Source organism: Callospermophilus lateralis, chromosome 1 (assembly GCF_048772815.1).
Source record: "Callospermophilus lateralis isolate mCalLat2 chromosome 1, mCalLat2.hap1, whole genome shotgun sequence".
Classification (NCBI taxonomy): Eukaryota; Metazoa; Chordata; class Mammalia; order Rodentia; family Sciuridae; genus Callospermophilus; species Callospermophilus lateralis.
This window is the reverse complement of record NC_135305.1, coordinates 157327259-157388206: the sequence shown is the minus strand read 5'-3', so window position 1 is coordinate 157388206 and position 60948 is coordinate 157327259. Positions and strand designations below refer to the sequence as shown.

The following is a 60948-nucleotide window of genomic DNA, read 5'->3' as shown; positions in this document are numbered from 1 at the left end:
GCTAGAATGTTATGCCACACTTACAAATTTATTAAAAGGTTATAATCTAGAGATAGCAATAGATAAAGTACAATTAAATCTTCCAATTAATTATCTAGGAGTTCTGTTATCCTCAACCATGGTCCGTCCGCCAAAAATTCAAATACGAGCAGATCAACTCAAATCACTTAATGACTTTCAAAAGTTATTGGGAGACATAAATTGGATAAGGCCTTATTTAGGCATACCAACAGGAGAGCTAGGACCTTTATTTGATATCCTAAAAGGTCCATCAGATCCAAATTCACCCCACATGTTAACGCCTGAAGCAAGAAAGGCATTAAAAATCATTGATACATATATGGAAAATATGCACTTGGATAGAATTGATATAAGTTTGCCTTTATTATTTATTGTACTACCAACAAAAAATATTCCTACAGGAGTATTTTGGCAAGAAGGTCCAATATTGTGGATACATTTATCCTATTCTCCTAATACTATTCTTACTAGATATCCTGAGGCTGTAGGACAATTAATACTCAAAGGAATAAAAGCAGCAAAGGGAGTGTTTGGGATTTCTCCCAATAAAATTATTACTCCATATACTATGGATCAAATTGATGAGTTAGCTAATGAGTTAAATACTTGGGCAATAATCATGTGTAAATCTAATGTTTCATTTGATAATCACTTACCATCTAATCCTTTGTTGTCTTTTTGGTCTAAGCATCCTGTAGTTTTTCCAAAAATGACAAGAAAGACCCCTATCATGAATGCTCCAAATATATTCACTGATGGGTCAAATAATGGTACAGCAGCAGTATTTACCCCTGATCAAGCTTTTACATTTTTAGTACCCAAACAATCAGCTCAAAAGGTAGAGCTTAATGCAGTATTACAAGCTTTTATGATGTTTAAAGATTCTGTATTTAATTTATTTTCTGATAGTCAGTATGTAGATAATGCTATAGTATCCCTTGAAGATGTTGGTAGGATTTCCCCTTCTTCTACTGTTTTCTCTTTGTTTTCCACTATACAAAGTCTAATCTGGGACAGAAAAGATCCATTCTTTATAGGACATATCAGGGCACATACAGGATTGCCTGGAGCCCTTAGTTTGGGCAATGAATTAGCAGATAAATCTACACATGACATACATATTTTCTCCACAATAGAAGAAGCTATAAATTTTCATAAAAGGTTCCATGTCAATGCTAATACTTTACAAAAGCGTTTTAAAATAACTAAAGAACAAGCCAGACATATAATAAAACAATGTCAAAATTGTGTGACATTTTTACCACAAGTTAATCTTGGAGTCAATCCTAGAGGACTGATACCTAACCATATTTGATAGATGGACGTCACACACTTGCCAGAATTTGGAAAATTAAAATATTTACATGTTACAGTTGATACTTCTTCCAGATTTTTGATGGGCTCCCTTCATGCCGGAGAAAAAACTAAAGATGTGGGGCTGGGGATGTGGCTCAAGTGGTAGCTCGCTCGCCTGCCATGTGTGCGGCCCGGGTTCGATCCTCAGCACCACATACAAACAAAGATGTTGTGTCTGCCTAAAACTAAAAAATAAATATTTAAAAAAAAAAAAAAAACTAAAGATGTTATAGCTCATTGCTTACAAAATTTTGCCACTGTGGGCGTTCCAAAACAGTTAAAAACAGATAATGGTCCTGGTTATGCTTCTACCTCTTTTAAACAATTCTGCTCATCATTTGGCATTACTCACATAACAGGAATTCCATACAATCCACAGGGACAAGGCATAGTTGAAAGAGCTCACCAAACTATTAAAATGTACTTATTAAAACAAAAGGAGGGAATTGGAAAGGGGTATATATCCCCCAAAGATAAACTTAAAATAACCCTTTTTACTCTAAACTTTTAAAATTTGGATTCATCAGGGTTTAGTGCTGCGGAAAGACATTTGAATCCAAAAAGTGTACATAAGCCTAAGGTTCTTTGGAAAGATATTCTAACAGGACAATGGAAAGGTCCTGACCTAGTGATTGTCTGGAGTCGGGGCTCTGTGTTTTTCCACAGGGAGAACAGCAGCCGATTTGGATTCCAGAGAGGTTAACTAAAACAGTTTCTACAAACCAAAAAGAAGATGATTTGACTGAAATCCATAACAGCTGATATCCAGAACTCCAGCTTGGCTATTCTTACATCTGCGATAGTGATTAACCAGGATGCTTTTTTCAATATCTATTTTATTATTGCTTTTTCCCACATCATAAAGTTCTATTTTATTTTTGAGCTCATACAGACCTAGGTTAATGTTTTTCTGATCTGTTTTATTTTTTGACTGTGGAGTTTTTAACATTGCAATGGAGATTTCACCTAGGTGAAGCTACAAGGCCTTTACTATTGTCTTATGTGTTGTATGTTATATGTGCACACTTCTGTTCTGTGTTGTATGTCTATATGTGCGTATGTCCATAGATCATATATGAGGAGTGCTCATGAAAAAATGGATCCAAGTATTTTTTATTATTCACGTAATTTTAATGGTTTAATTTAAATTAGGTAAACAGCTGTTGAAGATTATTTTAATATGTGTACAAATAAACAGGTTAACAGATCTGTTTGTTTACTTTCATCTTTCCTTTTCATTATATTTAATAATTCTGTTCAAGATAATGTAAATTGTTCTAAAAAAATGTTTTCTTAGTACCTGTTGAAATGTTACATTTTTTTTCTTTCTTTCTTTAACATCATTGTCAGAATTCCTATTTTCATCCCAGTGCCGGTGAAGACAAAGATAAAACCAAACTACAACTTCTTCGATAATTATCATAACAAACTGTATAAACTGATACATCAATGAATAATAACTCAACAAGTAATGCTCAATCAATGAGTCGATTTATCTTGGGAGGAAATGGACATATTGATAGATTCCTCCACTTTGAACTGCTTACAGAATTTGCCTGGACTATGTATCACTTGTATGCACTGTGATCTATCTATTGATGCAGCGAATTATGGTAATGCTGACGTATCTTTGCTGATGTATCATCAGTGATGCATTTTTCCCTAGGAGTCGTCAATTGATTTGGTGTCGTGGCATTTCTGTAGTCTCCTCCCTTCTACTAGTGATGGTCTAATTTTGGGGGCCAACAGAGGTGAGGCAAAGAACCTCACCGCCCCCACTGGCACCAAGGCCAAATCTGGGGGCCAATAGAGGTGAGGCAAAGAACCTCACCCCCCCACTGGTGCATAGGCCTATCCACAAGTATGGCTATATGCTGGACCGGTAGTCAGTGACGGGTATGATCCAATTGCAGTGGTATCAACCTAAGACAGGAGTCTGACGCCTAAAGGTCAGTTTTCCGATGACGGGTAAGAACCATATGTTGAATTGGACAAACCTAACAGGCATGGTCCCTAGCCACATTTTGTTGCTTAATTAAACAGAAGGGGGGAGATGCTAAGAGCCACAGCCAATTAATATGATGCATGGCATTTTTGATTGAAAGGTGATGCCAGCCAGCCATTGAGATGATATGATTATGTTAAAAATTACATTCATATGGATACCAGACTCCTGCTGTTTACCTCAGCCTGCTGCGGGACTCCTGGAGAGTTCCCATTGGTTGGGAAAGTGCAGTAGGAGGGAATTCCGGGGGAGGAATTTGCGCTGGGGTTCCGGGAGGAGACTGGCGGAACGCCGCGTGGGTGGATCGGGAATCTTCCCGGGCACATACGTGGTATTGGCAGTTATTTCAAAAATAAAGTTTGTTCCTGTTTGAGTGGCTCGTGATCTTGTGCCCAGCCAGACTGCGGCAGTTGATAGATGGGATCCTGAGACAGGACCTCAAAGATTGGCATGCCCTGTATTTGAGGAGGCAGGAGGGCAGTGAATTCACCATGCTTTAGATTTCAAAACTGTGAAGCAGCTGAAAGAGGCTGTAACAACCTATGGTCCTCAAGCCCCTTTCACTGTAAGTATGGTTGAGTCCATTACCAATTTGAATATGACACCAGCAGATTGGGCTAGCATGTGCAAAGCTGTGCTAAATGGAGGACAATATTTGCTATGGAAGGTTGCCAATCAGGAATTTTGTATGGAGATGGCTAGGTGAAATGCAGCAGCTGGTTATCCTCAGTGAAATCTAGATATATTGCTAGGAGAGGGACCTTATGAGGGTCAGCAGCAACAAATTGGATATGATCCTGCCATATACTCACAAATCGCTTCAGCTGCAGTTAAGGCATGGAAAACTTTACAAGGACATGGAGATTTACAAGGTCAATTATCTAAGGTAATACAAGGAACTAATGAACCTTACGCTGAATTTGTAGATAGGCTTATACAAACAGCTACCAGAGTCTTTGGGGATGCAGAACAAGCGATGCCATTAGTGAAATAGCTAGCTTATGAAAAAGCCAATAGATGGTGTAGGGAAGCCATTAGACCATGAAAACATAGAGATTTAAACACATATATTAAATTATGTAGAGACATTAATGAACAGGGGCAAGTATTGGCAGCTGCAATACAACAGGCTTTAGGTACCAGGCCAAAAACATGCTATAACTGTGGACAAACAGGACATTTTAGAAGGAGTTGCCCCATAGGAGGAGGGTTTAACAAAACGGGGTATGATCAAAGGGGTAGAATACCAGGTATTTGCCCACGATGTCATAGAGGGAGACATTGGGCTTATGAATGCCATTCTCAGACTACTGTAGAGGGTACTCCGTTGTCAAAAAATGGACAAGGACCAGGTGTTTACCCACGATATCGTGGAGAAAAACATTGGACTCCATTACCAAAAAACAGACAGGGGGGCCCAATGCTCTGGGGCCCATGACCACAAATATATGGGGCATTGGAGGAACCAAGCAATACCATCAGGGTAGTGCCCAGGACACATTATCCATTAGATTCCTTATCAGACAAACCAGAGGGATTGCAGGGTTGGACATCTGCACCTCCACCAGATCAGTACTAACTCCAGAGATGGGAGTTCAAATCATTCCCACAGGGGTAAAAGGACCTCTTCCCCAAGGAATAGTAGGCTTATTATTAGGGCGCAGTTCTTCTACTCTAAAAGAACTTATGATAACTTCTGGGGTAATTGATCCCAATTATGAAGGTGAAATAAAAATTATAGCCAGTTCTCCAAGGGGTATATCAGTAATTTCACCAGAAGATAAAATTGCACAGTTATTAATAATACCCAGCCTACATGATACATTTTCCAGTCGTACTGTAGAAAGAGGTTCCAGGGTATTAGGCACCACAGGTATAGATTGGGCCATGCTGTCTTTAAATTTAGATTCTTGCCCCAGGCTAAAACTAAATATTCAAGGACATGAATTTAATGGGCCACTGGATACAGGTGCAGACCTTAGCATCATCTCTCGTCAAGAATGGCCAAAACATTGGCTGTTACAACAAGCCACTCAAACGCTTCAAGGCCTAGGAATGGCAACTAATCCCCACAGAAGTGCGAAGGTATTAGATTGGAAGGATCCTAAAGGATGTGAAGGAACTATACAGCCATATGTATTGGATCATCTTCCTATAAATTTATGGGGACGAGATGTTCTAGATCAATTAGGATCAACATTAACAGGGCTGGGGATGTGGCTCAAGTGGTACTGCGCTCGCCTGGTATGCATGCGACCTGGGTTCAATCCTCAGCACCACATAAAAAGATGTTGTGTCTGCCAAAAAATAAATATTAAAAAATTCTCACTCTCTCTCTCACTCTCTTTCTCTCACTCTCTCTTTAAAAAAACAAAACAAAACAGATAGACATGGATTGAGTTTTCAGGAGGGGTCACTGAGACAATAAAAATTACTTGGAAATCAGAAAGGCCAGTATGGGTTCCTCAGTGGTCCCTGACTAAAGAAAAGATACAAGCAGCCCATGACCTGGTCAAACAACAATTATCGGAGGGACATATACAACCTTTTGTATCTCCTCAAATACTACATTTTTGTCATCAAAAAGAAATCTGGTAAATGGAGATTAATGCAAGATTTAAGAGCTATTAATAACGAGATGGTTATCATGGGACCTGCTCAATTGGGATTCCCCAATTGTCTGCTTTGCCAAAAACCTGGTATGTTTTAGTTATAGATATTAAAGATTGTTTTTTTTTTCAATTCCAATTCATCCTGAGGATAGTCCACATTTTGCATTTACTGTCCCTGCACTGAATCATGAAGGTCCTGATCAGAGGTATGAATGGAAAGTACTCCCTCAAGGGATGGCTAACAGCCCAAGTATGTGTCAAATTTATGTTAACAAAGCAATCCAGCCGCTTAGAAATCAAAATCCTGAACTACAAATATTTCACTATATGGATGATGTATCATTAGCACACAAAGATAAAAACACATTGTTATAATGTTATGCCACACTTACAAACTTATTAAAAAATTATAATCTAGAGATAGCAATAGATAAAGTACAATTAAATTTTCCAATTAATTATTTAGGAGTTTTATTATCCTCAACCATGGTCCATCCACCAAAAATTCAAATATGAGTAGATCAACTTAAATCACTTAATGACTTTCAAAAGTTGTTAGGAGACATAAATTGGATAAGGCCTTATCTAGGCATACCAACAGGAGAGTTGGGACCTTTATTTGATCCAATGTACCTAAAAGGTACATTGGATCCAAATTCACCCCGCATGTTAATGCCTGGAGCAAGAAAGACATTAAAATTCATTGAGACATATATGGAAAATATGCATTTGAATAGAATTGATATAAGTTTGCCTTTATTATTTATTGTACTACCAACAAAAAATATTCCTACAGGAGTGTTTTGGCAAGAAGGTCCATTATATGGATACATTTATCTTATTCTCCTAATACTATTCTTACTAGGTATCCTGAGGCTATAGGACAATTAATACTCAAAGGAATAAAAGCAGCAAAGGGAGTGTTTGGAATTTCTCCTAATAAAATTATCACTCCATATACTATGGATCAAATTAATGAGTTAGCTAATGAGTTAAATACTTGGGCAATAATCATGTGTAAATCTAATGTTTCATTTGATAACCACTTACCCTCCAATCCTTTGTTGTCTTTTTGGTCCTCGCATCCTGTAGTTTTTCCAAAAATGACAAGAAAAACACCTATCATGAATGCTCCAAATATATTCACTGATGGGTCAAATAATGGTACAGCAGCAGTATTTACCCCTGATCAAGCTTTTACATTTTTAGTACCCAATCAGCTCAAAAGGTAGAGCTTAATGCAGTATTACAAGCTTTTGTGATGTTTAAAGATTCCGTATTTAATTTATTTTCTGATAGTTTATATATAGTTAATGTTATAAATTCCCTTGAAGATGCTGGTAGGATTTCCCCTTCCTCTAATGTTTTCTCTTTGCTTTCTGCTATACAAAGTTTAATCTGGGACAGAAAAGATCCATTCTTTATAGGACATATCAGGGCACATACAGGATTGCCTGGAGCCCTTAGTTTGGGCAATAATTTAGCAGATAAAATCACATATGACATACATATTTTTCTATACTAGAAGAAGCTACAAATTTTTCCAAATCCTTCCATGTCAATGATAATACCTTGCAAAAGCATTTTAGAATAACTAAGGAACAAGCTAGACATATAATAAAACAATGGCAAAATTGTGTGACCTTTTTACCACAATTAATCTTAGAATTAATCCTAGAGGACTAATATCTAATCATATCTGGCAAATGGATGTCACATATTTGCCAGAATTTGGAAAATTAAAATATTTGCATGTTACAGTTGATACTTCTTCTGGATATTTAATGGGCTCCCTTCATACCGGAGAAAAAACTAAAGATATTATATTTCATTGTTTACAAAAATTTGCCACTGTGGGCATTCCAAAACAGTTAAAAACAGATAATGGCCCTGGCTATACTTCTGCTTCTTTCAAGCAATTTTGCTCATCATTTGGCATTACTCACATAACAGGAATCCCATATAATCCACAGGGACAAGTCATAGTTGAAAGAGCTCATCAAACTTTTAAAATATACTTACTAAAACAAAAAGAGGGAATTGGAAAGGGATATAAATCCCCCAAAGATAAACTTAACATAACCCTTGTGTGTCCAAAAAATGTACATATGCCAAAGGTACTTTGGAAGGATATTCTAACTGGACAATGGAAAGGTTCTGACCCAGTGATTGTCTGAAGTCGGGGTCTGTTTGTGTGTTTTCATAGGGAGAACAGGAGCCGATTTGGATTCCAGAGAGACTAACTAAAGCGATTTCTTCAGGATAATGTAAAAAGAAGATGATTTGGCTCAAATCCATAACAGCTGATATCCAGAACCCCAGTTTAGCTATCCTTACATCTGCGATAATGGTTCTCCTATACCCAGAGGCTAATGAGCACCATTAAGGCCTATTTCAAATGTAAAAAACCTTGAGGCTTACTTGTGGGAATACCTTCAAACCCATATGCAAGTTACAAAAAGAATTTTTCTATTTTATTTTTTGAGCTTATACAGACCTAGGTTAATGTTTTTCTGATCAGTTTTATTTTTTAATCAACTATGGAGTTTTTAAACATTGCAATGGAGATTTCACCTGTGAAAAGCTACAAGGCCTTTACTATTGTGTTATGTGTGCACACTTGTGTTATGTGTTGTATGTCTGTATGTGCATATGTCCATATATCAGAAGCACTCATGAAAAAAATGGATCCAAATATCTTTTATTCACATGATTTAAACAGTTTAATTTAAATTGGGTATTGTTTTAATATTTTGACAAAAAGTAGGTTAACAGATCTGTTTGTTTACTTTCACCTTTCCTGTTCATTATATCTAATAATTCTGTTCAGGATAATGTAAATTGTTCAGAAAATTGTTTTCTTAGTGCCTGCTGGAATGCTACACAATTTTCTTTAGCCATCATTGCCAGAATTCCTACCTTAAGACAAAAATAGAAAATTTCCAGTATTAATGAAAACTAAATGAGACTTCGGAATTACAGCTACCATCATCACAGCTGTTGCTGTTTCTGCTGCTGCCGCTACAGCTTCTGCAATAGCTATCACACAAACTGTATAAACTGATGCATCATGAATAATGTAACTCAACAAGTAATTCTCAATCAAAGAGTTGATTTGCTTTGAGAAGAAATAGACATATTAATGGATTTCTCTGCTTTGAGCTGCTTGCAGAACTTACCTGGACTGTGTATCACTTATATGCATTATGAACTGATACAACAAATTGTAATAGTACCAGGGTATCTTTGCTGATGGTGTCATCAGTGGTACAGTTTTTCCAGGGGTTTCTCACTTGGAGCCGCCAATGGCTTGATATTGTGGCATTTTGTATCCTCTTCCTTTCTGCTTGTGGCAGGTTGTTTATGGTGTTTGTGGAGAAACCACTGTGGTCGTTATCCACAATTATGGCTAAGTGTGTTGGGCTGGTAGTCAAAGATGGGTAAGATCCAATTACAATGGTACCAACCTAAGACAGGAGGCTGACGATTTGAGGTCAGACCATCCAATGACGTGTAAGGCCCATATGTAGTATTGGACAACCTAAAACAGGCAGGGTCCCTAAGACATATACTTGTTGTTTAATAAAACAAAAGGGAGGAGATGTTGGGGATGCAAATCAAGTCAAGATGGCGCCTGGCACTTTGCCAGGAGGACTGGTTTTTGAAGCAACGCCAGCAAGCCATTAAGATGATGAGGATTCCTTATTGGCTGACTGCTGTATCTAGATGATGTTAATTGAGTCAATCTGTGTGTAGTTACTTAAGTATATTATATATATCTCTGCTGTCTGGCAGAGAAGCGGTTCCACTACCTTGGGAGCCTGCTACTTTGAGTTCTTGCTCAGTTCCCGTTGAGTTCACTTGCAATAAAGTAATTCCCGCTTCAACCTTCAAGTTGCTTGTCACCTCCCGGTCATTTGCCCAGCCGGACTGCGGCACACATGTTGTAGGATTCCATTCATACTAAATATCTCAAAGACAAATACTAAATATCCATAGATTAAAAAGTGCTCAAAAAAGGAGCTCAGTGGCAGAGTGCTTGCCTAGCATGAGTGAGGCACTGAGCTTGATCCTTAGCACCACATAAAAAAATAAATAAAGGCATTCTGTTTCTACAACTACCAAAAAATAAAAAATAAGTGGCTCAAGGTGTCCAGGGACTGGAGAGTGGAGGGTATGGGGAGTTATTCCTAATGTATATGATTTTCCTTTTTTATTACCTTTGGTGTAATCAAAAATGTTCTGGTACTCAGTAGTAGTAAAGGTTTTACATTATGTGAAGGCTGAACTGTACACTTCAAGTTATTAAGATGGTAATTTTTATGCTACATGTATTTTTTTCATGATAAAAACTTAAAAAAATAGAGTAACAAGTCACAGAATTTTAGCACTGCAGAGGACTTCACTTATCATTTATAAATGATAAGCCCAAAACTTTCATTGTTAATGTGTCTAACCCACATTCAAGAGAAGACTAAGTGGTTCCCTGAATCATAGAGCTAGTTTCAAGGCCAAGACTAGAACTTAAGTGTTCTGATTTCTAGGTGTGCTATTTCATCTATCAAAAATCTTGGTAGGCAAAAAAAAAAAAAAAAAAAAAAACAAGAATCTATACAGACCTGTAGTCCCAGTGATTTTGGAGACTGAGGCAGGAGGATCGCTAGTTCAAATCCAGTCTCAGCAAAAGTGAGGCATTAAGCAACTCAATGAGACCTTGTCTCAAAATGAAATGAAAAAATAGGGGTGGGGATGTAGTTCAGTGGTTGCGTATCCCTGAGTTCAATCCTTATTACCTCCTCCCCAAAATTAAAACATTAAAAAAGGGCTGGGTATGTAATCTCAGTGGTAAAGGGTTAAATCTGGATTAAATCTCAGTACCAAAAAACAAACAAACAAACAACAACAAAACTACTTGAATTACATTTTCTCTGAGTATCCTTGCTTTTTTCTCTTTGTGGATTGTCCTTGGTCTCTCCACAGTAGGTCTTTTCCAGGCACCAAAGAATATGGCATCTACATCCCTGTTTTGCAATCTCAGAAGATAGCTCTTCTTTCTCTAGAGACCGTAGAGCAATCCCAGAGAAATATTGGATTGGCTCTGGCAGGACCACCCACCCCTCCTTATATCCACAGGAGAATGTTCTATAACTGTGCAAAGAGGATAGTAGAGCATGGTAGGTAGACAAAACAAAGTCCACTACAAGACCACTACAAGTTCTAAAGTCCACTACAAGTTATAAAGCTTTGTTTTCTTTATTGCCTTGGAGTGCTGCTTTGAAAGGTTAGTGTGAGGGAGGCCAGTCTCCATCTCTAGTAGCAGTTCCTCCTTAGGCTCGTGGAGACAGAGACTAGCTCATCAAGGCACTTTTAAAAATATATACATTTAGTTTTTAGTCTTAGGTGGACACAATATCTTTATTTTATTTTTATGTGGTGCTGGGGATTGAACCCAGTGCCTCATATATGCTAGGTGAGCGCTCTATGTTGAGAGCCACAGCCGAAGGGGCCCCAGCAAACTTCCAGCTGCCAGCAAACTTCCAGACTGCTGGCTGATGATTGGCTCACAGCGGCCCCAGCAACATCTAGCTGATTGGCTCCTCTGTGGTGATGCTCATTGGGCTGTTTCCCTGCCCTTTCAGACCACGGAGCTGCTCATTGGGGGACTTTTTTGGCTCCACCCATGCGACCCAGCCAATTGGCCTCAAGAGCAGGAGGATTGTGGGAGGAAGAGGCTGGGTTGGGGTGTGTGGCTTGTGGGAAGCCGGTGGTGGCAGTTGGGCTCTGAGGGTTTTTTCCTGAGGAGCTGTTTTGTTTGGCGTGTGTAGTTCTAAAAATAAAGTTAGTTTCTTTTGACAAGTGGCTCCTGAATTGTGCCCAGCCGGACTGCGGCACTCTACTTCTGAGCCACAACCCCAGCCCTCATCAAAGCACTTTAGTGTCCTATGACACTGTTTTTCCTCTGTAAGGTCAAGTACATAGTTTGTATATGCACTGCTGTATTCCTAGAACTGAACACAATGTTTAGCACATCGTATTTCCTCCAAAATATTTGTTAAGTGAATTTTGAGGATTTGTAGCCCTTCTGATTCAAATGAATCTTGGCAATAATTGAGCATATCATAGATGCAAACAATGAAAAACAAAAGCAAAACCAAGCCCTTGTCCTTGAGGCACTCACAGTCCATCAGAGGAGGTAATTACTTATACCAATAATTTTATAAAATTTTGCACATAATAAATGAAGTGTGAAAAAATAGTAGAAGGATGCTCAATAATTCTAAGGAAATAGAGTAAATTTCTAGGAGTTAAAATGTTTTCAGACTTTTGATAATATTGAACCATATTCTTTTTTAGTAAAATACTTTTTTAGTTGTCAATGGACCTTTTACTTATTTATATGTGGTGCTGAGGATTGAACCCAATGCCTCACACATGCTAGGTGAACACTCTACCACTGAGCCACAACCTAGGCCCTTAACCATGTTCTTAAAAAATCAACTACAGTAGTCTCTCCTTATCTGTGGTTTGGATTTCTGCAGTTTCAATTACCTATGGTCAAACATGGTTTGAAAATATCAAATGGAAAATTCCAGAAATAAACCATTCATAAATTTAAAATTGTGCGCTGTTCTGGATAGTTGATAATGTCTCTTACCATCCTACTCCATCCCAATGGAGGCATGAATCATCCTATTGTCCTGGGTAACCACACTGTATAGGCTACCTTCCTGTTAGTAATATAATAGCTGTCTGTTGCCAGATGAACTGTCAAGGTATCACTGTACTTGTATATTTTATTTGGCAGTATCTGAGATTTCAGGCATCTACTGGAGGTCTTGATAAAGGGGGACTACTGTATATACGAATAACAGAGAAGTATAAAACAGGAGTTACCAACTCAAATGGTGGCTGATGAAGCTGAGTCAGTGGATAACATAGGGTAAATGTGTGAAGCAAGTTCTCTCTTAAAGAACAATAAAGAATGATGAGGACTGTGACAAGATGGAGATAACAGCCTTGAATAAAGATTTATTTGGCTGATTTTGTCCAGTCAATTATTAACATTTAGGAATAAACCATGTTGCCAAATTTTCTAATTTTCAAGTGAAGCTGGACATACAGATTGGAGAGGGAGGAGCTAAAATTTCCAAATTTTAAGTGTTGGAAACATTATGTAAGGCAAATAAAAATGTCAAATAGGCCACATTTGATTCAGAAATCACCAATTTACAATTTCTGGTCTAGAAATTCACCCCTTTTTGGTCCCTAGCACCTAGAATAGAGGTTGACTACAATATAAATTCAGCACATTTTTATTGATTAAATGAATGAATGGCTAGGCCTGGAGGCACATGCTTATAATCCCACTGCTTGGGAGGCCAAGGCAGGAGGATCACAAGTTCAAAACTAGCAACTTAGGTGAGGTACTAAGCAACTTAGTAAGACTTTGTCTCAAAATAAAAAATAAAACCTAGGGCTGGGGCTGTGGCTCAGTGGTAGAGCGCTTGCCTAGCATGCGTGAGGCATTGGGTTTCATTCTCAGCACCACATACAAATAATTTTTTTTAAAAAAGGTCCATTAACAACTAAAAAATTTTTAAAAATTAAAAAATAAACTGCTGGGGATGTAGATCAGTGCTTAAGAACCTCTGGGTTCAAACCCCAATACCAAAAAAAAAAAAAAAAATGATTTGGAAGTCTTACCAAGTAGTAAAATTGTTCAGGATTTTGTAAAATTATTTGGCTCTTTACATTTGTTAAGTGTCTCTATTTGGGATTTTCAGGTTGGACAGACATTTATTCCACAAATACCTTTTGTCAAACTTCATTTAATTCTATGTACAAAATGCATAAAGATCTTGAGAGAGCTGCGAATTTGTAAGTCTGCTTTTTCAAAAAAGGGAGAGGGAATAAAACTGAGGCAAAGGGGCTGGGAATGTGGCTCAAGCGGTAGCGCGCTCACCTGGCATGCGTGCGGCCCAGGTTGGATCCTCAGCACCACATACAAACAAAGATGTTGTGTCCGCCGAAAACTAAAAAATAAATATTAAAAAATCCTCTCTCTTTAAAAAAAAATTCTTTAAAAAAAATTAAAAAAATAAAACTGAGGCAAAGAAAGAGATTGTTTAAATATTTAATTCCCTGCAAAAAGCCAGCTTGAGTTCTCAAGATATAGAAGTTAGCTTCCATCAATGGCTTTCTTTCTCTGTTTTTCAGCCCATAGGTATCTCCCTCCCAGGAGCATGGGGAACTGAAGCTCCAAACCCCAGTTCTTGTGTCTTGAAGAAAGAAAACTTAAAGTCAGACACGAAAAGTCAAGCAAGGGGACTGTGGCTGGTGGCTGGGGCTCAATGGCAGAGCACTTGCCTTCCACATGGGAGACACTGGGTTTGATTCTCAGCACCACATAAAAATAAATAAAATAAAGATATGGAAAAATAAAGATTTAAATCAAAAAGAAGAAGAAGAAGAGAGAGAGAGAGAGAAAGAAAGAAAGAAAGAAAGAAAGAAAGAAAGAAAGAAAGAAAGAAAGAAGGAAAAGTCAAGTAAGGGAATTTTATAATAAATGAAAGTAAGGCCTGAGCAAAGAACACTCTGAGCTGAGAACCAGTAAGGAAACCATGCTGCCTCCAAATTTATTGCTGTTTCATGCTAGCCTTGAGAGCCAAGGTTCACCTTCCACAGTGTTTGTCAATCAGATTTGTAACTCCTCTTTCACATCCAGCAGGGGAGGCTTGGACCAATTGGGGTCTTCTCTGGAATTGTCATGATGACCTTCCTATTCAGGGGGACTTCATACAAGTCAATTCTATATTAATGTGGGTGCTGGGGTCAATGACCAGGCAGACTTCATCTTCTCAATCTTGCACCATTAATAAAATTTCCCTTCTGAAATAAGTTGAGAAACCCATGGCCATAAATCCTAATTTTTCAATGACCTCCTATTAGGTCCTTAGGCCAAACTAACTCCATTTTGAAAATCAGCATCTGCCCTCCTGCGAAGAGTCCCTAACTACCGAAACCACAGCAAAGACACCAGGTAACACTCTCAGGACCAGAGGGGTTAATTTTTAACTACCCCTTTGTACTTGACTAAATAGTTAAGAGGTTTTTTTCCAGCAGGCTATTGCGCCTTGCAGAAGGGCAGCCTGGCAGATATTCTCTGTTGATAAACCTCTGCTTGAACTCAGCTGTCTCCCATGGATATTTGCACCAGCTACACTAACCTCTTTGGACCCTGCCAGAAGTTAGCCCTATCGATCTATTTTTCTCCAGGTAGTTCTTAATTGTTTCCCTTTATTTATGCGCAGGTTAGTACACCTGTTGTTGTTCTACAAGTTACTCCATCGTTCATTAAAGGCAATTTCAAAGAAACCTGTGACCCTGCTATATTGTTTTGCATTTCACTGCTCATTACTAACATCTGGATTTATAAACAAATAGGATTCAAACAACAAAAGCTAGACACAAGTATATGCTTGTGTGTAGCCAAAGTTGAATTAATACATCCTTTTTTCTTTCAAGGGGCATAAAAACTATTAGGAATGGTAAATGATTAGTAATAATAATTCAGGTTGGAGAGAACCAAATGTCTTGAGAAGTGCAGATGAAGGGAAATTATGAAAACTGGGATTGAAAATATTGGCTGGAGCTTGCTTTTGGAGGATTTTGAATGCCACATTATTAAGTTTGAGTTTATTAGGCAAGGTTATTCTTTATGTTCTATTTCACGTAAGGACATATTATGTAACCTGACTTGGCTGGGTGCAAATGGCATTTGTGAAATACTGAAAAGAAAAAAAAAAAAAACATGGTAGGCACGTGATCAGCCACTGAGCTATAGCCCCAGCCCCAAGCCCAGCTAATTTCAATTGTTTCTAAACACATCCTTTTTAAAATCGAACTTGAACTGCTTTCAAATTGAATGAACAAATGGGCAGCCTCTCAATCCTTTCAGTCTGGGACAACAAGCCCCAACTCTTCTTTACAATTCTTGTTTTCTGCCCACGTTGACCCGGAATTTGCTCTCCTTTGGCAACTGTTTCCGTAGGGAATCAGTCACCTGATGCACCATATTTGCCCCACCCTCACTGTACCACTGGATATCCTGATTGGTGATAGCCTTCCCCTGTGCTCTATGATTGGCCGACCACATGCCGCCGAGAGCTAGGATGCCAGTTTCCTGAAATACGGGCTGGCGGGCGGAAGTGCAGGTCCGCTTGAGGTATGCAGTGAGGCGTCGGCTGGACGCTGCGCGTGGCGGGTCTCCGAGACTTAGTCTCGGAGGGCCGCCATGGCCAGCGTCCACGAGAGCCTCTATTTCAATCCAATGATGACCAATGGAGTGGTGCACGCCAACGTGTTCGGCATCAAGGACTGGGTGACGCCATATAAGATCGCGGTACTGGTGCTGCTGAACGAGATGGGCCGCACGGGCGAGGGCGCGGTCAGCCTCCTGGAGCGGCGGAAGCTCAACCAGCTACTCCTGCCGCTGCTGCAGGTGAGGGCGCCCACTAGCTCCTGCTCATTTAGCAAACTTAGTGTACTTTTGCCCTGTGCAGGACACTGCCCTTGTTCTGGGGACACGGGGTTCATCAAATACTCTTTCTGCCTTAGAGGAACGTGAAAAAATAAAGGTAGTAAATCCCGCCAACTAACACTTGATGAGCGTTTAGTAGGGGCTAGGCGCCTTACGTGCATTATTTTGCAGGTTCTCGTGTGGCACCAGTATTATCTGAGTGACGGGGGGAGAGGTATCATCTTAGGTCTTCTGTAAAGTGGAGCTACACAGTCCTGAGCTTTGCAGAGACGGAGATGAATCATACAGGCTGAGTTACCTTAGGGGACCATAATAAGTAGTAATAACGACATAATACTAGTAACGAGCAAAGACTGAACATTTATTGTGTGTTCAGCACTTCACATACCCTATTTCATTTTCCAGATCACGCCACGGAGCTCCACAACTTAACTAGCTGTCACTTGGGCAAATTCCTTAACGCTTTCAGTTGTATATCAGTTGTGGGTTTTTTTTTTTTTTTTGTGGTGCATGCGAGGGAAGCACTCTACCAACTGAGCTATATCCCCAGCCCCTCAATTGTAGTTTTTTCCATGTATTTGTGTGTTTATGTGATTGATGTCTGTTTCCTCACTAGATTGTATCCGAACACAATACTTGCCCTGTTTTATTCACCCTTGCATTCCCCAAAGCCTTGTAAAGTGCCTGAGAAGTTATTCCTGGAAGGAATGGAATGTGATTCCCCCGCTCCTTTTTTTTTTTTTTTTTTTTTGGTACCAGGGATTGAACCAAGAGATGCTTAACCACTGATCCATATCCTGAACCCTTTTTAAATTTTATTTTGAGAAAGGATCACACTAAATTGCTGCAGGCCTTGTTGCTGAGGCTGGCCTCAAACTTGCTATTCTCTACATAGACTCCTGAGTCCTGGGATTACAGATGTGCACCACCACACCCAGCCTGATTTACCCTTTTTTTTTTTTTTTTTTTTGCTTTTGGTACTGAGCCACATCCCCAGCCCTTTTTAATTTTATTTAGAGACAGGGTCTCCCTGAGTTGCTAAGTGCCTTACTAAGTTGCTGAGGCTGACTTTGAACTATCAATCCTGCCTCAGCCTTCAAAGCTGCTGGGATTACAGGTATGCACCACTGTACCCGGTTTGATTTGCCCTTTTTTAGAGAAGATGGAATGTTAAGCTGGTGGACCTTGAAGTACCAGCAATTGTTTGTTGAGAAATAGTGGTGACAGAAACAGATCTGCACCTGGGCCTCTAAATGATGAGATCTTCAGTGATAAACTTAACAAAATTATACTGAATTGCATTTTTGCCACACAGTATACTTTATAAGGGGTTCGAAAATCCATCACAGCTGGGCATGGTGTTGTTGGTCTGTAATCCTAGCTATTAAGGCAGGAGGATCACGAGTTTGAGGCCAGTTTAGTGAGACCCTGTCTCAAAAAAAAAAAAAAAAAAAAAAAAAAAATATATATATATATATATATATATAGAAGGGTTGGGGCTAGCTCAGTGATAAAGCATCTCTGAATTTAATCTTCAGTACCACAAACACACAAAATATCCCTTCACCTGAATTTGTGGGGGAGGGGAACTGGAAAAGGTGGCAACCTAGGACATAGTGCTTAAGAGTCTTGCTTAGTTAAATAAAAGGGACGGCATAGTTAAATAAAAGGGACAGCGTCTCTATAACTTGTTGGCTGTAGTCTTATCCACGTTACTATTACTGTGAGTGCATTTCTCCCTGTTCTTTAAATAAAAGTGAAAATACTAAAATTAGAACAAAAAAGTAGCAATAATCCTGGTATCTTAAATCCCATCTTCCTACCTTAGCATATGTTCCCCCCCACCCCCCCCCTGAATTCTTTCTGATTCCTTGCTTGGCTAACTACTATGTAGTTTTAATCAAAGTTTATACATAATTTTTCTAGTAACAGCTCCTTTATTACTGTTTGACTTTTTTTTCGTTGTGCTGGGAATTGAACCCAGATCCTTGTGCATGCAAGGCAAACACTCTACCAACTGAGCTTTATCCCCAGCCTCCAAATTTTAAATTTAACCACTCAAGAAATGCACAAAGGTGTCTTGTAAAAACTTTATTTAATACAAAAATCAATGGAAAGATGATAATTCTGCATGCCTACCAACTCTTTTCCTTTCCAAAGATTATCATTATAAACATTAATTCATTTGTTGAGTAACACTTTGGAATGGATCTTTCTAGATGTCTAGATGCATATGATTATAGGTATATATAAATATATATATGTGTGTGCTTTTAATTTCATTTTGCTTTTTTTTGTATAAATGCTACTTCTATTCCACAGCTTGCTCCTTTCACTTATTGGAGATATTTTCATGTCAGCACATTTGAATATTCTTTTTAATGATTGCAGTATATTTTATAATAAAATAAGCAACATAGTTTAACTTTTTATTGTAATGAATTAAGTCTTTTTTTTTTTTTTTTAAGAGAGCGTGAGAGAGAGGGAGATAGAGAACTTTTTTTAATATTTATTTTTTAGTATTTGGCGGACACAACATCTTTGTTTGTATGTGGTGCTGAGGATCGAACCCGGGCCGCACGCATGCATGCCAGGCAAGCGCACTACCGCTTGAGCCACATCCCCAGCCCGTCTTTTTTTTTTTTTTTTACTTACAGGTTCTTTTCAGTTTTACTTCATTTCAAACAATGTGTGCCAAATATAACTTCCCCTGAAGTAGATTTGCTGGATTATCCACATCTAAACTTGGTGTATACACTGTATTTTTGCTCAAAAAAGACTCAATGTTTGCTTTAAAATACAGCTAGATACAACCTTTTTAAAAAATGTTTATTTTTTAGTTATTGGTGGACATAGTATCTTTATTTTATGTGGTGCTGAGGATTGAACTCAGTGCCTCACGCATGCTAGGCAAGCCCTCTACCTCTAAGCCACAACCCCAGCCCCTGGATTATAATCTTTTTTTTTTAGTTATAGATGGACAATATTTTATTTATTTATGTGGTGTTGAGGATCGAACCCAGTGCCTCACAGATGCTAAGCAAGCGCGCTACCACTGAGCCACAACCCCAGCCCCAATTATAATCTTTTTTATTATTATTGTTATTTTTTAGTTGTAATTGGACACAAAATACCTTTATTCCATTCATTTATTTTTATGTGGTGCTGAGGATCGAACCCAGGGCCCTTCGCATCCTAGGCAAGTGCTCTACCGCTGAGCCACAATCCCAGCCCCCCCATTATAATCTTCATAGCAGAAGTTTGATGCTCTTAGTCCCTCATGGTACTTTTTTTTTTAATATTTATTTTTTAGTTATAGGTGGACACAATACCTTTATTTTATTTGTTTGTGGTACTGAGGATCAAACCTAAGTGCCTCATGCATGCTAGGCAAGCTCTCTACCTCTGAGTCACAACCCCAGCCCCATCATGGTACTTTTAATGGTCTTAGCAAATACTGTGTCTGCCTGCCTTACAAGTCTGGGAAAGAATCAAATGCGATTATGTTTGTGAAAAATGGTAACTGCATTTGAATAGTGTTTTCCAGTTTACAAAGCACTTTACATTATCTTACTGATCTTTGCTGCAAATAAGGAAGATAATTGTTATTACATCTGTTAACTAATGAAGGAAACTGGGACTCAGAAGTTACAATTTTGCTGTGATTACAGAGCTTGAAGGAAGGAATTACACGTCCTCATACAATAAATTAATAAATTTCATTTTATACTATTCTACTGACTAAAAGACAATATGCAATTTTGAAGTATTAGTTTAATGTTTTAGGTAGATAAGAAAAATCTGATTCGATATTTCATGTTTGGAATGATTGTTAAAGCAGAGAGGTTGATAAATGAATTTATGTTTGTAGTTCTTTGTCAGTCTACAGGTCTTTAACATTTATCTGTAATTTTCCTATTTCTCCCTTCCTCAGGGCCCAGACATTACACTGTCAAAACTATACAAGTTAATTGAAGACTCTTGTCCTCAGCTGGCAAATTCAGTACAGATCAGGTAAATTTTATTTTCTTCTGTATATACAGAAAAGATTTCAAGGTAGATAAAAATTACAAAAGGGCATGTGGTAATTAATTTTTTAAGTAAAATATGGGAGTCTAAGGCAGCAGGATGGAAAGTTTGAGATCAGCTGGGCAACTTAGACTCTTTTGCAAATAAAACATTTTTTCCCCCCAAAAATAAAACTTAAAATGGGCTGGGTTGTAGCTCAAAAGTAGAGCATTTGCCAAACCTATGCAAGATCCCGTGTTCAATTCCTAGTACCACCAAAAAAAAAAAAAAAAGTTCTTTATTCTAAGGGTTGTTTTCCTAAGTACCTTTAATGAATTTAAAAGAAAATGGATACATTAAACATACTTTTTTGCAGCTTTTTTTTTTCCTTGAAGTTTTTATTTTGTATGGATCTACCTCATTTTTTTTTTAATTGTTGCAGATAATTTTATTTTTATGGGCTGATACTTGGATAAATTTTATGATCAAGAAAACAGCAATGATGCTGGGCATGGTGGTGCATGCCTGTAATCCCAACATCTTGGGAGGCTAAGGCAGGAGGATTGAGAGTTCAAAGCCAGCCTCAGCAACTTAACAAGACCCTGTCTTTATTTTTTTTTTTTTTCTAGAGTTTTTAATATTTATTTTTTAGTATTTGGCGGACACAACATCTTTGTATGTGGTGCTGAGGATCGAACCCGGGCCAGTGTTACTTTTCAGAAATATGGGAGTGACATTTCAGATTATGAAGTTTGTTTTACATGTTACTGTTTTATACAAATCTCTGAATCACCTTTAAAATAGATAACTCAGGAATATGGAAAGTGGGAAGAAATAGTTCAGAAATATGGAGCATGGGCCTTCCTAAAATATACACCTCACTTTTCTCATTCAGAATCAAACTGATGGCTGAAGGCGAATTGAAGGATATGGAACAGTTTTTTGATGACCTTTCAGATTCTTTTTCTGGAACTGATCCAGAGGTTCACAAAACAAGTGTAGTAGGTATGAAACTCTTCTAAGAAGAGCAGAGAGTATTTTCATTGAAGTGAGCAACTTTCTAAGTGACACCTTTACTTCGCTTTATCTGTGAACAAACAGTAGGGATATTAGACATGTTATGGTTTGTATTTATTGCCTTGCTGTTGAAGAATTTATATTTAAGAATAATTATGGAAAAGTACCTTCTGTTTTTTCTGTAATAGTCAGAGTCCGAGCCTGGTTCTGGGGTTTTTAGGGTTTGCCAGCTCTTTCTTACAGTTCTCTGGATCACTTGCCTGCATTGTGCAACTGTAAGTGAGGGTCACCAACCAAACTTACGAAGAGAGGTAAGTAAAAATATATTATTGTTGACAGTATATAAAATGCGGATATATATATATATATATATATATATATATGTATTTTTTTAAGCTTTTCTGTTAGCTTTGTATCCATGCTCCATCTCTCTGGGTTTTTTTGCATGGTAATTTTTATATTACTCAACATCAGGTATTTATTGATCTCCTCCTTTGTGCCAGGCTCTGGATATATAAGGTAGAATTGGTTTTTCTTTAATGGAGATGATGTTTTGGTGGGGGAAACCAGATGGTAAAAAGTAAAGAAATAAATAAGATGATTCAGATAGTTAAAACAACCATAAAGAAACTAAAATAGAGACTGTGAGGGATGAAAAATGGAATAACTGGGATGGGAGGACTGAGCCCCAAATAAGGAAAGATGAGCTTTGTAAGAATGAGGGAAGAACATTCCAGGAGGAGGAAACAGCACCTGCAAGTGTCTCTTTGGTTCTTGTGAGGAAGGATTGTGCCACATAGTCATTGGTATCCTGTAGCTGGATTTCATTTAATGCTTTCATCTTGTCTGTGGTCTTATTTTCTAGGTTTATTTCTGCGTCACATGATCTTGGCCTACAGTAAACTTTCTTTCAGTCAAGTGTTTAAACTATACACTGCCCTTCAACAGTACTTCCAAAATGGTGAGAAAAAGACAGTGGAGGATACTGAGATGGAACTGACAAGTAGAGAGGAAGGAGAAAGAAAAATGGAAAAAGAAGAACTTGATGTGTCTGTAAGGTAACTGAAATTATCCAATTTCAATGTGTTGTTTCTTTTCTGGGAGGCTGTGACTGGTAGCATTTATTATATCAAAGTGAATTAACAATCATTAATTTAGTGAAATTTTATTGAATGCCTCCTAAGGTCTAGGCATTGGGCAGGTGGTATCACTGCTCACCTAGTTGTTCAGACTTGAAACTAGCGATATCCTTTGTTCCTCCCTATCCTTCACCCTGAAATTCAGTCCCTCTGCAGGTCCATTCAGTCCTTCCTTCCCAGCATGCTCTGATCATGTTTGTGTCTTTCATCACCACTAATGCCCTGAGTCAAGCCCCAGATCTCTACTGCACGTCTTCACCAGCATCCTCACTGGTCTCTTGTCTCTCTACAGTCCATCTTCACCCAGTACCTGGGAAACCTATAAGAGTGTGAATCAGGTCATTGCACTCTTCTGTCCCAAACCCTTCATTGGTTCTTCTTGGAATTCAGAGACAGAAATCCCAGTTTGCCGTGAAATCCCAGTTTGCCGTGGCTCCAGGCCTGCCTGATTTAGCCTTGCACTCTTCTCCAACCTCTTGCTCTTGCTGTCCCCTCGCCTCTCAGCAGTCTCACTGGCTTTCTTTTGTTTTTTTTTCAGTACTCCAGACAAGTGTGTCACAGGTTTCTTGGAATGTTCTTTCTTGATTTTTCACCTGATTTTTTCATTTTACCATCCAGAACTCAGCTCCCATGCCCTCAGACAGGCCTTCCCTGACCAGGTATGAGTCTCCCCCATCCCAAACACTTTCAGGTTTACTTCTTTCATCGTTCTCATCACCAGATAGCCTTTTATTTATTTATTTATTTAACAATTTTTTTTAATTTTTTTAAGGGAGAGAGAGAGAGAGAGAGAGAATTTTTTTTTAATATTCATTTTTTAGTTATCGGCGGACACAACATCTCTGTTTTGTATGTGGTGCTGAGGATCGAACCCGGGCCGCACGCATGCCAGGCGAGCGTGCTACCGCTTGAGCTACATCCCCAGCCCTATTTATTTATTTTTTAGAGAGAATTTTTTTTTTTTCCCAGTTCTTGGCGGACATAACATCTTTGTTTGTATGTGGTGCTGAGGATCGAACCCGGGCCGCACGCATGCCAGGCGAGCGTGCTACCACTTGAACCACATCCCCAGCCCAGAGAGAATTTTTTAATATTTATTTTTTAGTTCTCAGTGGACACAACTTCTTTGTATATGGTGCTGAGAATCGAACCCGGGCTGCACGCATGCCAGGCGAGCGCGCTACCGCTTGAGCCACATCCCCAGCCCCCAGATAGCCTTTTAAAAATTTTCTTACTTGTTTAACTCTTTCTCCTGCCTTCTCACACCTTTAGAGCTAAAAACTTTCTCCGTCTTGTTTCACCATGTTTTCCCCTATGCTTAGCATAGTGTCTCTACAGTGCTTATCATAGTGTCTGCGAATATGTGGTGGATGGAGGCAGCCGAGAATCAAAATATATAGTCCATTGCCCACGCTGGTAATTTACCCAGGAACACATTTTTTTATTGACTTCTTTCCCTTTGCTGTCATACTTGCCCTCTCCCCAGGCACTGGTACCTGGGACCACCTTCCACATGAACTACTTGCACTTGAAGGTGAAAGCATTTATGTATTGGTGCGCACACAGAGATATTCCATGCTCTCAAGGAGCCTACAGTCTGGTGAGGAAGACTCAGAGTAAACAAATGGTATAATACAGTGAGGGCAGAGCTCTGAGGGCAGTGAGCCCCTCCTGCCCTAAGTAGGCTGGCTAGACCCTGAATGGTGAGGGATGACACTGTGTATAGACAGGAATGCATCCCTTCCGTCTCTGAGAGGCCTGTGTACTGTCATGTGATTTGTTCAGCGTATGCTGTGACCAAGAAGAAAGTAGTACTAGTTAGTGCTTCTGAAAACTCATTTCTCCCCAGATGCTTGCAAGTGCTTCTTACCTAGTGGAAAGAGTGCAGCTTAGGGCTGAGTCTGGCTGAGGAACCACACCATTGGGTATGGGTGCTGGCTTCTCTGCTTACTCCCTCTGAGACCCTGGGCAGATTACTCACCTTCTCTGTGCTTCAAATTCCTCATCTACGAAATGGGGTTCATACCACCTCAGAAGAGTGTTAGAAGAATTAAATTAGTTTATATTATATTAAGTATTTAAAACTATGTTTAGTAAATAGAAAGTGTTCGATAAATGTTAATTATTATTATTCCAACTTCTCTTTCAGTCAATTCCCCTAAGCAGTGCCTCTATGCTATAGTGTAATCCTTGTTCTGGTACTTTGTTTGCTTAGAGTAGGGAAGCATGATTTCTTTGGAAATGTTAATTTAGACTTTTCATGTTTTATTTTGGCTTTTTCTTAAATTGATCTGATTCAATTAGTTTTTGTTGGTTGGTGCACCGGGTATTAAACACCAGGAGTACTTTTACCACTGAGCTGCATTACCAACCCTTTTTATTTTTATTCTATGACAGGCTCTGGATAAATTGTCCAGGCTGGCCTTAAACTTTGGCTCCTCCTTACTACCTCAGTCTCCTGAGTTGTTGGGATTACAGATGTGTGCCCCCTGTGCTAATTCAATTAGGTTTAACTACATCTTTTTGTTGTTTTTTCCCGATTTAAGAATTTACCGGGGGGCTGGGATTGTGGCTCAGAGGTAGAGTGCTCACTAGCATGCGTGAGGCACTGGGTTCAATCCTCAGCACCACATAAAGTAAAATAAAGGCATTGTGGGCTGGGATGTGGCTCAAGTGGTAGAGCGCTTGCCTGGCATGTGTGCGGCCCGGGTTCGATCCTCAGCACCACATACAAACAACGATGTTGTGTCCGCCGAAAACTAAAAAATAAATATTTAAAAAAATAAATAAATAAAGACATTGTGTCCACCTATAATTAAATAATAATAATAAATAATTTATAGGGCTGGGATTGTGGTTTAGCAATGGATTGCTTGCCTAGCACATTCGAGGCCCTGAGTTTGATCCTCAGCATTACATAAAAATAAAATAAAGATATTGTGTCCAACTACAACTAAGAAATAAATATTAAAAAAAAAAGAATTTATTTATGAACATAATAATTACTATAAAGGTATGTTTTCAGAAAATAGTGTACCTTTAGGAAACTGAATTTCATCATGAAAATTAAAGAAGTATTATTTGAATATAAATACAAGTACTATTCTTTGTCCAAAACATTATTTTGCTAGAGAATTTTTTTAAAACCTCTTTTTTAAATATTTATTTCTTAGTTGTAGTTGGACACAATACCTTTATTTAATTTATTTATTTATATGTGGTGTTGAGGATTGAATCCAGGGCCTTGCTGCGCTAGACGAGTGCTCTACTGCTAAGCCACAACCCCAGCCCCTAGAGAATTTTTTTCTAACTGTATGAGAAGGAAGATTTCAGTTTTTTCTTTTTGTGATTTTTTTTTTTTTTTTTTTTTTTTTTTGTGCTGGGAATTGAACCCAATGCCTCATGTGTACCAGGCAAGTGCTCTATCCCTTTTATAATCTTTTCTAATGTTTTATTGCAATTTGAGTAAGTCTTTCCTTCCTTCCCTCTTGTTCTTATAGTTATTAGGATATTTTTAACACTCTTCAGGGAAATAATTTTTCTTACTTTAGAAATTTGTATTCAAGTTAAAAAGGTAAAAAATATGCACATTAAGTAATATTGCATAGCTTGCTGATTTCCCATTTCACAATGAAATTATTCCTGTTTGAAAAAGAGAATACAACTGTTAGTTTAGCAGTGAGGAGATAAATATTCAGTCAATAAATGTTTACCAAGTGTCTTGAAAATCCATTTATGGAAGAAATAGCCTGAGAGTGTGTGTGTTTTGTGGGTTGCTGTTACTATGCTGCAGTTCTTGCATATTGCACTAGAAGAGACCTGTGGGGTTACACCACATGAGCTTGTCATGAAGGTTGGTAGGCTGCAGGCTAGTCCAGTCATCTCTTCTGTGGGCTTTTACAAGAGCCTCACAAATGTAGGAATTCTCTAGTATTTCATCAGTGGCTTAATGTCAGTCTCCCAAACTCATTAATTTATTCAACAAGTATTTATTGGATGCTTCTTGTGAAGGCACTGTGGGGCACTGTGCTAGATGCTGTGTGTCTGCAAAGAGAGAAAGTCCCTCTCCTTATGTAGTTATGTGGGATTGAACAGATAATAGAGTGTAAATATGTAGTTTCAGAGAGTGTCAACGCGGTGAAAAAATGAAATGGGAGACAGGGATATAGAGTGACTGGGGTAGGGGAGCTGTAGAGAGGACCTAGGTGTCCCAACACAGAGACAAACTGACATGGATCAATGGAGGACAGTACAGCCTGAGCATTGGAGATTTTGTTTTTGTTTTTGTTTTGGTGCTGGAGAATGAAGCCAAGGGTGCTATACCACTGCGCTACATCTTCAGTCCTTTTTATTTTTTGTTTTGAGACAGGGTCTCAATAAATTGTTTAGGGCCTTACTAAGTTGCTGAGGCTGACTTTGTTTTTTTTTTTTTTTTTTAAGAGAGAGTGAGAGAGAGACAGAGAGGGAGAGAGAGAGAGAATTTTAATATTTATTTATTTTTTTAATTCTCGGCGGACACAACATCTTTGTTTGTATGTGGTGCTGAGGATCGAACCCGGGCCGCACACATGCCAGGTGAGCGCGCTACCGCTTGAGCCACATCCCCAGCCCTTTTTTTTTTCTTATGTAATCCTGTACAGAGAAACATTTCTTCAGAGTCATGTGGCAAAGGGATATTTTTCATACTTTGCTCTCAATATGAAATTTTTTTATTTGTGCAAATATGGATTTTTTTAAAAAGTCTAGATTTTTTTTGTTTTGTTTGTTTGGTTTTCATAGCTGAGGATTGAAACCAGGTTCTTGTGCGTGGTAGGAAGGTGCTCTACCACTGAACTACATCCCTAGTCCTGGAGTCAAGATTTATAATAGTATACTTCTTGTTTATCTGTTCTGTGTAATCTAAACTGCTAACAAATGGTGATTTCCAAGAAAAGACCTCTTTCCTTCTTTTTATTGTAGAACCATCTCATCTCTCTAGCAAGGAGTTACAAACTTTATTCATTCATTTCCCAAACATTGAGTGCCTGATGTGTGTGGAGGCACAGAGTTTACTGGGTGTTTGCCTGCAGCACAGGTGAGGAACAGCCATGGCGATGATGCATAGGTGGCATGATGGCCATCACTAGGAGAGGTAGGAGCTCAAGTGAGGGATGGTAGAAAGAATTCCTGGAGGATATGACCTTTGAGCTAGTCCTGAATGATGGATGGTGTATGAAGTATAACAGTGGTTGGGAGAAGAGCACTGAGGCTGAGGAAGCAGTGGCAGTGTCTTGTTGCACTGGGGTGCCTGTGAGGGCCAGAATGTAGGTAAGAGGGAGAGGCAGGACTTAATGCACCACTCTTCCCTGGCTAAGTTTCAGTTTGCAAGGTGGTGGGAAATTCCTGAATGGCTTTTCATCACAGGTGATATGGTAGATTTGCATTTTAGAAAGGAAGCTGTGTAGAATTTAAATCTGTATTTCTATATGATTACCTTATATGAGCTTTGGCAGGTCATTTGACATCACTTTTTTTTTCCCCAATAAATTTTTATTGTAAAATACACCTGACATAAAATTTGTCATCTTAACCATCTTTCTTTTTTTTTTTTTAATATTTATTTTTTATTTGTAATTGGATACAATACCTTTTTTTTTTAATTTTGTTTTTTTATGTGGTGTTGAGGATCGAACCCAGGGCCCTGCACGTGCTAGGCAAACGCTTCATTGCTGAGCCCCATCATCTTGACCATCTTAAGTGGTAAAAAGTGTACTGACATTAAGTACATTTATATAACTTGTATAACCATCACCAACATGCATCTCCATAATTTGGATTTTTGGTGTTGGGGTTGAACCCTTGGCCTCATGCATGCTATACTTCCAGCTTCTGTAACTCTTTTTATCTTGTAAAATCTATACCTATTAAATAACTCTTCATTCCACCTTCCCCCCAAGTCCCTGGCAACTACTATTCTGCTTTTTACTATTTTGATGATCCTATGTACCTCATGTAAGTGAAATGATATGGTATTGGTCTTTTTTTTTTTTTTTTTGGTACTGGGGGAAAAAAAATACAGGGGCAGTTGACCACTGAGCCCCATCCCCCAGCCCTATTTTGTATTTTATTTAGAGACGGGGTCTCACTGAGTTGCTAAGCACCTCGTTTTTGCTGAGGCTGACTTTGAACCATGATCCTCCTGCCTCAGCCTCCCAAGCTGCTGGGATTACAGGTGTATGTCACTGCTTTCAGCTGGATTGGTCTTTTTTGATTGATTTATTTCATCAATCCATGTTGAGGCACATGCCAGAATTCTCTTTTTAAGGTTGAATAACATTTCATTGTGTGTACATGTTATATTTTGTTTATCTGTCGTAGGACACTTGGGTTGTCTCCATGTTTTGACTGTAGTGAATAATGCCAGTATGAGCATGGGTGTGCAAATATCTGCTTGTGTGAGTCCTTCCTTTCAGTTCTTTTGGGTGTATAGCTGGAAGTGGAATTGCTGGATCATTTTGCGATTACATGTCTGAGAAGATGGAATTATTTTAAAGTTTTTGGACTCTTTATGTATGCAAAAACCTTTATGATTTTGTAAATGTTGTCATTTTTTTTTAAAGAGAGAGAGAGGAGAGAGAGAATTTTAATATTTATTTTTTAGTTATTGGCGGATACAACATCTTTGTTTGTATGTGGTGCTGAGGATCGAACCCGGGCCGAACGCATGCCAGGCGAGCGTGCTACCGCTTGAGCCACATCCCCAGCCCAAATGTTGTCATTTTTACTCTTGTTTAATTTATTACTATTTTTGTTATTTTCCAGAGAAGAAGAGGTATCTTGCAGTGGACCTCTATCTCAAAAACAAGCGGAATTTTTTCTTTCTCAGCAGGTATGTTAATTCTGCAAATTATCATGAAGTTTTAAAGATTTTTCTGACATTCTATATTATGGCATTATTAGTGAGGTTTATTAGTGAATCTGCATTATCCTTGACTCTTGGTTCTACCTTTTCCACCAACAGTGTAGTTGTAGCTATGTATCCCTTATTTTTTGTGATCTTATTTTTCTATTAACTTTATAATGCAGGTTCCTTTAGTAATGGTATGTGCCCAGAAACACACGAGTTAGAAGATGTGCTTCCCTTCTCCCAACATTTGTTTTTTATGGACTTTTTTCATGTATTAAAAATGTCAAAAAAAAAACCTATAAATACCCGTAAGCCCATCACCTTTATCCCACAGTTAATATTTTGTTGTGTTTACCAAATACTTACCTATCTTTTAGCCAATTATAAATATTTACCCATCCTCTATCTGATTTCATCTTTATTTTTTTTGCAGTACTAGGGATTGAATCTAGGGACACTTTACAGCTGAGCTACATCCCTAGGCCTTTTTATTTTATATTTTTTATTTTGAGACATAGTTCAATAAGTTGCCCATGCTGGCCTCCAACTTGTGACCCTCCTGCCTCAGCTTCCCAAATTGCTAGGGTTTCAGGCCTGTGCAGCCACACCCAGCTTTATCTTATTTTTTGATGTATTGCAAGTTGCAGACACCAATATTCTTTAATATAAGCATTTCTTTTTTTAATATACCTTTTTATTATTATCATTGTTATTATTATTTTGACTTTTTTTTTTTAGTTGTACGTGGACACCGTATTTTTATTTCTTTTTTATGTGGTGCTAAGAATCGAACCCAGTGCCTCATGCATGATAGATGAGCACTTTACCACTGAGCCACAACCCCACCCAGATACAAACATTTCTTTTTGCTGCTTTTGAGCCACATGTTTTCATTTTCTTGGTAATGTAAGCTGAACATTTTTCCTTCTGTTATTTTCAGTATAGAATTTTTATTTTTTGTTCTATTTTTCTAGCTTTTTCTGACTTTGTTAATTTCTTTCTGGTTAGGTGCAGTGGTACATGCCTGTAATTCTAGTGATTTGGGAGGCTGGGTTAGAGGGATGGCAAGTTTGAGACCCTTGTCTCAAAGAATGAAAAGGGTTGGGGATGTGGCCCTGTGGCAAAGCACTCCTGGGTTCAATACCTAATACCCCCATACTCCCTAAAAGTTTTTTTTTCTGCAGGAAGATATAACATTTAGATCTAGATAAAATTTATGTACTCACTTCTGCAGGTTAATTTCAGACAGGTTAGAAAAGCTCACCTACACAATGGTTAACTCTAAGGAAAAAAATGCTTGTCAGCTGGATCCTCCTCTCCCCCTCACATCTCATTACATTACAGATGGATTAAAGAGTTAAATGTGAACGCTTAAAGCTATAATTAGAACAGTAGGAACTACATATTAACTTTTAACTGATCTGGGTGGGGAAAGACTTTCTAAACAAAAGCTGGGGAAGAAAATAAGTAGAAGATCATTTGCTTTTTCAGCATAAAAATTAATGTCTTCGTGTCATAACATGTTCTAACAAAATTAGAAGGCAAGCAACAAAATGTAAAAGCATTTGCAATAAATGTGAGTGAAAGGGCTGGGAATGTGGTTCAGGCGGTAGCGTGCTCACCTGGCATGCGTGCGGCCTGGGTTCGATCCTCAGCACCACATACAAAGATGTTGTGTCCGCCAAGAACTAAAAAATAAATATTAAAAAATAAATAAATAAAATGTGAGTGAAAGGGAATACCTTTTCTTTAGAAACCATTTTCAAAGACTATTTGATGAGACAGTTTAAAATGTTAATATTTTATGAACAGGAAGTAAAATTATGTCATATTCTAATCTTGTTAAAAATGTGTTTTGCATGCGCTTCCCACTTATGAGCACACACATTCATAATCTCATACAGGATAAAATACACTGGAGTATTAATATTATTTTTGTGTGGTTGGATTATAGATTTTTCTTCTGTACCTTTTCCATAGTTTTAGAATTTTCTATAAATGATATAATGAATTAAAAGTGGAATGAGAAATTGCTACTACTTATGCAAAAACTAGACAAAATTGGAGTAAATTGTCTATAAACTCATTAAGCATTTAGTTTGAAACTAGTTTTCTACACATGTATTAGCTTTGCATCACTGTAATGAAATAACTGACATAGGCTGCTTAGGAGGTAAGGAGAGGTTTATTTTGGGCACAGTTTGGGAGTTTCAAGTCCAAGATCAGGTGGCCCCATTGGTTTGGGATTCTAGTGAGGGGTGCACATCCTGGTAGGAATATATGCTGGTGATCACGTCTCTCACCAGAAAACAGAGACTGAGGAAACAGACTGAGAGACCAATATTCTACTGTCCTTTTCAAAGGAATGCTCTGAATGACCTAAGCCATTCATAGGCCTTGTCTTTTAAAGGTTTCCCTGCAGCATTGTCAACCTGGGGACCAAGGCTTTAACACGTGGACATTTAACATCCAAACTATTGCAACATGATTTGTATAATTGTTATTGATATTACCCATAAGAAACAACTAGGGTGGGATGGGGACCTGGATATCACAGGGCACTTTGCAAGCAAGCACTGGAGTTAGAAGGATAAGTAAACACGTTGCATGCCTGGAAGGAGCTTTTACTTTCTGGGAAGGGTCAGACTGGCCATTTTAATGTAGTCTATTAGGTGCTACAGGAAGGGAAAGTACAGAAGGCTTGTAAGATCTCGCCTAGTGTAGAAAGTGATAGAAACAAGTAGCTGAAATCTAAATTGGGACCTGGAGGGTGAGCTAGATGTGGGCATAGTTGGCTAGACCTGGGAAGGGTGTGCAGGTGGGGAATGGTGTTCAGGACACTTGGTGTTTTGAGGAGAGGAAGCAGCCATGTGGATGGTGAGGAGGAGAATGTGTTCCAGTCAGGTCCTGGAGTGAGGGCAGAAGGTAAAGACTGAGGAGACCAGGACTGGACCTTAAGGGCTCTCTGTGGAAAAGAAAATCATCAAGTGATGCTAGTTAGTATGTATTTTCATGTGTTAATTAACCATATCATTTTACTGAGTTGACATTTTAAATTTCAGGCTTCTTTGTTAAAGAATGATGAGACTAAAGCCCTCACTCCAGCTTCCTTGCAGAAAGAATTGAACAACTTGTTGAAATTTAATCCTGATTTTGCTGAAGCGGTGAGTCTTTTCTGGAATTTGTTGCTGAGATGGAAGAAGGTCAAGGCTCTTTGGTATATTAAATAGCCACACAAATGAGGATCAATCTTAACATTGGCCTAAGTTCTTGAAAGAATATTGACAAGAAACAGCACAAGTTGCAAAGCTCCTCCCACCCTCACCTAGCTGTAGGGCATTGCTTAGCTTTTGATGTTCTTTCATTTGTCATCTCTCTGATGTAAGCTTTGGACAGATGATGATAAAATAGACTGATCAAAAAAAAGAAAAAGAAAAAAAAGATGGGTATATAGCTCAGTTGGTAGAGTGCTTGCCTTGCATGCACAAGGCCCTGGGTTCCATCCCCAGCACCACCAAAAAAGAAAAGAAAAGAAAAGGTTTGGGGGCTGAAAAACTCTTTTTCTCAGCTTTTTTTTGTTTTTTTTAAATTGTTGTTGTTACTGTTTGTTTTTTACTAGGGACTTGAACATAGGGGTTCTTAAACACTGAGCTACATCCCTAGCCTTTATTATTTTGTATTTTGAGACAGGGCCTTGTAAGTTGCTGAGGCTTTCCTTGAATTTGTGATCCTCCTGCTTCAGCCTCCTGAATTGCTGGGATTATAGGTGTGCACTGCTGCGTCCATTTATGAACATTTTTATCACCCCCTTATTTCACCCCATACTAGGGATTGAACCCAGGAGTGCTCTGCAACTGAGCTACATCCCAGCCCTGTTTATATTATTCTGATACAGACTCTTGTTGAATGCCCAGACTGCCTCAAACTTGTGATCCTCCTGCCTCAGCTCCCCAAGTTACAGGGATTACAGGCGAGCAACACTATGTCTAGCTGTTTTTTCCTTAAATTTTAATAATTTAATTCCTTAGGATTTTTAACTCTGAAAATTTTTCTTCACTAAGTTTGACTTAGTATCTGGGTTTGACATCAGAGTTTATTTATATGTGGAAATATGCCCATTTTTCTTTGTTGTAAATTAGCAAGAAGTTTGATTCAGTGATTCAAAATAAAAGAAAGTAATGAATTTTAATTTCAGTAACTCACTGTGTTTTAATTTGGGCATTTAGAAAAATCAGTTTTGTACTTTGTAATGAATTTAGGTGTTAAGATATTTAGATTTGAGCTCACAGTGTTCCTCAATACCTGAACTAGGTGAGGTCTGCTGCCCTTGTGGATCCTAATGCAATCAGAGGCCTAATGGATGTATGTTTAGGATAAAATTGATACAAACAGTAATGCCACTCCCAATTTTTATTCGTGGACTCCCTCTGGAGCAACTGTGCTAGCTCCTATTGAGAAAAGATAAGATAAATCTTGACTTTTCTCAAGGGTAGGAGAAATAACAGGTGTCCAGCCCATGTTGCTCTCCATAATAGTATTCCAGCAGAGGAAGAGCAACTTTTTAAAAAATGTGGAGGGGCTGGGGATGTGGCTCAGCAGTAGAGCTCTCGCCTCGCATGTGCGAGACCCTGGGTTCGATCCTCAGCACCACATACAAAAATAAACAAGTGAAATAAAGGTGTTGTGTCCAACTGCAACTAAAAAATAAATATTTTTAAAAAAATGTGGGTTATTTCTTCTTTCAGCATTACCTTAGCTACTTAAACAACCTCCGCGTCCAAGATGTTTTCAGCTCAACACACAGCCTCCTTCATTATTTTGACCGCCTGATTCTCACCGGAGCTGAAAGTAAGAGTAACGGGGAAGAGGGCTATGGCCGGAGCTTGAGATATGCTGCTCTGAACCTGGCTGCTTTGCACTGCCGCTTCGGTCACTAGTAAGTTTATAGATTTTTTTCCATGCAGACATTGAAAAAAATGATGTTAATTGAGATGTGCTTTTAAAAAATATTGTATTTTTTAAAAAGAAGAAAGAGAGTCTTCAACTTAATTTAATTTTTCACTGACTTCAAAGAGTGAATAGACCCTTTTGCACTGGCACAGGTTAATGAAAGCTTTTTACCTAACTAGTCCGCCCCCTGGTGTCACAATTTAGCATTACTGTCTTAGTGCCAGGCCTCTGGCCTCTGGATTCATTACTTCTGAGAACAGCACAGCCATTCAGTGAAAAAGAAATTAGGCAATTAGGCCAGAAATCCCCAGCAGGGATTTTTGGAGGTAATAATGGGACTTTCAAAGCCATTTTTAGTATTTTCAAAAATGAATTAAATAAAAATAAGTAAAAATTGTTTCAGACAGCACCAAAAAAAAAAAAAAAAATGAAAAGGAAGTTTTTCCTCTATTGGATGAAAGACTGCACATGCTTGCTAAAAGCCAGATGTTTGCTTCTGGATGGAGTCCAGGCAGCCAGTAAGGTATACCTGTATTTTTAATGTATAAAAATAGGAAAATAAATTATTATTTAGTAAATAAAGTTAGATTTCAATAACTCACCAGAGGCTGTTTTGGAAATGAGGAAATGATGTGAATAATGGTGAAATGTAGGAAATTACTAATTGAATGAGTTATATTGTCCCCTACACCCCACTCTGTGACTTTTTACTATTTAACAAAACTGTTGCTGCGCATGGTGGCATATGCCTGTAATTCCAGCAGTTTGGGAAGCTGAGCCAAGAGGATTGTGAGTTTAAAGCCAGTCTCAGCAACTTAGCGAGGACCTGAGTAACTCAGGGAGACCTTAGTTCTAAATAAAATATAAAATAGGGCTGGGGATGTGGCTCAGTGGTTGAACACCCCGGGATTCACTCCCCAGTACATCTCTGCTATAGACATCTTTGATTAGAGACATTAGGGTGTGTTAATAGAAGAATGGTATTCAAAGTTCAAGAATAAAGAAGTACCAGGAAGCACCCAGGAAATTCTGTTAATTTCTGGTTGTTAGATTTTGTTTTATTTTTTGGTACTGGGGTCTGAACCCAGGGCACTCTACCACTAAGCTACATCCCCAGGTTTTTCAAACTTTTTTATTTTTTGGTAGGGTCTTGCTGAGTTTCCCAGGCTGGTCTCAAATCTGAGATTACAGACACATGCCACCATGTCCTTCCTGGTTTTCAGGTTTCAAAAGAGATGTAGACAAGCTGGAGCTTGTGTGGGGGACAGTCTTACAGCATTGAGACATTTAAAGCTAGGACACATGAATAACGTGGGAAGGATGTAAGAACATTTAGCCTGGAAAAAATGTTAGCCAAGTATCTGTTAACATCTTCAGATAGTGAAAAGTCATGTGAAAAAGATTTGGATTGATTGAGATGTGGCTGCCAGATAAGGTTGAGAGCTGGTGAGCACTAGGTAAGGGTGTAGTGCTTCATTTTATGTAGATGCCAGGTGCAGTGGTTCCAGCTACTTGAGAGGCCGAGTGAGACCTTGGCTCAAAAAATGAAAAGGGGCTGGGTATGTAGCTCAGTGATTGAGTACTTGCCTACTATGTGTGAGGGCTTGATTTTAGTTCCCACAATGGAGGGGGTGCAAATTTCTCTATATAGAACTTCCTGATAAAGGTGTTAGTGGGGTACTCAGGCTTAGGCCAGGAATGTCATCAAGGGAATTCAAACAGCAGATTGATACTTGGAAATGTTTAGGATACTCCAGACTCCCTGATTTTGTGACATTCCATAATATAATTTTTCTTTGCCTAGCTTTAATAACCACTTGATGAAGGTCTGTCTTGTATTTTCTTTTTTGTGGTGCTGAGGATAGAACCCTTAGTGTCCTGTGTGTGATGGCACTCCCTCTACCACTGAGGTACATTCCTGCAGCAAGGACCTTTCATTATTTTATATATTCATAAATAATAGCAATACCATTTATAATATTTGCCAATAATTTTTTCTTGCTTTCTTTTTTTTTTTTTTTCCCAATATCTTTATTTATTTTTATGTGGTGCTAATTATCGAACTCAGTGCCTCACACGTGTGAGGCAGGCACTCTACCAGCCCCAGGCCTTTTTCTTTTTTGAGACAGAGTTTCACTAAGTGGCTAAAGCTGGCCTCAAACTTATGGTCCTCCTTTCTCAGCCTGCTCCCAAGCTATTGGGATTACAGACAAGTGCCACTACACTTGGCACCAATAACTTATTTTTGTGTTAAAAACTGCTTTCCTGCCATGTGCATCATGCCTGTAATCCCAGTGACTTGGGAGACTCAAGCAGAAAAATTCAAATTGACTACTGACAAAGACCCTTAGCAGTTTAGTGTGATCCTGTTTTAAAATAAAAAGGGGCTGATAATATAGCTTAGCTGTAAATCATTTCTGAGTTTAATCCCCAGTATCCAAAAATAAATACATAAAGCTTTCGCTGGTGTTCAGAAATTTGTATACAGGGCTGGGGTTGTGGCTCAGTGGTAGAGCACTTGACCTTGCATGTGTGAGGCACTGGATTCAATTCTCAGCACCACATATAAATAAATGAATAAAATAAAGGTCCATCAACAACTAAAAAATTTGTATACAGCCTCTTAGATACAAATAATCTTTTGGTCTGCAGAATTTCTTTGTGTTTACAACATTGTCAGTGGATAGACAGCTAAAATTGGATGAATCCAAGTGAGAAAAGGAGGGATTTATTATTTATTGGGGTGGGTACCAGGGATTGGATTTAGGAGTACTCAACCACTGAGCCACACCCCAACCCTATTTTGTATTTTATTTAGAGACAGGGTCTCACTGAGTTGCTTACCACCTCGCTTTTGCTGAGGCTGGCTTTGAACTCAGGATCTTCCTAAGCCGCTGGGATTACAGGCGTGTGTCACCATGCCTGGCAGAGGGTTTTTATTAATGTGTCATTCTTCTCAATTTACTCATGTCCAGGCATCTCCCCCTCCCCCTTCCTGTATAAATCTGTGTCACTTGACTAAAAGAATTGTGGGGATTTCTTGAAAATCTTGATCTTTATTTGTGGAGCATCTACCATGCACTAGGCACAGTTCAGCTGCTAGGGATATAGAAGTGAGAAACGAACCAACCCCTTGTGGAGCTTATCTTGAAGGAGATGGACACTATAAACAGGTAGCAGCTCAGCTTTCTGTGATCTCTGCTGACCTAACATTTGAACAGAGGTTTAAAGGATTTATGGGAGTTGAGTGCTCTGTGGTGGAGATAATGTTCATGTCAGTGAGAAGAGCATGTGTAAAAGCCCTGAGGCAGGGTTTATGTGGCACATTTGAGGAGCAAACAGTGTGGTTGGAATCCTGTGAGGAGGAGGGAAATATGTTTAGGGAGCTGGCAGGATCAGAGCAGTCCTAGAAGCCAGGTAAGGACTTTGGCTTTAACTCTAAGTGACACAGAAAGCCCTTGTTCAGAGGCTACAGACCTGTCTGCTCTGGCATTTGGAAAATAGCAGACACCCCATTCATTTCAGATATTGTAACCAATTTGTCTCTTCTCTTTTACTGAAGACTCTTATTAGGATTTTTTGATTAACAGCAATGGAAAACCAGAAGATCCCTTTAGGATTTGTCTTGACTTTCTTGACATTTCTGTGTTGTAAATCTACATTTTTTTCCTTTCTTGGAAAAAATATCTCTTTTTAGGCCAGTTTTAGAATACTATCTGTATAATTCTCCTAAAGTGTTCCCCCCCAAGCATAACATTATTTGATTATTAATTTTCCATGAAGTTAAATCAACTGATATTTGCGAAGGACTTCTATGTGCAGTTATGCTTCTTGCCTTTAAATAGCAATGTTCTAGAGCAACATTAAAAGGGATTTAAAAGAAATGCAAAGTAGGTAAAATGTATCTGGTTTCCTCTTTTTTCCTTTGGTACTGGGGATTGAACTCGGGGTACTCAACCACTGAGCCACATCCCCATTTCTGTTTTGTATTTCATTTAGAGACAGGGTCTCACTGAGCGCCTCGCCATTGCTGAGGCTGGCTTTAAACTCGTGATTCTCCTATCTCAGCCTCTTTCAGGTGTGTGCCACTACGCCTGGCTCCTCTTTTTTTTTTTTTGAGACAGGTTTAAGTTTCCTAGGTTGGTCTCAAATTTACAATCCTCCTGCATTAGCCTTCTGAGTCACTGGGATTTTAGGCATGTGCCACTGCCCCTTGCTTGGTTTCTTTATTTGAACAAACAATTATTGAGAAAAAAAAAAATCAGCACTACCCAATTCAGATTACTCATGTGAGGCTATTGCTAATGTTGGAAGAAAATTTAATGTGTATATTTTTCCTTAAGTAACTGACACCCAAGAATTTCTGGTCCTATTTTTAGATCTTTAGTAACCTGGTGTTTTTAAAGCTTCTATTCTGTTAATTTGCCATTGGGAAGGCCAAAATTGAAGATGTGGCTTTTACCATCTAGAGGTTTATAAAGTGGTTGATGAAATAAAATTAATACAGGTTTAGTAAGTAGAAGGTAGTACATAGTAATATTTAATGAAACACACAGGGTGTTTCCAGAAGTGAGTGCTCAGCAGAGCTGAGAATAGCTGGCTAGACGTCCACAGAAATTGAGAGGATGGAAGAGACATTCCAGATTTGGCAGGGAGGTTCATGGAAAAAGAATCTTTGGGCTAGGGTTGTGGCTCAGTGGTAGAGTTGTTACCTAGCATGTCTGAGGATTCGATTCTTATAAATAAATATTAAAATAAACAGCCTATCAACAATTAAAAAAAAGAAAAGTGGGGGGAATCCTCAAAACACTTTTAAAAACTAATTTTGAAAAAATAATAAAAGCAACAAATGCACATATTAAAAAAAAAAATCAAACAATGCAGAAAGGAATGCAGTGAAAACTATAATATTACCCCTCTCCTTGCCTCTCCTCTCAGTGGCTGACAACTGAAACATCTCAGAAACAGACATAAAAGCCATCGCTTCATTCCCTTTTTAGTAGACATTCACTTTAGAAGGCACATGTTTTGTATCTCTGCTGTTGGTGTTTCCTGCTGCAGAGGTTGGGGCACGCCTCCGAGAGAACCAACCATAAATAGTCATAGCTTCCAGCCCAGAGTCCTGCTCTCCAATGACTTGTGTGCAGATGACTTCCTGCTACCGATGTTTGTACATGTTTGTAATTGTTAATGGTTATTAATGTTTAGTCTGTCATTAGTCAACAGGCAGAGCTCGCCCTGCAGGAGGCAATTAGGATTGCCCAGGAGTCCAACGATCACGTGTGTCTCCAGCACTGTTTGGTGAGGCCGTCCTCTGGTCTTGGGATTTTGCTCATGGGTCGAGGTGGCCTTCCAAAGGCCTCGTTTGAACCAAGTTGTTTTGCAGTTGGAGCAAAGTTCTTCAGTAATGAAGGGAAACTTCTTTGGTGGTGGGAGGTTCAGAAAGGGCAACCCAAGTTTGTTTACCTTTTCTGCTTTGGGGGCATATTTCCTGTCTTCATATTTTAATGCAACTTACCACAATAAAAGTAAATATCAACTATCACATTTAATGTTGGCATTAACATTTAATGTTGGCATTAACAAAAAGATGTATGTTACACCTAGTAACTGGGTGAGACATTTCTGTGAATATAATCATGAAATACAGCTAGAATAGCAGAAGTCATTTGAGGATCACCTGAGAATCTCATTTCTCAAAGGCCACTTGGGGGCTTTGTGCTTTTCTCTGAAACACCTGCCACTCAGCCACTATCAAAGGAAGCTGTGACTTATTTATTTCAGTTTGATAGGTTTCATTTAGGATCATAATTTGTGAGAGTATTTTAGGGGGGTTATTTTTTCCCTTTTTAATTCTTGTGACCATATTGATATTTCACTAGAACATTAGCCATGTTATGATATAATTTGGTGATTGTCTCTTGCCAGAGCTGGCTTTATGTGCTGGGGCAGAAGAGATCCGATAGCTATGTTCTGCTGGAGCATTCTGTGAAGAAAGCAGTACATTTTGGGTTACCGGTAAGGCTCATCTTTCTGTGAGATTGTTTAAATAAGTGGTGTTGAGCCTTTGTCTCTTTTCCACCCACCTTTGTCATGAACCAGTGATAGGGTTAGGACGGGTATTATGACATGTGGTAGTTTTCTCTGACTTTAACTATTAATCAAACTACTAAATTCTGTTTGGTAGGTTTCTCTCTGTTCCTTTTATTAACAACATCTGTGAAAGCTCTATTGCTTTGTTAAGAGATCTTTGTTTAGTTTATTGAGCAACATTTACTTAGCACCTAGACACTTAGGAAGATTTTTAGGAAAGGTGTTTTTTAGTGGTGCTGGGGATCAAACCCAGGGCCTCACAAGTGCTAGGCAAGCATTTATCAATATCCCCAGTCCAGGATGTCTTATTTTTAAACCAGGGGTTGGCAAACTTTACAGCCTGTGGGCCAGATATGGTGTTCTGCTTGCTTATGTATTGCCTTCAAGTTAAGAATGGGTTTTACATTTTTAAATGGTTGTGGAGTAAAAGACATAGCAAATTACGTAAGAGGAACCAAATATGGCCTGCAAAACTTAAATTATTTGCTCTCAAATCCTTTAGAACAAGTTTGCTGATCCTTGTTTTAAACCATATTCAAATCCAAGAACCAGTAAACCTGACAGGCAAATTTGTCCTTTCTCATTTTGAGTGATGGGAAAGGACCTGAATTATAGTCCTCAGTGACCTATACTGAGGGCATTACTAGGTCATAGTCTGTTTCCAGGAGGTAGTAATGACTGAAAGTTGAGATTACTGTTGCTTGAAGAACCTCAGTCCATCTCAGAAACATTTACCACACACTGGATCATAGGAAGTAGGACTGCTTAAGCTTCTGTCTTAGAATCTTCAGTAAAAACAAAAGTGGTTATGTGTAGTCATTTAGCGCACATGCTTCTTAAGTCTGTAAATCATCCGTGTGATTTACTTCTCAGAAAGGAAACTTAACACGGTAGAAATGAAGTGGCTCCTTGAAATAAATGATAGATTTCTTAAGTTCAATTTTTGCTATGGATTTAAGCTGACTCTTTCTAGTTGAGCTTTCATCCTTGAAGATTATACTAGTAGATAATGAGAAGATAATTTGTTGCTCTTGATAGGCATCCTCTTTTGATCTCCTATAACCTAATGTGCCCGGCACTGTTTGACATATTATTTCATTGTAATCCTTACAACAATTCTTTATGATAGGTTTGATGCCCATTTTACAGATGAGGAAGCTGAGGCTTAGCTAAGAAGCTAAGTGACTGGCCCTAAGTCACACAGTAAGTAGCAGAGGCAGTGATTAAGTCCAGGTTCACCTAATGCCAAAGCCCTGGCTCTTTCCTGTGTATCCTCTGCTTCTCTTCCAGCCTTAGTTTTTCAGCAACACATCTCACATGGGTCAGGGTTAAGGTCAGGTTGTAGGTACTTTCCTTTTAAGTAGAGCTATCACTGTGCATGTGCTGAAATGTGAAATCCACCACATTTCTGAAGAGCAAAGCAAATTCTGTCATGTAATCTCTATCTTGGGTCGTGGGTATATCTGTCCCCTTAGTACCTCGCCTCCCTGGGAATACAGTCCCTTGTTCAACAGAGAGCTTTTGCTGGGAAGACGGCCAACAAACTGATGGATGCCCTAAAGGACTCTGACCTCCTGCACTGGAAACACAGCCTGTCCGAGCTCATCGATATCAGCATCGCCCAGAAAACGGCCATCTGGAGACTTTATGGCCGCAGGTAGGTCTTTAGGCACATTGCCAAGACTTTGGTGGTGTGAATCCTTCAGATTCACAGCAATCTAGGTTAGCAGGAGCTAGCACACTGGTTCTTTTATGAAAGGCCAGACATACAAGGTTTTTTTTAACCACCTTTGGAAGTTGTTCATGCAGGGGATTAGATAAAATGCTTTAAAATCTGAAAACATTTTGTAGTTTGCACGACCTTTGCAAGGTTTTTTCCCCATGCACGTTATTTACTCCTGCCAACTGCTCTGTGAATAACTGATGGGTGATCTCCTTCTGGTTCACACATTTTCCCAAGATCTCAAATGTAGTTGACCAGTGTCTCAAACACAGATCTTCTGATCCCAAGTGTTTTGCTCCTTTGCTTTGCAACAAGAACCTCTCTTCTAGTTTGTAGGTTGCATGGCCTTCCTCCCGCAAGTTGAGCGTCCTTCATTCCTTGCACCTATTCTGTTACCCAAGGTGTTTTGTCTGGAATGTTTCTAGCCTCATGTTTTTCCTCTTCCATTTAGCCACCTTTAGCTTGGAAGTAAACTTCTTAACTAGATTGTAACCCTGGAGCCCTGTCACTACCTTGCCTTTTACCTAGACAATCTGCTATTTCTAGGAATTCAGTAATAAAAGGAAGTGCCTCTTTTACCAGTCTTGTTTTTGTATTTCAGATAATTTTTTGGCACGGCGTGCTCTGAAACAGCTGCCGACACTGGCCACTGCTTGCATTGCCAGAGCAGCCGGTGCCAGGATGGCATCGGGTCTGCATTTACCCGTGAAACCTAATTAGCATTCTGTGACCTCAGGGGAAATCGAGGGTGGGGAGGTAGGGGGTGGGGGATCTGGGAACTTGGAGCTCCCAGCTCTGCTGTGACCACTCCACATTTCCTGGGGGCCTTACATCTAGGATACTTTTCTGCTCTCCTTGACTTGAGGGCCGGAGAGTTGGTGTTGGGAGGTAGTTGCTTCTACATGGCCCGAGCCTGCAGAGGGGTTAATTTCCTTGTGTTTCCACTTAAGATAACTGTAGGTTATGGCCAAGGGGTAGTCTGGGCCTGCTGTCTGAAGGGAAATCCTGTTCCCTCTCCTCACCCAGCACTATGGCACTGCAGCAAGCCCAGATGTTGCTGAGCATGAACAGCCTGGAGTCAGTGAATTCCGGAGTGCAGCAGAACAACACAGAGTCCTTTGCTGTCGCGCTCTGTCATCTTGCAGAGCTACACGCAGAGCAGGTAGGCAGGTTGTGTTAGCTTTTTGTCTCTGTGACAAAATACCTGAGATAATCAACTTAAAAGAAGGGAAGATTTATTTTGGTTCATGGCTTCAGAGGTTAGCCCATGGTCACTTGGCCCTGTCTTTGGGCATGTAGTAGCCCCGTACATCAAGGTGGAAACACAGCGGAGGAATCTATGTACCTTACCTCATGGCAGCTGAGAAGCCAAGAGACAGACGTGTGTGAGTCCAGATGTTGCATTCAGGGGTATGCCTCCAATGACCTAACTTCCTTCCACTAGGCTCCATTTTCTAAAGGTTCGCCACCTCCCGGCAGCACTACAGGCTGGGGACCAAACCTCTTAACATATAGGCCTTTGGGGGACATTTCACGTCCATATTGTAGCACAGGTGGTAAGGTCAGTATGCTTCTGGAGTACTGGAGGATCTGCCACTTTTCTCCCTTAGTGCTTAAAAAAATCACTGCATGTGTCTTGAATGGGTCTCATTGGTATTGTGAGTCAAGTGAAATTGCACTTATGGAAGAAGATTTAAAGGTGGAGTCTGCAAGATGTGTTGAAGTTGGGATCTCTTTTTGACATTAGTATAGGAAGTAAGAAGTTGGCTAGTTCCATTAAAAAATACAACAGAAAGGAATCATTAAAATGTGAAGTACAGGTTTGTGTGTAAATGAAAGGGTTAGAGACTAATGAATGTATAGCTAAAATGATAATAGCTAATGTTTGTTCACATTTGTTCTGTGCCAGGCCAGTGCTTTGTTATTTTATGTATTGTCTTACAGAACCTTCTAGTAGCTTCATGAGGTCAGCAATTTTTTTTTAAAGTTGTAGATGGACACCATTTATTTATTTATTTATTTTTATGTAGTGCTGAGAGTCGAACCTGGTACATCATACATGTGAGGCTAGCACTCTATCACTGAGCTACAGCCCCAGCCCATGAAGTCAGCTTTATCATTACCCCTGTTTCACAGAACAAGGGATTGAGGTCCAGAGAGCTGGCTCAATGCCCGCTACCAGTATGTGTCAGTCCTGTCTCCAGTCAAGTCTGGTTGATCCCAGAGAGGAGTGGTAGCAATTGAGCATAACCTTGACTTAGAGCCTGACTCATTTTACTTGATTCTCTTTAAAAGGGATGAATTATAACATCTCTCATGCTGCTCTAGCAAATTTCCCTGTGGTGAAAATTTTTGGGGGGTGATTAGAGATTGGGAAGCCTGTTTATCTGCATCTTAGTGTATGTTCCATCTCACTGAACATACTATGTCTATAAGTACATTTCCTTGATCACATTATTTTTCTTGATAGTTTTGTGGTGTACATTATTGTTAGATTGTTTCATAATGCTCAGTATTCCTTCATCCCAGTGTGAAGATTGAAGGGTGGTTTCCACCCCTTTCAGAAGTCTGGAAACACTTCCCCTCTGCTGAACACATTTTAGCACTTTAGTCCTTTCAGTAGCTGGGCTCTGGCTCTTGGATGCCACTGTGCCCTTGGACTGCTTCCTTCCTGTTCCTGTGCCCACACATCTTGGGCAATACCAGGTCAAAAGAGCAGCCCAGAAGTGCTTGCTGTTCACTTTCCCCCAGGAATGTTTCATGTCCACATCTTGTTTTTTCCTTCTTAATGGCATTGTAACTTTCAGTACCACTATTTTTCATTCTGTGTCATGGGTAATTGGAGCACTTGTTAATGAGGGAGTCAGTGAACACTCAGATGTTTAGCATGAGCCTCCTGTGACTTTATCTACAGCTCTATTGAGACATAGTTCAGTGCCATTTAATTCACCTTTAAAGTGTTGTTTCAAGACTGTCCTTTTCTCCCCTTCTCCTGCCTGCTTTAGAAAGTCTTTTCTAGTTTTAGAACATGAAGCATGTGAATATACTCCCTGGGTTGATGACTGTCATATTTTTAATTACACAGGTTAGACTTGCACCTGTGAAATTAAGCTTTGCCTACTGTGGAGAAGGCAGCTTTAAGATGAGTCTCTGTTTCATTTCCTTTGTCTGCTTTTTAAACTGAACTCCAAATAAACTAGATGCTGCACTGTGTTTTTGGTGTGGGAGTGCTTGGGTAGAACCTGTAAAGACATGAGGGACTCTGGGGGCTGGGATTGTGGCTCAGTGGTAGAGCGCTTGCCTAGCACGTGTGAGGCCTTGGGTTCAATCCTTAGCATCACAAGTAGTTAGGGACTCTGAACTGCTCGTGGAGTTCCCTGCTGCAACCCAGAGGGAGTGGAGTCTGTTCTTTTTCTAAGGTTGCCAGCCCCTTTTGTGTTCTCTGAGTAGTTCTGGGTACTCTCTTATCCTTGGGTGTAGTAGAGCACAATGGGAGTGTTTTGGGTGTACAATTTAAGGTGTCTCTGCTTGGCCTGAAGTTGACAGCTCACCTCTGTCCATATGTTCAGCTCACTGTGACAGTCATGAAAATACGTGGCGAGGTTGGCCAATTAAGACCAGCGTGGTAGCACATCTGTCATCCCACCACAGGCTAAGGCAGGATGGTCGCAAATTCAAAGCCAGCCTGGGCAACTTAGTGAGACCCTGTGTCAAAATAACACTGGTTGGGGTTGTAGCTCAGTGGGAGAGCAGCCCTGGTTCAATCCCCGTTACTACCAAAACAAAAGATTGGCCAGTTAAAATCATAAGAACAAATATTAACGATCTTTATTGTAATTCAGTGTAATTTCCACTTACAAAGTATGCATTACCTAATTGGGGTTTGATCGTATATGAGTATAAGAATAATATGAATAGTATTCACAGAAAAAGCATAAATGGCCTAAATGACCAAAAATCAATTTCAACCTAGTTGTGGAAGAATTAAATAATGGAATAGTAGTTTTCAGTATCGGGCCAAGATGCAAAACTATCGGGGGGGAAGAAGGGATAGGATGCTGCTACAAAAATACTGGTGCGGCTGTAGAGGGTAATTACTAACCTATATCAAAGAACTTAAAAATGTCCATTTCTACTTCTCTGGTTTAATTCTAAGGAAATAATTGGACATCATGCAAACTGGGCATCAAGATATTCATTGTAATATTTTTTAAATGGAAAAATTAAGAGCAACCAAAATATCCCAACCTAAAAGGTTATTTTGATGTACCACAATTAATTTGCCTAGTAAAATATTATGGTGATAGATTTCATTTATGGACACTGGAAAAATTAATTTATTAAAAAATATTTATGAGTGACTACCACGTTGGTAGTGTTATACATAATTGACAAAAAATAATATGTATAGATAGGTATTTTTGGAATATTTATGTATTTAATATGTATATGAGTAAAAGAAGCTTAAAAGGAGGTATGTTTGCCAAAACATGAACTGTGATTAGCTTTCATGGAATTAAAAGTAATTTGTCTTTTCTTACTATTTACATGTTTTGTAATTTTTTTCCTAGAAAAAAACTATCTTACATGATAATTTTCTTAACATTTTTGAAAATGAACGAGATTCATTAGAAACTTTAAAAGAACAGCCCTTAGAAATGCAGTTCCACAGTCTGCCTAGTGTCTTCTCACTGGCTGTGTCAAGAGTAAGGGACTGTGTGGACCTGCCTGTGGTGTTCAGTGTGGTTTCAACACATCTGAATCAAAACCTGTCCTTTGATTTTAGGGCTGTTTTGCCGCAGCTGCTGAAGTGTTAAAGCACTTGAAGGAACGATTCCCACCTAATACCCAACATGCCCAGGTAACCCACATGATATTGGATTTACTTCTGAAAACAGTATTTTTCCACTGTAACAAAAAGCAGGATATTTTACAATATTCCCTCAGAAAAATAATATTGAGCCAGGTGCAGTGGCATATGCCTGTAATCCCAGCAGCTCTGGAGTCTGAGACAGGAGGATCGTGAGTTCAGAGCCAGCCTCAGTAAAAGTGAGGCATTAAAAAACTCGAGTGGGACTCTGTCTCTAAATAAAATACAAAATAGGGCTGGGGATATGGCTCTGTGGTTGAGTGCCCCTGAGTTCAATCCCCAGTACCTAAAAGAAAAGAAAAGAAAGAAAAATAATATTGAGTTAAAATGAAATTGTTAAAGGACACATACAGGATGATATTATTTATTTTTAGTACAAAGCTCAAAAAAATACAGGCTCCCCAGGTGTGGTGGCACACACCTGTAATCCCAGCACTGAGGCAGGAGGATTGAAAGTTCTAGGCCAACCTGAATAATTTAGTGAGACCCTGTTTCAAAATAAAAAATACAAAGGGCAGGGGATATGGCTCAGTACGTAAGGCCCTGAGTTGTATCCCTGGTACCACAAAACAAAGAAACAAAAACATACAGGTTTATACTATAAGCGTTTAAGGGTAAGTATATGTGTTGTAAAAGAATAGGAATGGGAATAGCAGACACCGAACTGAGTGCTTGCTACTTGAAAAAGTGAGAGGAAAATGGAATTTGCAAAGAACTCCAATAGTGTGTCACAGTGTTGGAGTAGATACGTGAGCTAATAAAAGTGATATGTGAATTGATAAAGTTAATTGGTGGCACATTATTTTATATTTCTTAAATATTATTTTGTTCTTCATGCTTTTATGCAAGCTTGAAATATTATAAAACTTTAATCTCAAAAAAGGGAATATGTGTGAATTATAGTAAGGATATTTGCTAAATAAATACTTATAAAATACTTTTGTGTCCTCATTGGCTAATAATGTTAACATTTGTCATTTGATGCTTAATTTTTTTTCCTTATCAGTTATGGATGCTATGTGATCAAAAAATACAATTTGACAGAGCAATGAATGATGGCAAATATCATTTGGCTGATTCACTTGTCACAGGAATCACAGCTCTTAATGGCATAGAAGGTGTATATAGGTAAGAAAGTTAGAAAGAAAGTTGGAAAACTTTAATCCTAGAATAAAATAATTTTTAAATGGCTTGATTTTACTGCAGTTTTATTTGTTTTCTGTGTGTATTGATTTGTTTACTTTAGTTAAAGAAAAAAATTTTTTACAGAAATTTAAAAATTGATAAACAAAATGAAAGTAAGTATGTCCCAGAGATAGTCACTAATATTGCGATAACTGTAATTCTAAACTTTTTTCTGGCATGCATGTGTGTGCATATACATGTATATGCTTGCACATATACATTTATACACACATACAGGGTTTTTTGTTTGTATTTTTTCTTTGAACAAAAAATTAAAATAGGCAGTTTTCCCCTTGGGAAGTTACACTCTAACTGAGGAAATACAGAGTCTCATCCCTGAAGTGGTTATAGTTACAACACTTGCAAGCATCAGTAGAATTTCTTGTGTTTATTTTGAATCTGTTTCAGAAAAGCAGTTGTACTACAAGCTCAGAACCAAATGTCAGAGGCACACAAGCTTTTACAAAAATTGTTGACATACTGTCAGAAATTAAAGAATACAGAAATGGTGATCAGGTAAGGGATCTTTTGTGCCTTTCATGGAGATGGTGTGGTGGATCTTCTCATCCCATGTTTTCCTCTTTGCTGTAGTGTCCTGCTTTCGGTGGCAGAGCTGTACTGGCGATCTTCCTCCCCTACCATTGCGATGCCTGTGCTGCTGCAGGCTCTGGCCCTTTCCAAGGAGTATCGGTTACAGTACTTGGCCTCCGAAACCGTGCTGAATTTGGCTTTTGCCCAGGTAAGCTGATCTCTGTTTTTATAGCACATTTGTGCTTTAACAACTGGTGAGTCTGTTACTACTTTTTGGTATTGAAAAGAGTAATATTGAGGGCTAATAATTTTCAGGGCTGAGGTGTATCTTAGTGGTGGAGTCTGGAAAGGGAGCCTCCATGTGCAAGCCCTCCAAGGACACCTGTAGAATTGTGAACCCGTTGACAAGGTGACACTTTCCAGCAGCACTGACTTTCCTGATATGTGCGTTTAGTAAAGGGGACTCACCTCTTCAATGAGGACACTTCCATCATTGTAATTAGTAGCTGGCACAGAGTGATACTTGGTTTAGCAACAAAGGAATGTGAATATAGAGAAGAGGTCCAGTGTAGTGGCCCATACCTCTGATCCCAGCTATTTGGGGGTTGAGGCAAGAGGATCACTAGATCAAGGCCAGTCTGGACAACTTAGCAAGACTTTTTCTCAAAATAAAAAATAAAACGGGGGCTGGGGATATAGCTCAGTTGGTAGAGTGTTTGCCTCGCATTCACAAAGCACTGGGCTCAATCCCCAGCACCGCCAAAAATCTAAGTTGTGCTAGAGTTATGGTTCAGTGGTAAAGTGCTTGCCTAGCATGTGTGAGGCACTGGGTTCAAACCTCAGCACCACATAAAAATAAAGGCATTGTATCCATGTGCAACAAAAAAATAAATTAAAAAATTGTCTCTGTTAAATGTAGAATAAGACTGTATATAATAAATACACAAATATTAACATTTCTTCAAATTTAAATAAATAAAACCCCTCCCATTTCAATAAGTTCATTAGGCAAAAAAAAAAAAAAAGAGAAAATGAGTTATATATTGAAAGTTTGTTTCTTTTTATGTGTGTGTTAGAGCCTCTTAGATGCTAACTAAGCAAATACTCTACACTGAGCTACACCTCAGTCCTGAAAAGTTTTCAAAATCAGATTATATTTTATGTCTTTTTTTTTTTTTTTTTCTCCCCTGGTAAAGGCCATGATGGATTCTCTATTCATGGCTGTATTCCTTGATAATACCTAGCAGGACCTATACCTAGTAAATACTGTTGAGCAATTCAGTCAATTTAAAACCCACTTGAGGCTAGGCATGGTGGCATACATCTGTAATTCCAAGCCACTCAGAGAGTGAGGCAGGAAGATTGCAAGTTCAGGGCCAGCCCCAGGAACCTAAGTAAGACCCTGTCTCAAAAAGGGGGGGGGGGGGGAGCTGGGATTGTGGCTCAATGGTAGAGCACTTGTCTTGCAAGTATGAGACACTGGGTTCGATTCTCAGCACCACATGAAAATAAAGGTATTGTGTCCGTATCTCTCTCTCTCTCTCTCTCTCTCTCTCTCTCTATATATATATATATATATATATATATATATATATTTTTTTTTTTTTTTTTTTTTTTTAATGAGAAAAAGGGCTGGAGATGTTGCTCAGTGGTAAAGCACCCCTAAGTTAAATCCCTGGTGCAGAAGGAAGAAAGGGAGCCGGGGAAGGGAATCACTTGAGGAATTGGCTAAAGCAGAGGTTCATAGAATTCCTGGGGAGATTTAAAAATATCCACATACCTGGGCTTGTCTTAGATCTCCTGAGTCAGAATCTCTAGGGATAGAGTCTAGCAATCTGTTCATTATAAGCCAACTTCATCAGTGATTCTTATTTCTTAGTTAAGATAAATTTACCATTTTAACCATTAAAAGTATGCAATTCAGGGGCTGGGGATGTGGCTCAAGTGGTAGCGCTCGCTTGGCATGCGCGAGGCACTGGGTTCGATTCTCAGCACCACATAAAAATAAAAATAAAGATATTGTGTCCAACTAAAACTAAAAAGTAAAATATTAAATAAAAATGTACAATTTAGTGATTTTGAGAATATTGACAGTGTTGTACAACCATTGTAACTGTCTGATTCCAGAGTTATTTTCACGATACCAAAAGGAAACTATATATTAAAACATTCACTCCTGAATCCTCCCTCCTTCCCTCTAGCCCTTGGCAACCACTAATGCTTTCTATTTCTGTGTATTTGGCTATTGGAGACGTTTCACTATGTGGTCTTTCTGTGTCTTGCTTCTTTGACTTAGCAGACTGTTCTCAGGCTTCATCCTTCTTAATGTCTGAATAATATTCCATGATATACAGAGGCTGCATTTTGTTTGTGCCTGCATCAGATGATGGACATTTGGATTGTTTTCAATTTCTGGATGTTCTGAATAACTGCTCTTCATTTTCAAGGGGAAGTTTTTGTTTGAATACCTGTTTTCTGTTCTCTTGGGTAGATGGAATTGCTGGGTCACATCATTTAGTTAGATTTTTTGAGAAACTGCCAAAATATTTTTGGCACAAATGGTGCTAAATGGTACATAATGACTGCATCCCATCATTTTATATTCCAACCTGCAAGGTCAGAATGTAATCTCCACTGTCTTGCCAGTGCTTGTCATTTTCTGTTTTTTATTGCTGTCTTCTTCCTAGTGGACTGGTATATCATTGTGCTTCTGTTCACTTCCCTTCTGATCAGTAATGTTGAGCATCTTTTCATGAGCTTATTGACCATCTGTATATATTCTTTTTTAAAAAAAATATTTTTTAAATGGACATATTACCATTATTTACCTTTTTATGTGGTGCTGAGGATTGAACCCAATGCCTCATATGTGCTCAAGTGCTCTACCACTGAGCTACAACCCCAGCCCTCAACACTGCACACAAATAAATGAATAAAATAAAGATCCATCAACAACTAAAAATGTATATTAAAATTTTTTTTTAAATCCCATATGAACATGTATGCAAAAATTCTCAAGAAAAAACTAGCAAACCAAACCCAGCAGTACTGGATTTGGCATTAAAGTAATAATAGCCTCACAAAATGGATTAGGAAATGTGTCTTCCTCTTCTGTTTTTGGGAAGAGTTTGAGAAGAATTGATGTTGACTCTTTTTTTTTTTTTTTTTTTTTAATAATTTTTTTAGTTGTATTTGCACACAATATCTTTATTTTTTATTTCTTTATGTTGTGCTGAGGATGGAGCCCAGGGCCTTGCATGTGCTAGGCGAGCGGTTTGCTGCTGAGTCACAACCCCAGCCCTGGTGTTAAATCTTTAAAAGTTTGGCAGAGTTGGCTCCTACCTTTTCCTTGTCGCTGCTTCTTTTGGTTATTGATTCGATTTCTTCCTTCCCTTTCTTGCCTCTTTGATTACTGCTGTACCACCACTTCCTCTTCCTTCTTTTCCATCTCTTCCAATTTCTTTACTTTCTGTAGGTCTGTTCAGATATCCTTTTTTTTTTTTTTTTTTTTTAGAGTGGAAGTAAAAGAGTGGAAGTGGAAGTAAAAGACTTCCCCCAAGAGGAAGAAGGGGACCCAAAAGGCGGAATCCCTGCCCCCCTTTTTTTAAAGCTCCATTGTAAATCTTTTATTTGTTTGTTTGTTTTTTATGTGGTGCTAAGGGTCAATCCCAGTGCCTCCTTCTTTTTCTTGGTCATTCTGACTCAGTTTGTTGATTTTGCTAATCTCTTTGAAGGAGGAACTTTTATTGATTCTCTCTTGCTTTTTAATTCTCTATTTTGTTTGTCTCCACTAACATCATTATTTCCTTGCCTCTATTAGCTGTGAGTTTAATGCTCTACTCCTGCTAGTTTCTTAAAGTGGAAGATTAGCTTGTTGATTTGAGATCTTTCTTTTTTTTTTTTTAAAGAAGAGAGAGAGAGGATTTTAATATTTATTTCTCAGTTTTCGGCGGACACAACATCTTTGTTTGTATGTGGTGCTGAGGATCGAACCCGGGCTGCACGCATGCCAGGCGAGCGCACCACCGCTTGAGCCACATCCCCAGCCCCTGAGATCTTTCTTGATCTTTGTTTTGTAATGTGTGCCTTTACAGTTTAAAATTTCCCTGAGAACTGCATCCCATGGATTTTTACCTCATCTTATAAATTTCAAAAGTTGTTTGTTGTGTGTATTTATATGTCTCAGAGCATTTTCTTTTTTTAATCTTATTTTTTTTTGGTGGGGTTCTTTTTTTTTTTGTCTTTTTTGGAACTGGGGGTCGAACCCAGGGCTTTGCGAATGCAAGGCAGACGCTTTGCCACTGAGCTACATCCCAGCCCTCAGAGCATTTTCTAATTTGTCTTGTGATTTTTCCTTTGGTTATTTAAGGGTATGTTTAATTTCCAGGTATTTTTGAATTTCCTAATTTCCTTCTGTTGTTAATTTCTAATTTCATAAGTTTGCTGAGTTGTTTGTCTGCCGTGTGAGTGAAGCCCTAGGTTTAGTCCTAGCACCACACACACAAAAGGGTTGGGGGCTTGGGTTTTGGCTCAGTGGTAGAGGGCTTGTCTAGCATATACTAGGCACTGGGTTCGATTCTCAGCACTGCATATAAATAAGTAAATAAAATAAAGCTCTATGAACAACTAATAAAAATATTTAAAGAAAGGAGGGGAATGTTGGGGTGCCAGCCACAGTGGCGCACGCCTGTAATCCCAGCAGCTCTGGAGGCTGAGACAGTAGGATCGCAAATTCAAAGCCAGTCTCAGCAATGGTGAGGCCCTAAGCAACTCTGAGACCCTGTCTCTAAATAAAATACAAAATAGGGCTGTGGATGTGGCTCAGTGGTTGAGTGCCCCTGAGTTCAATCCCTGGTATCAAAAAGTGTGGGGGTGGGTGGGGGGGATTTACTGTTATTTTGTAGCCTAACATATGGTCTCTCCTGGGAAATATTACATATGTACTTGAGAATTTGTATTCTGATATCATTGATGATGTGCTTGATAGATGTCTGTTTAGGTCGTCTGGTTCCTTACTGATCTTCTATCTACTATTTTATTGAAAAGTGAGATATTGCACACTCTGAGCTTTTTTTTTTTTTTTTAAGAGACAGGGTCTCACTGAGTTGCTTAGTGCCTTGCTGTTGCTAAGGCTGGTTTTGAACTCGTGAGCCTCCTGAGCAGATGGGATTATAGGTGTGCACCACCATACCCAGCTCTTGTTAGCTTTTATTGTTGGATTGTCGTTTCTACCTCCGATTCTGCCTTTTTTTAGATTTTGTATATGTTCAGACTTTGTAGTGTATATATGTTTATAGTTGTTATATCTTGATAAATTGATCCTTTCATGAGCGTATAATGGCCTTATTTTTCTCTTATAGCAGTTTTTTTTTTTTTTTTAAAGAGAGAGAATTTTTTAATATTTTTTTTTAGTTTTTGGCGGACACAACAACTTTGTATGTGGTGCTGAGGATCGAACCCGGGCCGCACGCATGCCAGGCAAGCGCGCTACTGCTTGAGCCACATCCCCAGCCCTCTTATAGCAGTTTTTGAACTAGGTTATTTTGCTTGATTATTAATATAGACACTTAGTTCTATTTTGGTTACTGTTTGCATTGAATATTTTTCTGTCATTTTACTTTCAACCTATTTGTGCCTTTTAATTTAAAGTGAATCTCTCATATACAGCATATAGTTGGATAATTTTTAAAATCCATTCTGTGAATTTCTTTTAATTCATTTAATCATTTATATTCATTGTCACTCAGTGTAATTGAGTGTAAATAAAGGACTTGCTTTTAATTTGCTATTTGTTTCTATATATCATACCTTCTTTGAACCACAGTTCCTTCATTATTGCGTTCTTTTGTGTTACATAGATGTTTTCTATTTTCTAGCTCATTATTTTAATTCCCTTGCCACTTTCACTCTGCACTTTTTGAGTTAGATTTTCTTAGTTGTTATTCTCCTCCCAGTAATTCATAGAGTTCAAACTCTCAGAATCACCAATCTAAATGATATCAATTCTGAAGCTTTGTAAAGACAGAACTTTTCCACATGTGAATAACTACTCCCTACTGCAGGAGTGTGGTGCCTGCCATAATGCAGTATATGTCAGGGAGAAAATAAGCTAGAGTGTCATGAGGACGGCCAGAAACCACTCTTCCCAGCAGCATGGTGGGCGTGGTGTGTACAGTGCCATGGTCTTTCTTTTTCAGCTCATCCTTGGAATCCCAGAACAAGCCTTAACCCTGCTCCACATGGCCATCGAGCCCATCCTGGCTGATGGGGCTATCTTGGACAAAGGCCGTGCCATGTTCTTAGTAGCCAAGTGCCAGGTGGCTTCAGCAGCTTCCTATGATCCACCAAAGAAAGCAGAAGGTAGGAAACTGTGCAAAGATTGTTAGGCATTGCTGATTTTCATGAAAGCTTTTAAAATTTAGGACTCAGAAGAGGAAAAGACATTAAAATGGGGACAGTAAGTTCTGAGTGTTCACAAATATTTCCTTAAAATTTTATACAGCATTTTAAAGTGCTTTCACCTACATGTTTAGTAGGAGGGTTAGGGGCAAATCAGTGGCGATTTTAACCTCCAAGGCTTAAAATCTGTTTTAAAATCTTACCAAGGAGGGCTGGGTTGTAGCTCAGTGGTAGAGTGCTTGCCTTGCACATGTGAGTAACTGGGTTTGAGCCTCAGCACCACATAAATAGATAGATAGATAGATAGATAAAATGTATAACGTCCATCTACAACTAAAAATATTTTTTAAAAATACTTTACCAAGCGGGCATGGGGTGGCACATGCCTGTAATCCCAGGCCGAGGTAGGAGGATCACAGGTTTAAAGCCAGCCTTGGCAATTTAGCAAGGCCCTAAGCAACTTAGCAAGACCTTATCTCAAAAAATAAAAAGGGCTGGGGATGTGACTCAATGGTAGAGCGCCCCTGGGTTCAATCCCTAGTACCAAAAAAAAAAAAAAAAAAAAGGAAAGAAAAGGAAAATATTGAGTAAATGTGTATGACCTTTTACCCACTCTCTATCAGCTCTGGAGGCCGCCATCGAGAACCTCAACGAAGCCAAGAACTATTTTGCAAAAGTTGACTGCAAAGAGCGAATTAGGGACGTCGTTTACTTCCAGGCCAGACTGTACCACACCCTGGGGAAGACACAGGAGAGGAACCGGTGTGCAATGCTCTTCCGACAGCTACATCAGGAACTGCCCTCCCACGGGGTGCCTTTGATAAACCATCTCTAGAGAACACATCTCTACTGGCCTATGGCCAGAGTTTAAGACAGACTTTGTGCTCCACCTACCATATCAATGGTGTATCCATAACACCCTGTCTTGTTAATAAACTATGTTCTGATCAGTTGGTCTTTTTTGATTGCTAGAAAGTATGTATTTGTTTTATTCCCCCTTTTATTTCCTTTTGGTAGCAAAGGACACCAACTTTTTGTTATGTAACAGCTGATTTGCCAACCAGTTAGCTCAGGTGTCTGAGATAAGGTTCTCTCTGGGCAGAATTGCCAATAAATTTTGTTTATTTTTATGTGTTGCTGAGGATCAAAGATGCACAGTGCATCTTTTTTTTTTTTTTTTGGCTACTGGGGATTGAACCACATTCCCAGCCCTATTTTTTGTATTTTTTAATTTAGAAACAAGGTGGATCACAGGGGTGTTCCACCACACCCAGCCCCAAATGTGTCTTTATATATATAAATCTATTTACCACATGTGAACAGAGAGGAGCTACTTGGGGAGTGGGCAGGTCTCCCCAAAGGTTTTCATGAGGCTTGTATTTCCTTCTGAGAGGAAGGAAATTTTATGCAGCATATAACGTGTTTCCAAATGCATGTTTGGTAGGAGGGTTAAGGGCAAATGAACGGATTTTCCTTCTCCTTTAGTTGGCCTGAGTGGGCCTGGTGGTTTACATGTGCTCATAAGCACATGTCCACCCTGGAGATTAATAAGGACAGAGGAGTTAAGGGTGTAGCTCTTACCTAGCATGCAGGATGCCCTAGATGTCATCCCCACCACTGCCAAAAAAAAAAAAAAGACTTTCAAAAAAATTGTTTTTTAAGGTGGGTGTGGCATCCATGAAATCCCAGCAGCTTGGGGGGCTGAGGCAGGAGGATCATGAGTTCAAAGCCATCCTCAGCAACAGCGGGGCACTAAGCAATTCAGTAAGGTCCTGTCTCTAAAATACAAAATAGGCCCGAGGATGTGACCAAATGGTCAAGTGTCCCCGAGTTCAATCCCTGGTACCCTGCCCCCCAATTGGTTTTTAGACCAATAAGAATCCTATTTCAACCATTTCTTAGGGGTTGGCTTTTTTTTAATACCTTTTGTATGGGTATGCTTTTTCTATATTTAACTATATAAATAAGGGGTTTTTGATAATTAAGTCTAGGAATTCATGAAAAGGTGATTATAAATTGAGAAAGGGTTCAAAGTTCAGACGTGCGTAGATATTCTCACCAAACATATGGTGTGCATAATTAATTTACAATTCATCCCTGTAGTCAAGCAGGGCCAGTTACTGCTGTCTGTTCATGAATTTCCTATTGAGTATGAACAGAAAAATGCCTGTATTTCAAGTCCAAGGCTGCAGCTATGCCTGTACAGCCCTGATAAAGCAACGAATAACCAACCAAAATTTGCAGCTTTGTCCTTGCCTCTTTTTCAGTTAAACTTTCTAATGAGAAACAGTTTCTCTCTAGAACTCTTTCTGAAGCAGTGAAAAAAAAACTCGCATCTATTACAATGTTTTCTGGTCAAAAGACGTCTGCTCCGGAAACATTTAGTGTGGAGGTAGAAACATTAATTTGGTGTGTTTATGTTTAAAATATTTCTTTGCATTTATTTGGAAGTTATATGTTTGTAGGTGATAAAAATTAAAACATTAAAGGCTATATAGGAATAAGTATTCTAGGACATAACTACTATTAGTGATAGTTCTTTTTACATTGTTTCAAATGTATTTTCTCATCTGGTGTCTTTTGGAGGGATATGGAGTTGCTAGGGGTGGAACCCAGGGCCTCTCGTGTGCTAAGCAAGAGCTCTACTACTGAGCTATAACCCCTAGACCTATGATGTTATGTTTTTAAAATAATTTTTAAGTTATAGATGGACACAGTACCTTTATTTTATTTTTATGTGTTGCTGAGGATCAAACCCAGTGCCTCACACATGCAAGGCAAGTGTTCTATCACTAAGCCACAACCCTAGCCCCCATGATGTTATTTTTGATCAATGCATTTTAATTAAGATCCAATCCAAGAAGTGGCTGTAACCACTCTGCCTCTGCAGAATGAGGTCCAAGAAATGGAATCAGATTGTTAGCTGATTCCACAGGTATCAAATACCAGAAATCATCAAATCCAACCAGGACCAACTGTGGAATTTGTGAGGAACAAAGGAAATAAGAAGGTGAAGCCTCTGTAAAAATGAGAATTTCTTGACCAGGTACAGTGGCACACACCTGTAATCCCAGTGGCTTGGGAGGCTGAGACAGGAGGATTGTGATTTCAAAGCCAGCTTTAGCAAAAGCAAGGAGCTGGGCAGGGATCGTGGCTCAGTGGTAGAGTGCTCGCTCTGGGTTCTATCTTCAGCAGCACATTAAAAAAAAAATGAAAGGTATTATGTCCATCTATAACTAAAAAAAAAAAAAAAAAAAAGCAAAGTGCTAAGCAACTCAGTGAGACCCTGTCTTTGAATAAATACAAAATAGGGCTGAGGATGTGGTTCAGTGGTTTAGTGCCCCTGAGTTCCCTGGTACCCCCTGCCCCACAAAAAATGAGAATTTCAGAGTCAGGCGTGGTGGCATATTCCTATAATCCCAACAGCTTGAGAGGCTGAGGCAGCAGGATCACAAATTCAGACTAACCTCAGCAATTTAGTGAAGATCCTGACTCAAAAAGGGTTGGGGAAATGGCTCAGTGGTTAAGCACTCCAGGTTCAATCTCTGGTACCAAAAAAAAAAGAAAAAAGTTCTCATATATATGGCATGCACACACACAAACCCACACAAAATAATTTCAAAATGGCAACAGTCTTAAGCCAAGTATTGGCGCCCTTAAGAGCACAGAGCTCCAAATGGCTGGCACCCACAAACTATCCATGTTCTCAGCTGGCTCCATGTTCATCTTGGCCTGGAAGCAAATCTCAAATCCAAAGCTAACAGAGTTGGTCTGTGGTTTCCTGCTGTCGACAGATCTGTTGGCCGGAGCCTATCTTCAGGAGGGAATAGTGGGTTGAATAGAAAGTGGAAATATAAAAAGTGACCTCAGAATGAACTTCCTGGGTGGACAGCTAACCAGCATTTTTTTAAAAATTGTAGATGGACACAATATCTTTTATTAGTATTTTTTAATGTGCCTGGGATCAAGCCCCAGTGCCTCATACATGCTAGGCAAGTGCTCTACCACTGAGCCACAAACCCAGCCCCTAACTAGCTTTTTTTCTGGTGGAACATTTGGTGGGAGAAGAGAGTAATTATATAATGGTATAATTATGGATGGGCTAATGAAGGAGTGTAGGAATTTATCATCTGGTTAAAGGGGAAAAGGGCTTGGTTGAAGCTTATTAGCCAGTAGGCATTTGGGTCTATACCAGAGACCTTCAGAATATGTCCTCAAAGGAGGAGAAAAAGGTTTTCTGACCCAAAGGGCATGGTGGGAACTCTACCCAATAGGTTTGGTGTTGAAAGTTTCTGGTCCTGAGGTAGATGACAATAGCTAATATTTGCAAATTTTCTTTTCCCATATGAACACAAACCTAAGAGGTGGGAAACAGCATTTAATTCCATTGATAAAGAACCTGGGCATAAGGTGGTTAAGACACTTGCTCAAGCTTGTGAACCAGTGGCTCGAAGAGTTGGGATTCTGACCTACTTGGTGTGTCATCTAATTCTGGAGCTGCCGTCTCCTCAAGTTTTAAAAAGCACTAAATAGTTTCTCTGAACATTCTTTTTCAGTTTGTTGAACATCTAATATCATTTATCTAGTACCCAATGTGACCCAGAAAATGTTAAATATTTTCACACATACCATCTTTAATGCTTGTAAACTCAATGCCATCCCCATCCCCATTTTACAGGTGAAGAAACTGAGCACTGGAAGTATAGTCTGTCCCGGCCCCCTTAGGGGTAAGGACCAGAATGAAGATCATATTGTAGTTATTAGAGGCTCCACAGGCTATCCTCTTTCACCACTGGGCTTCCTTTACAATCACCTAAATGTCTGGGATATTTATACTTGTTTTGAGTGTTTGAATGCCCTGACATTTTGGGTATTTTCATTTTGTTTTGGTACCGAGGATTGAACCCAGGGATGCTTTACCACTGAGCTACATCTCTAGCTGCCGCCCCCCCCCTTTTAAATATTTTTTATATTTGTCAATGGACTTTATTTAAATGCAGTGCTGAGAATTGAACCTAGTGCCTCACATATGCTAGGCAAGTGCTCTACACTGAGCTCTTTAAATTTTTTTTAATATTTATTTTTTTAGTTATAGATGGACACCACACAATGCCTTTATTTTTATGTGGTGCTGAGGATTGAACCTGGGTCCTGCCTGTGCTAGGCGAGTGCTCTACCACTGAGCCACAATCCCAGCCCAATTTTAAGACAATCTTGCCAAGTTGCTAAACTGGCCTTGAATTTGCAATCCTTCCACCTCAGCCTCCTGAGTTACTGGGATTGGTTCTGGATGTTCAAGGCCAGGGAGGAAGAACACAGAAGAGCACAGGAAGGAAGGACAAAGCCTGGGCAGGAGATCATGATGCCATTCTAGTGGGCGAGACAATTTTCAAGTCTTACATTTCTGCCCCCTCCCTGTATTGTTCAAGTTTTCTTTAAAAATAACATTCAGAAGCTTTGTTTACTTATTTTCTTGACAATCTATGTTGTCAGGACAACAAGATCTGTTTGCCTAGAATAGGATTTTCTGGTATTCTTGGAGGGGGAGACCCAAAAAGCAAAGCTAATTTTTATTATCCTATCTCTAAGAAGAAAATGGTTTCTTTGTGTGGG

The 60948-nt window shown here is 39.0% G+C and overlaps 1 protein-coding gene across 2 annotated transcripts; it reads left to right on the top strand.

The window, feature by feature from the left end:
* The first annotated feature begins 16184 nt into the window (after window positions 1–16184).
* On the top strand, window positions 16185–56285 carry Anapc5 (anaphase promoting complex subunit 5). 2 transcript variants are annotated; one of them, XM_076849757.2, is made up of 17 exons: window positions 16185–16495; window positions 20469–20548; window positions 21438–21547; window positions 22425–22617; window positions 29500–29566; window positions 32647–32748; window positions 34330–34520; window positions 39754–39835; window positions 40463–40552; window positions 42142–42284; window positions 43377–43512; window positions 47137–47211; window positions 48227–48348; window positions 48814–48921; window positions 48997–49144; window positions 55134–55296; window positions 55959–56285. In XM_076849757.2, the coding sequence occupies exons 1-17, from the start codon at window positions 16289–16291 to the stop codon at window positions 56168–56170; spliced, it is 2229 nt and encodes a 742-aa protein (XP_076705872.1). In that variant the 5' UTR covers window positions 16185–16288; the 3' UTR covers window positions 56171–56285. The 2 variants fall into 2 exon arrangements, with proteins under 2 accessions (XP_076705872.1, XP_076705783.1); XM_076849668.2 differs by having other exon boundaries at window positions 42103–42284.
* Window positions 56286–60948: the final 4663 nt, after the last annotated feature.

Coding starts and splice junctions, on each gene's coding strand:
- Anapc5 (XM_076849668.2), top strand. CDS start 16,289: ATGGCCAGCGTCCACGAGAGCCTCTATTTCAATCCAATGATGACCAAT. Junction 20,549..21,437: donor GCAAATTCAGTACAGATCAG/GTAAATTTTATT, acceptor TTTCTCATTCAG/AATCAAACTGATGGCTGAAG. Junction 47,212..48,226: donor CTAATACCCAACATGCCCAG/GTAACCCACATG, acceptor TTTCCTTATCAG/TTATGGATGCTATGTGATCA.